Source organism: Oryzias latipes, chromosome 20, assembly GCF_053564925.1.
Source record: "Oryzias latipes strain Hd-rR chromosome 20, Olatipes_Hd-rR_3.1".
Classification (NCBI taxonomy): Eukaryota; Metazoa; Chordata; class Actinopteri; order Beloniformes; family Adrianichthyidae; genus Oryzias; species Oryzias latipes.
In genome coordinates this window covers 1,219,038-1,291,126 of record NC_136256.1, presented here as the reverse complement: position 1 = coordinate 1,291,126, position 72,089 = coordinate 1,219,038, and the positions used below count along the sequence as shown (strand labels likewise).

Here is a 72,089-nt window from a genome sequence, read left to right as displayed (position 1 = left end):
GTCTGCAGACACCCCACACACACCACAACACACCCCCCACCACAGGGTCTGCAGACACCCCTCACACACCCCCCACCACAGGGTCTGCAGACACCCCACACACACCACAATACACCCCCCACCACAGGGTCTGCAGACACCCCACACACGACAACACCCCCCCCACCAAAGGGTTTGCAGACACCCCACACACACCACAACACACCCCCCACCACAGGGTCTGCAGACACCCCACACACACCACAACACCCCCCACCACCACAGGGTCTGCAGACACCCCACACACACCACAACCCCCCCCCCCCACCACCACAGGGTCTGCAGACACCCCACACACACCACAATACACCCCCACCACAGGGTCTTCAGACACCCCACACACACCACAACACCCCCCCAACACCACAGGGTCTGCAGACACCCCACACACACCACAACACACCCCCACCACAGGGTCTGCAGACACCCCACACACACCACAACACCCCCCCACCACCACAGGGTCTGCAGACACCCCACACACACCACAATACACCCCCCACTACAGGGTCTGCAGACACCCCACACACACCACAACACACCCCCAACACCACAGGGTCTGCAGACACCCCACACACACCACAATACACCCCCACCACAGGGTCTGCAGACACCCCACACACACCACAACACCCCCCCACCACCACAGGGTCTGCAGACACCCCACACACACCACAACACCCCCCACCACAGGGTCTGCAGACACCCCACACACACCACAACACCCCCCCCCCACCACAGGGTCTGCAGACACCCCACACACACCACAATACACCCCCCACTACAGGGTCTGCAGACACCCCCCACACACCACAATACACCCCCCACCACAGGGTCTGCAGACACCCCACACACACCACAACACACCCCCCACCACAGGGTCTGCAGACACCCCACACTCACCACAATACACCCCCCACCACAGGGTCTGCAGACACCCCACACACACCACAATACACCCCCCACCACAGGGTCTGCAGACACCCCACACACACCACAACACACCCCCCACCACAGGGTCTGCAGACACCCCACACACACCACAACACACCCCCCACCACAGGGTCTGCAGACACCCCACACACACCACAACACACCCCCCACCACAGGGTCTGCAGACACCCCACACACACCACAACACACCCCCCACCACAGGGTCTGCAGACACCCCACACACACCACAATACACCCCCCACCACAGGGTCTGCAGACACCCCACACACACCACAACACCCCCCACCACAGGGTCTGCAGACACCCCACACACACCACAACACACCCCCCACCACAGGGTCTGCAGACACCCCACACACACCACAACACCCCCCCACCAAAGGGTCTGCAGACACCCCACACACACCACAACACACCCCCCACCACAGGGTCTGCAGACACCCCACACACACCACAACACCCCCCACCACCACAGGGTCTGCAGACACCCCACACACACCACAACACCCCCCCCCCACCACAGGGTCTGCAGACACCCCACACACACCACAATACACCCCCACCACAGGGTCTTCAGACACCCCACACACACCACAACACACCCCCCACCACAGGGTCTGCAGACACCCCACACACACCACAACACACCCCCCACCACAGGGTCTGCAGACACCCCACACACACCACAACACCCCCCACCACCACAGGGTCTGCAGACACCCCACACACACCACAACACCCCCCCCCCACCACAGGGTCTGCAGACACCCCACACACACCACAATACACCCCCACCACAGGGTCTTCAGACACCCCACACACACCACAATACACCCCCCACCAAAGGGTCTGCAGACACCCCACACACACCACAACACACCCCCACCAAAGGGTCTGCAGACACCCCACACACACCACAATACACCCCCCACCACAGGGTCTGCAGACACCCCACACACACCACAACACCCCCCCCACCACAGGGTCTGCTGACACCCCACACACACCACAATACACCCCCCACCACAGGGTCTGCAGACACCCCACACACACCACAATACACCCCCCACCACAGGGTCTGCAGACACCCCACACACACCACAACACACCCCCCACCACAGGGTCTGCAGACACCCCACACACACCACAACACCCCCCCCACCACAGGGTCTGCAGACACCCCACACACACCACAATACACCCCCCACCACAGGGTCTGCAGACACCCCACACACACCACAATACACCCCCCACCACAGGGTCTGCAGACACCCCACACACACCACAACACCCCCCACCACAGGGTCTGCAGACACCCCACACACACCACAACACCCCCCCACCAAAGTGTCTGCAGACACCCCACACACACCACAACACCCCCCACCACAGGGTCTGCAGACACCCCACACACACCACAACACCCCCCACCACAGGGTCTGCAGACACCCCACACACACCACAATACACCCCCCACCACAGGGTCTGCAGACACCCCACACACGACAACACCCCCCCCACCAAAGGGTTTGCAGACACCCCACACACACCACAACACACCCCCCACCACAGGGTCTGCAGACACCCCACACACACCACAACACCCCCCACCACCACAGGGTCTGCAGACACCCCACACACACCACAACCCCCCCCCCCCACCACCACAGGGTCTGCAGACACCCCACACACACCACAATACACCCCCACCACAGGGTCTTCAGACACCCCACACACACCACAACACACCCCCACCAAAGGGTCTGCAGACACCCCACACACACCACAACACCCCCACCCCCACCACAGGGTCTGCAGACACCCCACACACACCACAACACACCCCCCACCACAGGGTCTGCAGACACCCCACACACACCACAATACACCCCCCACCACAGGGTCTGCAGACACCCCACACACACCACAACACCCCCCACCACAGGGTCTGCAGACACCCCACACACACCACAATACACCCCCCACCACAGGGTCTGCAGACACCCCACACACCACAACACCCCCCCACCACAGGGTCTGCAGACACCCCACACACACCACAACACCCCCCACCACCACAGGGTCTGCAGACACCCCACACACACCACAACCCCCCCCCCCACCACAGGGTCTGCAGACACCCCACACACACCACAATACACCCCCCACCACAGGGTCTGCAGACACCCCACACACCACAACACCCCCCCACCACAGGGTCTGCAGACACCCCACACACACCACAACACCCCCCACCACCACAGGGTCTGCAGACACCCGACACACACCACAACCCCCCCCCCCCCCCACCACAGGGTCTGCAGACACCCCACACACACCACAATACACCCCCACCACAGGGTCTTCAGACACCCCACACACACCACAACACACCCCCCACCACAGGGTCTGCAGACACCCCACACACACCACAACACCCCCCACCACCACAGGGTCTTCAGACACCCCACACACACCACAACCCCCCCCCCCCCCCCCACCACAGGGTCTGCAGACACCCCACACACACCACAATACACCCCCACCACAGGGTCTTCAGACACCCCACACACACCACAATACACCCCCCACCAAAGGGTCTGCAGACACCCCACACACACCACAACACACCCCCACCAAAGGGTCTGCAGACACCCCACACACACCACAACACCCCCACCCCCACCACAGGGTCTGCAGACACCCCACACACACCACAACACACCCCCCACCACAGGGTCTGCAGACACCCCACACACACCACAACACCCCCCCCCCACCACAGGGTCTGCAGACACCCCACACACACCACAATACACCCCCACCACAGGGTCTTCAGACACCCCACACACACCACAATACACCCCCCACCAAAGGGTCTGCAGACACCCCACACACACCACAACACACCCCCACCAAAGGGTCTGCAGACACCCCACACACACCACAACACCCCCACCCCCACCACAGGGTCTGCAGACACCCCACACACACCACAACACCCCCCCACCACAGGGTCTTCAGACACCCCACACACACCACAACACACCCCCCACCACAGGGTCTGCAGACACCCCACACACACCACAATACACCCCCCACCACAGGGTCTGCAGACACCCCACACACACCACAACACCCCCCCCCACCACAGGGTCTGCAGACACCCCACACACACCACAACACCCCCCCCACCACAGGGTCTGCAGACATCCCACACACACCACAACACCCCCCCCCACCACAGGGTGTGCAGACACCCCACACACACCACAATACACCCCCCACCACAGGGTCTGCAGACACCCCACACACACCACAACACCCCCCACCACAGGGTCTGCAGACACCCCACACACACCCCCCACCACAGGGTCTGCAGACACCCCACACACACCACAATACACCCCCACCACAGGGTCTGCAGACACCCCACACACACCACAACACCCCCCCCCCACCACAGGGTGTGCAGACACCCCACACACACCACAATTCACCCCCCACCACAGGGTCTGCAGACACCCCACACACACCACAACACCCCCCACCACAGGGTCTGCAGACACCCCACACACACCCCCCACCACAGGGTCTGCAGACACCCCACACACACCACAATACACCCCCACCACAGGGTCTGCAGAAACCCCACACACACCACAATACACCCCCCCCCACACCACAGGGTCTGCAGACACCCCACACACACCACAATACACCCCCCACCACAGGGTCTGCAGACACCCCACACACACCACAACACCCCCCACCACAGGGTCTGCAGACACCCCACACACACCCCCCACCACAGGGTCTGCAGACACCCCACACACACCACAATACACCCCCACCACAGGGTCTGCAGACACCCCACACACACCACAACACACCCCCACCACAGGGTCTGCAGACACCCCACACACACCACAATACACCCCCCACCACAGGGTCTGCAGACACCCCACACACACCACAACACCCCCCACCACACCACAGGGTCTGCAGACACCCCACACACACCACAATACACCTCCCACTACAGGGTCTGCAGACACCCCCCACACACCACAATACACCGCCACCAAAGGGTCTGCAGACACCCCACACACACCACAATACACCCCCCACCACAGGGTCTGCAGACACCCCACACACACCACAACACCCCCCACCACAGGGTCTGCAGACACCCCACACACCCCCCCCACCACAGGGTCTGCAGACACCCCACACACACCACAATACACCCCCACCACAGGGTCTGCAGACACCCCACACACACCACAACACACCCCCACCACAGGGTCTGCAGACACCCCACACACACCACAATACACCCCCCACCACAGGGTCTGCAGACACCCCACACACACCACAACACCCCCCCCCCCCACCACAGGGTCTGCAGACACCCCACACACACCACAACACCCCCCCCACCACAGGGTCTGCAGACACCCCACACACACCACAACACCCCCCACCACACCACAGGGTCTGCAGACACCCCACACACACCACAATACACCGCCACCAAAGGGTCTGCAGACACCCCCCACACACCACAATACACCGCCACCAAAGGGTCTGCAGACACCCCACACACACCACAATACACCCCCACCACACCACAGGGTCTGCAGACACCCCACACACACCACAACACACCCCCCACCACAGGGTCTGCAGACACCCCACACACACCACAATACACCCCCACCACACCACAGGGTCTGCAGACACCCCACACACACCACAATACACCGCCACCAAAGGGTCTGCAGACACCCCCCACACACCACAATACACCGCCACCAAAGGGTCTGCAGACACCCCACACACACCACAATACACCCCCACCACACCACAGGGTCTGCAGACACCCCACACACACCACAACACACCCCCCACCACAGGGTCTGCAGACACCCCACACACACCACAATACACCCCCACCACACCACAGGGTCTGCAGACACCCCACACACACCACAATACACCTCCCACCACAGGGTCTGCATCACCCCACACACACCACAACCCCCCCCCCCCCCCCCCACCACCACCACAGGGTCTGCAGACACCCCACACACACCACAATACACCCCCCCCCCCCACACCACAGGGTCTGCAGACACCCCACACACACCACAACACCCCCCACCACAGGGTCTGCAGACACCCCACACACACCACAACACCCCCCCACCAAAGGGTCTGCAGACACCCCACACACACCACAATACACCCCCACCACAGGGTCTGCAGACACACCACACACACCACAACACACCCCCACCACAGGGTCTGCAGACACCCCACACACACCACAACACACCCCCCACCACAGGGTCTGCAGACACCCCACACACACCCCCCACCACAGGGTCTGCAGACACCCCACACACACCACAATACACCCCCACCACAGGGTCTGCAGACACCCCACACACACCACAACACACCCCCCACCACAGGGTCTGCAGACACCCCACACACACCACAACACACCCCCCACCACCACAGGGTCTGCAGACACCCCACACACACCACAACACACCCCCCACCACAGGGTCTGCAGACAACCCTCACACACCCCCCACCACAGGGTCTGCAGACACCCCACACACACCACAACACCCCCCCAACACCACAGGGTCTGCAGACACCCCACACACACCACAACACACCCCCACCACAGGGTCTGCAGACACCCCACACACACCACAACACCCCCCCACCACCACAGGGTCTGCAGACACCCCACACACACCACAATACACCCCCCACTACAGGGTCTGCAGACACCCCACACACACCACAACACACCCCCAACACCACAGGGTCTGCAGACACCCCACACACACCACAATACACCCCCACCACAGGGTCTGCAGACACCCCACACACACCACAACACCCCCCCACCACCACAGGGTCTGCAGACACCCCACACACACCACAACACCCCCCACCACAGGGTCTGCAGACACCCCACACACACCACAACACCCCCCCCCCACCACAGGGTCTGCAGACACCCCACACACACCACAATACACCCCCCACTACAGGGTCTGCAGACACCCCCCACACACCACAATACACCCCCCACCACAGGGTCTGCAGACACCCCACACACACCACAACACCCCCCCCACCACAGGGTCTGCAGACACCCCACACACACCACAATACACCCCCACCACACCACAGGGTCTGCAGACACCCCACACACACCACAATACACCTCCCACCACAGGGTCTGCAGACACCCCACACACACCACAACACCCCCCCCCACCACCACCACAGGGTCTGCAGACACCCCACACACACCACAATACACCCCCCCCCCCACACCACAGGGTCTGCAGACACCCCACACACACCACAACACCCCCCACCACAGGGTCTGCAGACACCCCACACACACCACAACACCCCCCCACCAAAGGGTCTGCAGACACCCCACACACACCACAATACACCCCCACCACAGGGTCTGCAGACACACCACAACGACCCCCCACCACCACAGGGTCTGCAGACACCCCACACACACCACAATACACCCCCCCCCCCCACACCACAGGGTCTGCAGACACCCCACACACACCACAACACCCCCCACCACAGGGTCTGCAGACACCCCACACACACCACAACACACCCCCCACCACAGGGTCTGCAGACACCCCACACACCCCCCCCACCACAGGGTCTGCAGACACCCCACACACACCACAATAGACCCCCACCACAGGGTCTGCAGACACCCCACACACACCACAACACACCCCCCACCACAGGGTCTGCAGACACCCCACACACACCACAACACACCCCCCACCACCACAGGGTCTGCAGACACCCCACACACACCACAACACCCCCCCAACACCACAGGGTCTGCAGACACCCCACACACACCACAATACACCCCCACCACAGGGTCTGCAGACACCCCACACACACCACAACACCCCCCCACCACCACAGGGTCTGCAGACACCCCACACACACCACAACACCCCCCACCACAGGGTCTGCAGACACCCAACACACACCACAACACCCCCCACCACAGGGTCTGCAGACACCCCACACACACCACAACACCCCCCCCACCACAGGGTCTGCAGACACCCCACACACACCCCCCACCACAGGGTCTGCAGACACCCCACACACACCACAACACACCCCCACCACAGGGTCTGCAGACACCCCACACACACCACAACACCCCCCACCACAGGGTCTGCAGACACCCCAGACACACCACAACACACCCCCCACCACAGGGTCTGCAGACACCCCACACACACCACAATACACCCCCCCCCCCACCACAGGGTCTGCAGACACCCCAGACACACCACAATACACCCCCACCACAGGGTCTGCAGACACCCCAGACACACCACAACACACCCCCCACCACAGGGTCTGCAGACACCCCACACACACCACAACACCCCCCCCAACACCACAGGGTCTGCAGACACCCCACACACACCACAATACACCCCCCACCACAGGGTCTGCAGACACCCCACACACACCACAACACACCCCCCACCACAGGGTCTGCCGACACCCCACACACACCACAACACCCCCCACCACAGGGTCTGCAGACACCCCACACACACCACAACACCCCCCACCACAGGGTCTGCAGACACCCCACACACACCACAATACACCCCCCACCACAGGGTCTGCAGACACCCCACACACACCACAATACACCCCCACCAAAGGGTCTGCAGACACCCCACACACACCACAACACCCCCCCCCCCACCAAAGGGTCTGCAAACACCCCCCACACACCACAACACCCCCCCCCCCCACCACAGGGTCTGCAGACACCCCACACACACCACAATACACCCCCACCAAAGGGTCTGCAGACACCCCACACACACCACAACACCCCCCCCCCCACCAAAGGGTCTGCAGACACCCCCCACACACCACAACACCCCCCCCCCACCACAGGGTCTGCAGACACCCCACACACACCCCCCCACCACAGGGTCTGCAGACACCCCACACACACCACAACACCCCCCCCACCACAAGGTCTCCAGACACCCCACACACACCACAATACACCCCCCCCCCACAGGGTCTGCAGACACCCCACACACACCACAATACACCCCCACCAAAGGGTCTGCAGACACCCCACACACACCACAACACCCCCCCACCACCCCCACCACAGGGTCTGCAGACACCCCACACACACCACAACCCCCCCCCCCCCCCACCACAGGGTCTGCAGACACCCCACACACACCACAATACACCCCCCACCACAGGGTCTGCAGACACCCCACACACACCACAACACCCCCCCACCACAGGGTCTTCAGACACCCCACACACACCACAACACACCCCCCACCACAGGGTCTCCAGACATCCCACACACACCACAACACCCCCCCACCACAGGGTCTTCAGACACCCCACACACACCACAATACACCCCCACCAAAGGGTCTGCAGACACCCCACACACACCACAACACCCCCCCCCCCCCACCAAAGGGTCTGCAGACACCCCACACACACCACAACACCCCCCCCACCACAGGGTCTGCAGACACCCCACACACACCACAATACACCCCCCACCACAGGGTCTGCAGACACCCCACACACACCACAACACCCCCCCACCACAGGGTCTTCAGACACCCCACACACACCACAACACACCCCCCACCACAGGGTCTCCAGACATCCCACACACACCACAACACCCCCCCACCACAGGGTCTGCAGACACCCCACACACACCACAACACCCCCCCACCAAAGGGTCTGCAGACACCCCACACACACCACAATACACCCCCACCACAGGGTCTGCAGACACACCACACACACCACAACACACCCCCACCACAGGGTCTGCAGACACCCCACACACACCACAACACACCCCCCACCACAGGGTCTGCAGACACCCCACACACACCCCCCACCACAGGGTCTGCAGACACCCCACACACACCACAATACACCCCCACCACAGGGTCTGCAGACACCCCACACACACCACAACACACCCCCCACCACAGGGTCTGCAGACACCCCACACACACCACAACACACCCCCCACCACCACAGGGTCTGCAGACACCCCACACACACCACAACACACCCCCCACCACAGGGTCTGCAGACAACCCTCACACACCCCCCACCACAGGGTCTGCAGACACCCCACACACACCACAACACCCCCCCAACACCACAGGGTCTGCAGACACCCCACACACACCACAACACACCCCCACCACAGGGTCTGCAGACACCCCACACACACCACAACACCCCCCCACCACCACAGGGTCTGCAGACACCCCACACACACCACAATACACCCCCCACTACAGGGTCTGCAGACACCCCACACACACCACAACACACCCCCAACACCACAGGGTCTGCAGACACCCCACACACACCACAATACACCCCCACCACAGGGTCTGCAGACACCCCACACACACCACAACACCCCCCCACCACCACAGGGTCTGCAGACACCCCACACACACCACAACACCCCCCACCACAGGGTCTGCAGACACCCCACACACACCACAACACCCCCCCCCCACCACAGGGTCTGCAGACACCCCACACACACCACAATACACCCCCCACTACAGGGTCTGCAGACACCCCCCACACACCACAATACACCCCCCACCACAGGGTCTGCAGACACCCCACACACACCACAACACCCCCCCCACCACAGGGTCTGCAGACACCCCACACACACCACAATACACCCCCACCACACCACAGGGTCTGCAGACACCCCACACACACCACAATACACCTCCCACCACAGGGTCTGCAGACACCCCACACACACCACAACACCCCCCCCCACCACCACCACAGGGTCTGCAGACACCCCACACACACCACAATACACCCCCCCCCCCCACACCACAGGGTCTGCAGACACCCCACACACACCACAACACCCCCCACCACAGGGTCTGCAGACACCCCACACACACCACAACACCCCCCCACCAAAGGGTCTGCAGACACCCCACACACACCACAATACACCCCCACCACAGGGTCTGCAGACACACCACAACGACCCCCCACCACCACAGGGTCTGCAGACACCCCACACACACCACAATACACCCCCCCCCCCCACACCACAGGGTCTGCAGACACCCCACACACACCACAACACCCCCCACCACAGGGTCTGCAGACACCCCACACACACCACAACACACCCCCCACCACAGGGTCTGCAGACACCCCACACACCCCCCCCACCACAGGGTCTGCAGACACCCCACACACACCACAATAGACCCCCACCACAGGGTCTGCAGACACCCCACACACACCACAACACACCCCCCACCACAGGGTCTGCAGACACCCCACACACACCACAACACACCCCCCACCACCACAGGGTCTGCAGACACCCCACACACACCACAACACCCCCCCAACACCACAGGGTCTGCAGACACCCCACACACACCACAATACACCCCCACCACAGGGTCTGCAGACACCCCACACACACCACAACACCCCCCCACCACCACAGGGTCTGCAGACACCCCACACACACCACAACACCCCCCACCACAGGGTCTGCAGACACCCAACACACACCACAACACCCCCCACCACAGGGTCTGCAGACACCCCACACACACCACAACACCCCCCCCACCACAGGGTCTGCAGACACCCCACACACACCCCCCACCACAGGGTCTGCAGACACCCCACACACACCACAACACACCCCCACCACAGGGTCTGCAGACACCCCACACACACCACAACACCCCCCACCACAGGGTCTGCAGACACCCCAGACACACCACAACACACCCCCCACCACAGGGTCTGCAGACACCCCACACACACCACAATACACCCCCCCCCCCACCACAGGGTCTGCAGACACCCCAGACACACCACAATACACCCCCACCACAGGGTCTGCAGACACCCCAGACACACCACAACACACCCCCCACCACAGGGTCTGCAGACACCCCACACACACCACAACACCCCCCCCAACACCACAGGGTCTGCAGACACCCCACACACACCACAATACACCCCCCACCACAGGGTCTGCAGACACCCCACACACACCACAACACACCCCCCACCACAGGGTCTGCCGACACCCCACACACACCACAACACCCCCCACCACAGGGTCTGCAGACACCCCACACACACCACAACACCCCCCACCACAGGGTCTGCAGACACCCCACACACACCACAATACACCCCCCACCACAGGGTCTGCAGACACCCCACACACACCACAATACACCCCCACCAAAGGGTCTGCAGACACCCCACACACACCACAACACCCCCCCCCCCACCAAAGGGTCTGCAAACACCCCCCACACACCACAACACCCCCCCCCCCCACCACAGGGTCTGCAGACACCCCACACACACCACAATACACCCCCACCAAAGGGTCTGCAGACACCCCACACACACCACAACACCCCCCCCCCCACCAAAGGGTCTGCAGACACCCCCCACACACCACAACACCCCCCCCCCACCACAGGGTCTGCAGACACCCCACACACACCCCCCCACCACAGGGTCTGCAGACACCCCACACACACCACAACACCCCCCCCACCACAAGGTCTCCAGACACCCCACACACACCACAATACACCCCCCCCCCACAGGGTCTGCAGACACCCCACACACACCACAATACACCCCCACCAAAGGGTCTGCAGACACCCCACACACACCACAACACCCCCCCACCACCCCCACCACAGGGTCTGCAGACACCCCACACACACCACAACCCCCCCCCCCCCCACCACAGGGTCTGCAGACACCCCACACACACCACAATACACCCCCCACCACAGGGTCTGCAGACACCCCACACACACCACAACACCCCCCCACCACAGGGTCTTCAGACACCCCACACACACCACAACACACCCCCCACCACAGGGTCTCCAGACATCCCACACACACCACAACACCCCCCCACCACAGGGTCTTCAGACACCCCACACACACCACAATACACCCCCACCAAAGGGTCTGCAGACACCCCACACACACCACAACACCCCCCCCCCCCCCACCAAAGGGTCTGCAGACACCCCACACACACCACAACACCCCCCCCACCACAGGGTCTGCAGACACCCCACACACACCACAATACACCCCCCACCACAGGGTCTGCAGACACCCCACACACACCACAACACCCCCCCACCACAGGGTCTTCAGACACCCCACACACACCACAACACACCCCCCACCACAGGGTCTCCAGACATCCCACACACACCACAACACCCCCCCACCACAGGGTCTGCAGACACCCCACACACACCACAACACCCCCCCCCCCACCACAGGTTCTGCAGACACCCCACACACACCACAATACACCCCCACCAAAGGGTCTGCAGACACCCCACACACACCACAACACCCCCCCCCACCACCACAGGGTCTGCAGACACCCCACACACACCACAATACACCCCCCACCACAGGGTCTGCAGACACCCCACACACACCACAACACCCCCCCACCACCACAGGGTCTGCAGACACCCCACACACACCACAACACCCCCCCACCACAGGGTCTTCAGACACCCCACACACACCACAACACACCCCCCACCACAGGGTCTCCAGACATCCCACACACACCACAACACCCCCCCACCACAGGGTCTGCAGACACCCCACACACACCACAATACACCCCCACCACAGGGTCTGCAGACACCCCACACACACCACAACACACCCCCCACCACAGGGTCTGCAGACACCCCACACACACCACAATACACCCCCCACCACAGGGTCTGCAGACACCCCACACACACCACAATACACCCCCACCACAGGGTCTGCAGACACCCCACACACACCACAACACACCCCCCACCACAGGGTCTGCAGACACCCCACACACACCACAATACACCCCCCACCACAGGGTCTGCAGACACCCCACACACACCACAATACACCCCCCACCACAGGGTCTGCAGACACCCCATACACACCACAATACACCCCCCACCACAGGGTCTGCAGACACCCCACACACACCACAATACACCCCCCACCACAGGGTCTGCAGACACCCCACACACACCACAACACCCCCCCCACCACAGGGTCTGCAGACACCCCACACACCAGTCATAAAATTCGGTATATTGAGGAAGGAAGGTGTCTGGAGGGGAGAACAGTAACATGCATGTAGAACAGCTTTAAAGAGGTACATTTCTACGCTGTAAGAAGATTCTTTCAGATCCAGACTGACTAAACAATGATGCACAACCAGCCAGAATCAGATATAAGGGGAGAAATAAAGCCTTTTTAACAATTCATGAAAAAGGTTCCCCATGGATTGTAGATTATTGTGTTTAGTCTTTTGTTACTGTTTACCTCATTGTAACCTCCTGCCTTTAATCACTGACCACAAAAAAAATCATAATGTTTTTCTTTTTTGTTCTTTAGGACAAATTGATATCATTAGTTACATTTGTATAGACACTTTAACATTGGGAGTTGGGTCATCTAGACCCACTAGACAGTGCTCTGAACCTTTTTTCTTCAATGATTTGTGATCTTCACTGGTGTCCATGGATTACATGAAATCTTTCCACCTTTATCCACCTTTGTCCTGGTAGGGAGAACATGTCAATGGAAGGGGGGGGGGGGTCATAGGATAGAACAAGGGATAAGGGGGAGTGTAACAGACCTCTATGAGTTGATGTCTATCTGACTCATAATGCATAAATATCTGGAAACATCAAAATAGCCATGATTTAGATATCTAATAGATGTGTCCATGCCCAGTGGGATGAGGTTCTGGTGAGATGTTTTGGAACAAAACATGCAGTTTTGCACTCACACAGTTTTTCTCTGTTTCAGTAGCAGCAGAAACAGCAAACACAGCAGAGCTGTGCTCTCTGACTGGGATGGCAGCTCCCGCATGTGTACAAAAACAACAAAAAACATAATAAAATGTGCTGACCGGTGAAAACTCATGATCGACAAAACAAGACTTTTTTTTTTTGTGAAAATAACTTTGAAGGTTCAGCAGGCCAGATGCTGCTGCTGTGGTCAGAGATGGATGTTCAAGCTTTAGCTCCAGATGAAACAAGATTGTTTTGACGATCAGTACAATGTTCAGCTCACATCAAGCGTTGGGTCACACAAAAATGTTTCCAATAATGGTAAGCAGTAGAAAAAAAGAACAAACCTCATGATAGCATGTTGTATTCTCACTGCCTTTTGAAAACACACTGAAGGATCAGGACTCAGACACTAATTATGTGTCCCTCAGGACCAACATGCTCAATGAACAATGAACAGGCTTTCACAAAGCAGAGGAGATGCATATATTCGTTCTAATTCAGCGTTCTGAAAGTTGCAGCTGGATTCCTCCTTTTTCACACAGTGTCTTAGCATTAGTGATGGCAGCTGTGATGCAGACTTGAAATGTGTTTCCCTGCATAACCTGTATGTCTAAATCACTGCCATGGGCTGAGGAATCAGCTGTTCACTGGGTTTGTTTCCTCGTCTAAACTGCTGCCATGATTCCGCACGAATCTTTATATCATTCATTCCCTTTTTTTATTTAAAACATAAACACTAATTAATTTTTTTTAATTTCCCAAAGAACAGCAAAAAGCAAAAAATAAATAAAAAAAAGGAATAACAGCTTGTTTCTCCATTTCTGCAAATGTACTTAAAAAATTGCAAACTACCCAAGAACCTCTAAGACGAAGATAGATTTGATTAGTTATGTTTGTATTTATTGCTCATCCTTAAAGGGACCTTTGTTTGCAACTCAGGCCATAACTCAGGCAATGTTACAACCCAAGGCATCATCACGGGTTGTACCATATCCGGGGTGCTGTTTGCTCTAGCTATCAACATGCTGGTCAAAGCAGCTAAAGCAGAATGTCGGGGTCAACTATCCAGATCAGGCACACGCCAACCATCAATTCCTGCCTTCATGGATGATTTGACTGTCCCATCTACATCAGTGGCAGGATGCCGTTGGCTCTTCCAAGGGCTTGAGAGGCTTATGGCTTGGGCAAGAATGGTGTTTAAGTCAGCTAAATCAAGGTCCCTTGTTCTGAGGAAAGGAAAAGTGGTGGAAAAGTTCCGTTTCTGCTGGGATGGAGTCCTAATTCGCTCAGTGTCAGAACAACCAGTGAAGAGCCTGGAGAAAGTCTTTGACGCTACACTGAAGGATAAGGCAGCAGTAAAGACAACCCACAAGGAGCTAAAAACCTGGCTATCAGTAGTGGATAAGTCAGGTCTTCCAGGAAAGTTCAAAGCATTGATATATCAGTATGGCTTTCTACCGAGACTCTGCCATTACTGGTATATGAAGTTCCAATTTCCAGCGTGGAGAGCTTTGAACGTAGCATCACCCAGTTTCTGCGTTGATGGCTGGGTCTGCCAAGGAGTTTAAGCAGTATAGCTCTTTATGGCCGTTCCAACAAGCTGCACCTCCCTTTCACAAGCCTGATAGAAGAATTCAAAGTCACCAGAGCCAGAGAGGTGCTAAAGTATAGAGACTCAAAGGACACCAGAGTCTCCTCTGCAGGCATCATGGTGCGAACAGAAAGGAAGTGGCAGGCTCAAGAGGCAGTTGGTCGTGCAGAAGCCAAGGTGGGACACAATTTCTTGCTTGGCAATGTGGCAGTGGGTAAAGCGGGTCTTGGAACCCACACAAAACCAAAATTCGACAGAGCAAAAGGGAGGGAGAGACGGCAGCTGGTGCAGGATGAGATCTGTACAGAAGGTGAAAGAAGATCGTTACAACAAAGCAGTAGCGATGCGCCAGCAAGGTGCTTGGACAAGATGGCAAAATGCATCAACCCGCAAGATCATATGGTCAGAACTGTTGAAGTCAGAGCCAGCCAGACTCAAGTTTCTGATCCAGTCGGTCTATGATCTACTTCCAAGTAGAGAGAGGTAAGATCGGGCCCAAAAAATCCAGCCCCGGGATCTGACTCGGGCTTAAGATCTTACCTCTACTTCCAAGCCCATCCAACCTGCAATGTTGGGGATTAGTGGAATCACCGGCTTGCACCTTGTGCCAGGCAATAGGCACCCTGGAACATGTCCTGGGCTGCTGTCCTAAGGCCTTGGGAGAGGGAAGGTATTTATGGTTTTGAGGGCAGAGGCTGCCACCATCTGTACAGGAATTCAGCAACGCAAACACCAGCTCCCAGAGAAGTATAATATTACTTTTGTCAGGGCAGGAGAGAAACCACAAGCAAAGCGTAAGACCTCAACTGGGCTGCTAGCTTCAGCTTGTGACTGGAGACCTGGACCTGGGGAGAAAGCTTAAGTTTCCAGAGCACATTGCAGAGACTTCCCTCAGGCCAGACCTGGTTTTAACATCAGACGCCACAAAGCAAGTGGTGCTGCTGGAACTTACAGTACCTTGGGAAGATCGGATGTGCGAAGCTAATGAGCGGAAGAGGGCCAGATACTTGGAACTGGTGGAGGCCTGTAAGACGAATGGCTGGAGGGCACGTTGTGAGCCATTTGAAGTAGGCTGCAGGGGTTTACTCAAGCTCCTGGGTATTCAAGGGTTGCAGGAGAGAAAAGCCACCAAAACCATCAGTGAGGCAGCAGAAAAAGCCTCTAGGGCTGCATTTACACTACAGGTCTTAATGCCAATATCCAATTTTCTGACTATATCCGATATTTTGGACGACCCGCTTACATCATCTTTTAAAAGTGACCCGTATCCGATTTTTGCATTTACACTATACAATGCTGAAACTATCAAATGTAGACGTTCTGAGGACTACGTAGCAGCATTTCCACCTTTCGCGGAACTCCTTCGGACTTTTGTGACTGCGGTTGTCATGGAGGCAACGCAGCAACGAAGGAGGCGTTGCCTTGGGCGCTCCATAGGGGAGAAGAAAAACGAGGGCTGCTCGGCTCTCTCTGAATTTTGAATGAGGAAGGGTTTATAGACGTGCTGTACTAACAGTTTGATCCAAGTGTTGAACCTTTCCTGCGCGATGACTTCTCTTTTTCCAACCGTGGTCAGAAACGCACAGGAGATTTTCTTCAGGGCCAAAGGCGGATTCTCCTTCGGGGTTCACTTTCCTGTTCTGAACCCTCAGCCTCCAGAGTGGGTTAAGAAAGACCACTCTTCCATAAATGATGTCTTTTGGGGGAGACACCTTTTTTTTAATTTACGGTTCTCCGACACTCCCCCGCTCCGCGCTCACACCCCCTCTCCTCTCTTTACACACACACAGCACGCGCTGTCCCCATGATACACACCCCCACTCTGCAACACAAGCAATTAAATAAACGGCTTCTAGTCTGTTCCATAGCAACTGTGTCCAGCTTGATTAGTTACCGTTTGCGTCCCGACCGGGACTGGACCGGAAATAACAGCGGTTTCCGACTACAGTCTGAAGCCTGAGGCTGAAAGGTAACACGCTGACAGCAAAATCAGCGCACAAAAGCACTTTAATAAGTCATGTGATCTCAGTTGGTGGTGTCCTGAGTTGATGTTACTGACGTACGACTCGCATTTACTGGGGAATATCCGTTTTGTCTGCTTACATGGCACACGCAAATGCATGTCTCCGATTCGTATTCAATTTATTTCCACATATGAATGAAACTTAAATCCAATTTGAGAAAATCGGAATCCATGCGCTTTTTTCCTGCTTACACGTTCACCGGTCATATCCGATCTGTGCCACATGAGAGGAAAAAATCGGAATTGGGTCACTTTAACCATGCAGTGTAAATGCGGCCAAGGTGGCTGTGGATCAAAAGGGCAGATTCGTGGTGTAGCGCTGCCCGGACACAAGCTGGGGACTGATCACCCCCGGCTGGGTCGTCCAGGTGAGGGTGTATGAGTATCTAAGACCCGAAATACCCCAAGACCCTGGGATCATCACTGAGGATGTGTCCGAGCTGCCCCCAGTTGGTGTATTTCAGGGGTGGGCAATTCCAGGGTTGAGGGCCGGTGTGTCTGCATGATTTCCAGATAGTCTTGCCCTACTCATGGCTGATTACCTGGTTCAGGTGTGTCCAGCCAATAATCTTGCCCTACTCATGGCTGATTACCTGGTTCAGGTGTGTCCAGCCAATTAGAACATGCCAGAGCAGGGTATGCTGGAAAACATGCAGGAATGCGGCCCTCAGTGCCCACCTCTGGTGTATTTAGTTACTTATATACAGCAGTATATTCTGTACAATACCACAGTGAATTTTATTTCTTTTTTTTTTCCTTTTTTCTCCGTTGTAAAGACCACAGTGAATTTTAAATAAAACAACTCAGATGTCATTGAAGTGCAGACTTTCAGCTTTTATTCCATGGGTTGAACAAACAGATTGTATAAAAATGTGAAAAACTGAAGCATTTTTTAAACACCCACAAATCCCTTCATTTCATGGGCTGGTAAGTAAATGGACAATTGACTTCCATGCTATTGCATGGGCAGGTGTGGGCAATTCCCTTGTTATGTCATTATGAGTGACATAACAAGGGTCAAGAATCAGTCACCTGATCTTAACCCAATTGAGCAGCATTTCACTTGTTGAAGACTAAACTTCAGACAGAAAGGCCCACCAACAAACAGCAACTGTTTGCCGCTGCAGTAAAGGCCTGGCAGAGCATTCAGAAGGAGAAAACCAGAATCTGGTGATGTCCATGAGTTCAAGACTTCAGGCTGTCATTGCCAACAAAGGCTTTTCAACCAAATATTAGGAATGACCATTTTGTTTTCACTTATTTCATTTGTCCAATGACTTACCAGTCCATGAAATGAAGGGATTGTGTTTAAAAAATGCTTTAGTTTTTCACATTTTTATACAATCTTTTTGTTCAACCCATGGAATAAAAGCTGAAAGTCTGCACTTCAATGGCATCTGAGTTGTTTTATTTCAAAGTCACTGTGGTAATGTACAGAAACTAAATTAGAAATAATGTGTCTCTGTCCAAAGATTTATGGTCTTGACTGTAAATCCTGTAGCCTTTAACCCAAGTGTTCTCAATCTGCTTACGCTTCCTGAGAAGTCTGGCATGTTTGGTGATTTCAGCATTCCTTCTGGTCAGATGGTTGTTCAGATAAGCAGCAGATCCTTTCAGATTCTTCCTTTAATCCATCAGAGCTAGCTTGTGGTTTTGATTCACAAACCTGATGAGAATCGCTGGATTATCTGTCTCCTTTCTCCTGGGGAGCGGGTGGCAGGTCTCCATGGTATTTAGTTCCAGGGAAATCCCTTTAGATGTGAGAAATGATTCCACTTGGTCTTCCAGAGACTCTCCATTGCTCCCAGTTTCAGAAGAACTGCTAGCAATGCTAGCCCTATCAGCATTAGCAATGCTAACTCCAGCTGCATTTAGCTTTGCCTGAGTTTGATCGGTACTCCAGTGAGAATGACATTATTCATCCTTGCTTGTTGTTCCACATCCTCCAGTCTTTTCTCCAGAATGTCAACCCGGATTTCTCCTTGCTTTTTTTGAGCTCGGAGTCTTCGGAACTCCCCCATTAGCTCCATGAAAGGAGTTAGCTTAGCATGGATGTCTTTCACTCGCTCCATGAAAGGATACAGCGCAGCTTGGATATCATCAAGAATCTTTTGAATGTCAGCGTTGTCACCTGTTGCTTGGTTTTTCTTAGGGCCCATGATCAGCGCTCTGTTTTTTTTTTTTGGGAGAAAATCAACTTTTAAGTCACTTGAAGAAAGTTGTCTAGCCGCCTAAATTAAAAGGAATACTCTCCATTTTGGCATGGCAGGCAGAAGTCAAGCAAGCAAAATTAAAAACGAGTTGTTCTTATTTGTTATTAATCAAAAACAAATTAATGAATGATACACAGATATTAAGCAGTGACTTAGTATTCAAAAAGACATGTTGTAAAGAGAATATTCAATGTTATTTTATTTTTTTAGCATAAAAGTCATGTTGCATTACTTTTTTTCTACTGCTCGTAATATTTTTTCACAAAAAAAAATGCAATCGCAACAGCAAAAATTAAAGGTGCAGGTGCACTAAATGTTTTACAGCTTCAAACTTTTCAGTGATTTGCAGATGTGCAAAAAATCATTGTCATATAATGTGACATAATTGAAAATCATGTCAGATAAGCTAAATGTATGTCTGTTTTAATCTAGCTCTGTTTTTGCTGAACCTCTGTCAGAAGTCAGAGCTCTGTCTCCCCCTCTGGTCACCGACGGGAATCATCTCCAGAGTTTTGAAAGCACCAGCAACCCTGGTGTGCACTTCCTGGATGCTGCACTCCTGAATTTCATTCACTCAATCAATCACAGCATATTTAAACTCTGCACTGAGCCTCACTCAGTGTGAAGTATTGTTTGTGCCTCTCTGCCTTCATTACTGAGCGTTACATCTGAACTTGATTTATTCCACATCTCCTGACCCTGTTTCTGACTGTTTGCCTGTAATGACTCTCGCCTGGATCCTGACTACCCCATCTCTCCTCTGATGCTCTCATGCCTGTTATTGACTCCTGCCTGCCTGACTCTGATTTAGCTTTGTAGACTTTTAGCTGAGCTCATAAACCTGCTGCATTTGGATCCAGCCGTCTGCCTGTTCTTGTGATGACATCTTTCTTGGCTCAGCATTTGGAGGTTAATGTTCAATCAAATAACATCATTTATCATTATTTTTTCTTTAATTCTTGATAGAACAGATTTTATATTTTATCAGAAGAATATGGTTTGTTCTTCAAAATTTCTTCAAAGAAGTAACTCATCCTCTTTTTTTCTACCATAAAGTAGCAATATCTGATATAATGCAGCCTTAAGATACATCTTAAGAATAATGTACCTCCAATTAAACATTAAATAGAACTAAATAGTTAGGCCATCTTGACCAGATGTAGCATCACTAAATGGACACACCTTGCCTGAAGAACAGGCTTCCTATATGTTTTTGTTACTGTACTCGGGTCCAATCTATTCTTAACACCTCACTTCAGTGCGTGTGACAGTCAGTATGGAAGTTAGCCAAGTGGTCCCAGCAGAGGAGCAACATCAGAGACAGTCTCAGTCACACATCCAAGTGTTGGGAAAGACACTAAACCCTTAGGGCCCACACACACCACACCAGTAGGGCAGCGGCGTGCCAATGACAGCTCAGGGGGTTGATTGCTCTTCACTCATAAACTCTTTTTAAAGACAGTGCCCAGGAAAGGCTAACATATTCACCAAAGATGTAGGAGGTGGTGTTTAATCTGTCTGTAGTTAATGAGCTCCATCACTGCTTACCCTTACACATCTCCTATTATGTTCTCAAATCCACTGGTGTCCACTGTCTGGAGTGGCACCGGAGCTATCAAAGCTACCAAAAGAGCCGGACTTTGGGGTCAGATGGGCTATGGCATGTTCCAAATGGTGTGCTATGAGAATGCATAAATTAGGAACCTCCGGTAGGTCAGGCATAAGCAGGCAACCTTATTGTTGTTTGTATGTGAGAGATGGCGGGAACCAAGTCCTGCATGCTTTCTTTCACTAACATGGAAACTGCTGCAGATTCAACATAACCTTGCTAGTTTTTGCTGGCCGGGGAAGGTTGGGCAGTTCAACAGCTATCTGCGTCATCAAACATTACTGCTTGATCCTCCAAAAAAAACAACAACAAGGAAATTCACGTTTCTTCTTTTACCTTTCAAAGATCCCTTTGACAGTCTTGCATGTCTAGGGGGTGGGTGGGTGGGGGGGGGGGGTGGGGGGTGGGAACACACCACAGCTGTGTTCAAGTGCAACACTTCACACTTAGAAATACAACGTTGTAGAAAAATGAAAGTTAACTTTGGTCTTTGTTCCTTCTTTGTTCTCTGTTTGAGTTGCAGCTAATTTCCTAACCTCAGGTACAACTAGAAAAAATAAGAAAACTTGGCTAAACTTTTTACAAATACACATTATTTCCTGCCTTTGTGTTCTGTGACATGAAAGATAATAACACTTTTTGTCAATTAAAAAAAGAAATGTCACAGATGACACTGTAAATCAACAAGTCATGCAGACAAATTACTTTTTTCTTTGTGCTGTTGCTACGGTAACTGGCTCATAATAACTCTGAGACCTTTACATCAAGCTTCTCACCCCACTTTAACTCTCCCCATCTGTCTCACTTTCTATTAAAACATCTAGTTAAACTCAGCCTTTTGCACTCTGCTAGAGGATTTTCTTTGTCACTGTGACTGCATTTGCAGCAGTCGATTCATATGCTGGGCTAAGATAACTGCACACTAAACTAGTTGACATCAAGTCTTCTCCATCTCCAAAGATTGGCTCTTTCAAAGGCTTAAAAGCAGGAAGTCTAAAATTTCAATGCAGTAAATGTTATTGTGTCTTTGCATCAGGAGAATTTTTATTTCCATACACAAGAGACTAAGATCAGCTGGACCAGTATGAGTCTCCAGGTTTTTCATGAGAATTTCTGCCAGAGCAACAGAGAACAGTTCTGTAGTCGTTAAGGTAAAGCAGGTTTCTGGGGGAGTGGAAGAAGACAGGATTTCTTCTACAGCCCCAGAACCTTCTTCTGGGTCAGAGATGGGATGAGGGGGTGGGGCCGAATGTCTCAGACCTGATCTGCCTCCTGGTTGGACAGATCTGGACTGACAGCCTTATCCCCTGTGCTATCATAGGTGACCCCCCCCCTTCCATTGACGTGTTCTCCCTACCATGACAAAGGTGGATAAAGGTGAAAAGATTTCATGTAATCCATGGACACCAGTGAAGATCACAAATCATTGAAGAAAAAAGGTTCAGAGCACTGTCTAGTGGGTCTAGATCAGTGGTCCCCAACCCCCAGGCCGCACAGAAATAATAAAGAACTTACTTTACTTCTGGCTTATTTATATCGGAATCTGAAAGATGTTTCATTTTGAAAAATTGGCAGATTCTCTGTCACATCAGTCTATGTAACTCTTGATGCAGGCCAAGGCGCTCTTCTCGGTCACATGATAGGCTACCGCTAAAATAAAACCAAGGAACTAGCAAAATGAGTAAAAAACAAACGTCTTTGGAAAGGTTCTTTGTCAAGGGGAAAAGGCCCAGCCCGGAGAAAGAAGAGGAGCCTTCAACTTCCAAAAAAAAGAAAGCTACATTTAATAGACAGTACTTCCTTTTTGCACCATGAGTGAGGGAAGGGGAGAGGACCATGACACCTGTGCAATGTTGTATCCATGCGTGTCAAAATTAAAGCTCGTGTTGTCACGTATCTGTTACTCCTTTTGCGTGGCGTTGCTACAGTAATCCTCCGCCAACATCTTACAGGCCGGTCCGTTAAAGTGAAAAATGTGAAATAAAGTTTATTGGAAAAAAAAAGACTGGTCAGTGAAAACCTGGTGTGACGTCATACCGGAACGTGGCTCCAAAAAAAGGCTGGGGACCACTGGTCTAGATGACCCAAATCCCAATGGTAAAGTGGCTAGGATAGCAGAAGGGTTACTCCTGTTCAGACCATTGACTGTAAATAGGAACTGGACTGAGTGATCACCCCCATCCAAGGGCCCAAAATCCCATAGACTTCTATAGAGAAATGACCAGCTATTACTCTTTTTCTTTTCTTTATCGCATGTTATTCAAGTTATGAACCAATCAGATGGCTCAGTAAAAGATGTGGTGCCCGCTGGACCCCACCTCAAATGTTCACAATGTTTGATTGACAGATTATCTCGAGCCGCCTTTAGTGGAAGGGGTGTGGACTTCGAACAACTCACTCCTGATTGGCAACAGTCGTTGCCATAGAAACGCTGACTCAGACCGACTCGGACCAATCACTGTCGACTAACTCCAAATGGCGGCGCCTGTATTGTGGATAAATGGCGACTCAATAGGCTTCATTTGGCTGGAACAGGAGGTAAGGACCTTCCTATGTGTGACATCACAGCCAGCTGTGTCCATCTCTATATACAGTCTATGGTTCAGACCCTTCAGCCAACGTTTGTGACACATTTTCATCAGTGCAGATGCTTTCTCTGTGTGTGTTTATCTTACAGCCATTTGAACTGCAACATTTGAGAATATTTGAACAGAATCTCAAGAATGGTTCTAATAATGAACCACATTCTAACCATTCGTTCATCTTAGATCCTCCTTCCAGTCAGAAAAACGTCCTCATCATTGCTGTGGTTTGCAGACTCATCTGGATCTTCTCAGTTCCTTTATCTGATGTTTGCACACAACCTCTAGTGTACGTGAATACAAACTCTCTGCACGCAGAGCGCCGCTCTCCCTCCATCTTTTTCATCACAGTAAACCCTTGTTCAAGGTCAGCTGTGGTTATTGGGATGCTGAGAAGAGCAGCTGACAGACAGCGCAGTATTCTGGTCATGGGGGGCCAAAACCTCTGAAAGGTTCCAGAGATGATGAAAGCACCAGAATCCAAAGGACTCAGCCTACTGAGACAGATGGAGTGTGACAGGAAAGCTGTGGGTCAAGGGAGGATGGGAGGCATTGGAAGCAGCTGTCCAAGGAGCATGTTCCTTTGGATCCGCTCCGTGTTGACTTAGTCTGATCACTGATCTTCCACGTCTCTGACTTTGTTCCAGCCCAGGTTTTGGCTCTACCATCATGGACTGGGGTGGATTGCTGTTTGTTGTTGCTGGCTGCTGGTTGCTGCTTAGGGAACCCTCACAGTTCACAGGTTTCTGAATGTTGTGGTTGGTTTCCAAAGTGTTTTTTTGGAAAGTCACCTTCCTGTTTGTGGCTCCTTGGTTTTTCCATCACATCTCCACCTGCTTCTTGGTCCTCGTCTTAGTTTGAAATGTTTCTGTCAGTAATGCTGTCTTCTTCACTGACAGCTCTATAAAAATGTTATCAAATGAAAAACTGCAATCTTGCTGGAACTAAAAAAATCAAGGATCAAACAATGATTTATCAAATCCGTGATCCCAGCAAAAGTTCAGCTGTTACCTACAAAAATCTGAATTACAAAAAAAACAGGAAATCTAAGCAGAAATGATGAGTGATGCTGAACAGAGAGTAGATTGAAATAAAGATAGATAGATAGATAGATAGATAGATAGATAGATAGATAGATAGATAGATAGATAGATAGATAGATAGATAGATAGATAGATAGATAGATAGATAGATAGATAGATAGATAGATAGATAGATAGATAGATAGATAGATAGATAGTGTAGAAAATGTATGTTTTAATATCTTATTCTTCATTATGTTATAGCTTTATCTTTAGTGTGAAGTGAACTCATTTTGAACTCATCAGGACTTATTCTCCAGTGACCTTCACTTGTGCTTTGTAGTTGCAGCAGCAACTAGGACTTCTTTGTGCAAATCTAGGAGTTTCCAGAGATGCAATAAATATGTCATGGACTACATTTCTACTATCTGGGTTGAACACCTTATCCTTGGGAAAGTGTTCAGATTCGTGTTCTCATGTGGAGGTTGGAGCTGACCTTTGCTCTGGATACCGGTAAAGGAACCTTGGGTTGTCCAGGAATGATTTACTCTGACCAGATGGGGACTCTCTTGATCATCGGACTGTGTGCGCCGGTGAAATGGGCCCCCGAGAGGCGGAGCGGATCCGAAGCTGGCAATCGTCAGCTATTGGCCAGAGGAAGCAGGCGGGCTATCAGCTGACGAATCAGAGGGACCAGGGGCGGAGGACCAGCGACCATGATCTTTCCGGAAGGCGGAGATTCAAACACATCTTAAAAAGACTGTTTTCAAAGTTTTCCATTGTTCTTAGGAAAATCTACGAGTAATTCGCATGTAACTTGTGCGTCAGTAGATCTTTACTTGAGAATCCAGATATATCTGCATTAATGTTTTAATCTGTGCTTTAGAACTATTGTCAGGGAAATAAACTCCGTGTATTTTTAAACCGGTTGAATCCTTGTTTGTTTTACCACTCTCGACTATCGAACACGCATGGATGGAAAGAACCCAAAAACGGACGATTCTCTTTCCTTCAATTTGGTGACCCCGATACGTGAAGTCGGGGGTGAATAGGAAACGCGGACCAGACCGGTTGGACCACATCATAGTGGCTTATTACGAGATTTCTGAGACTTCCGACGTAAAGTCTGGGGATGCTTCCTGCCATGCGGTCGACTTCTTCAGAGGCCTCATTCATAATCATGGTGAGCAGAGCCTTTTGTAAAGTCTGCGTATTGATGATCTCAAATTAAAGGAGAAGTCGATTGTATGGGTGGCACAGTGTACCCTATACGAACGAACGGGCGAGCGCACCCCAGTAAATAAGTGTTGGGTTCACCCTCCCTAGAACAGCGAATTGAACGGTGCACAGTAAAAACAGAAGTGTTAATGCAACACTTAAAGAGTTGATTCTAACTCTGAGCCAGATAACATACGGTCCTTATCTGGCTCAGAGTTAAAGTGACACTGTAGACAGTGTAGAATTTTCAGAGTTAACATAACTCTTTTGGGTGTTAATAATTGACACTCTCTGTTCACATTTAACAATAAAAAGTGTTGAATCATTTTTACACTTTGACAAAAATTAACACCCACAGTGTTGGTTAAAAATTACAATTACAGTTTTGTTATTGACAATTAACTCCTTTAAACGCATCCCACACAAGTGTTAAAATTGACACTGCTCATCGAGTTCATTCAGTGTCAATTTTTGCCCAATATCTGCAGTGTTAAAATTTTTTAAACTAAAAGGCAATTCTCTGCAAAATTGTACTAATGCTTAAAGTTGAACACTAAGAATATCGGCAGAAAAAAAGAACACATAGTCACAAAAGGTCTTTATTAGAATTTGAGAATAAAAACATTCAATTTAAAACAATTCACTTTAAATGTCACCCAGTTGGACACAAATTACCACTGAAAGAGTAGAAAGAGACCCTTGACTATTAAGTCCAAATATAGTGGAGGAAATAAAGAAAAACGTCCAAGGTAAAGTCCAAATGCCTTAACACCACTCACACTTGCATTAGATGGCAATACGGAACCACATACATTGAGGTATCTGAGGGTCCATATGTCATTTGAACATCCATTGGTTTATAGTAGAACAAGTCCTGAATATTTAACACTGTCACAATCTGGAAAGGCTTTAACAGTATTTTGAATGCATGGTAATGTTCATCAAAACAAACAGTTTCGACACCAGAAAGAGCTAGAACAACTTGCTCATCCTTGACAAAAATTGTGTGGATTTTATAAAATACTGGCATCTCATTAGCTACCTCAACACAAACTATTAGGCCAGGTTTATATTCAGTTCCATTGTGTTTCACCCACTTCACTGACAGAACATTAGTGGATATTGCTGTGTTTAATTTGTCAGCAATTTCAGGACCCTCTTTCAAATCTTGAAGCCAAAACATTTTTTCTGGACCAACCACTAATCTGAAATGACTAAAAGCTTCCCAATGCAAGGCCATGTATCTTTGGTGCCTTTTAGCCAAAGTCTTGGTGATATTTTTGAAACTTTTCAGTTGGGTTTTAAAAAAGTTGTGTTTTGCCTCATAACGCATTGACCATATGTGTAGAATCGGTCCAATATTTCTTATACATCGTGGATAGTGTATCATGAAGTGATGTTTAGGCAAGAGGTTTCTGGAAGGAAACAGATGTTTAAAAAGCTGATGATGCTCCACGATTAGGTGTTTCAAAAAGATAGTCATACCATCTGTTATAACCGGAGCAAATACAATACCAACTATCTGGAGAAGCAATAATAAAAGATGCCAGTACTCATTGCCTTTCTGCACTAAATCACCAAATATCAATGGCATATTGCGCAGCAAACACCATGACTGTATTGCATTCAAGCCCAAGTCATTACTACCATCAAACAACTTGACAGCAGGAGGACGATTTCGTCGCTCCGTGTGGCCATAGTTAAAAGACTCTGTTCTACCAGACAGTTCTTTTGCTGTTAGGAAGTTTTGCTGTACATATTCCAATATAAGTTTTACCTCAAACTGTGCAACTCCCTCCAAAATGTCATGCATCACATCAACAGAAAGATTATCTGCCGTGTCAAAAAACTGCAAAGTATTCAACAGACTCGAACGCTTCACACCGTAAAAATGAGGTAGTTGTGGATTTGTCTGTAGAGTACAGCAATGCTCTGCGTGCATGTCTTTTGTACGGACTATGATGCTTTCATTTTCACAGAACACAGACTGAAATTCACTTTTCTCAGTGACACAAAAACGACAGCAGTAATGAGCACTAAATGACTCAACAAACCCAAATATTCCATGAAGACCAAGATTGTCCCCTGTGACTTGGACAATGCTACCACGAACAGGACTTTGAAACATGGGAGATGTAATTCCACAAGTTTCAAGCACCTTCAGATCACTGATGATTGGCTCAAGGATGGTGTTAAAACCATATGTTTTGATATCTTGAGCATGAAAAAGTGCACACAAATGTATGTTGACTAAAGATGAATTTAATTTTGGTGGAAAATTTCTCAATGTAAAATATATACCCCCTAATTTATGTATACCCTTTTTGGACCCAAGTGGATTAGCAGTCTCAAATTCATCGTAAAATAACTGAATGAGAAAGGCAAAGTCTTTTTTTGAAAAAAGCGGATGGCTCTTCACATAGAGCCCATCCTGTATGTCAAAGTATACCCCATCCTTGGAAAGATGGCTAGATGTCAGCATATGTGCAAAATTTGGATTTCTGATAATAGACTGCAGTGTCTCTAGAATTGGAACATATGCAAATTTATCAGTCACAATAACCTGTTTGTAAGTCCCACTAGATCTGTTTCTTCGGTTCTCCAATCTGACACCAAGAACTTTTTCAACTGGTTCAACAGTTTTCCATTTCTGTTGAAAATAGTTGCTTCGTTTTGTTTCCGAATTGAAAGACGTAAAAGGGTTTTCAAGTTTTTCAAAACTTTTTTCAACTTTAATTTTCAAACGTTTGTCTTGTGGTGCTAAACATTTCAAAGCTGTGGCTTTTGCTTGACTCTGTATGTCCATAACAACCTCTTCCATTGATGACACAAAGCCATTTAAAGTCGACTGGGCTACACCAGCAACCTGAAGTTGCGCAATAGCAGATGCACATAAGTCAAGAGTACTTCTGTCAGATACAGGCACAACTTGAGAAATACTGGCCGTATTTTCGTTTATTGCTAACTGAGAGTCATTTCTAACATCACTGTCTACAGTGTCAACTGATTCCTCTTCAGGCTCAGTTTGCTCACAATGTTTAGTAAGCAAATGCTTTCTAAAACCAGAGAAAGTTCCAAAAACATGACAACATCCAGGCTGAGCACATTTCAAACGAAGTGCTTTGCCACTATAAAAACCATGAATTAAACGCATATGCCTAACCAGATTGTTGACATTTACAAAATGAACACGGCAAACAAAACATATCAATCTCATAACAAAAAAATAGGTCAAATAACAATGTCAAATGCTAATGATATCTGAAAACAATGCAGTTAAATTTTTAGCCTGTTCTGTTTGTGTGACTATTTCTTAACTAGTCTGTAGACTGTAGTATTCTGGCCCTGATCTCTGCCACACGTGGGCTCTCTTGAACTTGGGCAACATCAATATTGTAGACAGTTGTCTGTATGAAGGTGTACATGTTGTGGAGCATCTGACTGTACAGCGTACCAAAAACAAAGTGTGCTTTAAAGAGTTCATCAACAGCTCCAAGTGAACTGGTTGACTTGCACGGAATGACCTGCTTGTCAAGAACAATGAAGAAATCCTGGACTCTGCTCTTCTTTGTACCAATCGCAAGCAGATAGGGTTGAGTGGTGTTGGCAACGGCATCAACATGTTCTTGGATGCTTGTTCCACTCTGAAGATGAAGAAGATTAAACAATTACAACATGAAGGAGCTGCATTTCCAGGAGAAAAAAATAAACTTTAAGGGTAATTATTGGCAACAAAAAACAAAACACATTTTTTTTTATCAAAGTTGACCATACTTGTAGTGAAAATGGCACGAGGACAAAAAAATATATTTTTGTGAAAAATGCGAGCGCTGGGTATTGGACCAGCGAGCTTCTGCACCATAGAAAGAAGCAAAGGTTTTCAAGGATTCCCCATGTAAGCAAAAATCCCGGAAATCCTGGAATGTCTTGGAAAGTTCAAGGATTTGAAGGACCAAAAGCCAATAGCTGAAATATTGTAGGAGTTAAGTGCCAAAAAATGGCAGAACTTAAAGAAATAAAGAGAAAAACAAAAACAACGGTTGAATGCTTTATAGCACATGTGTCAAACTCCAGGGGGGTATTCCAGAGAGCAGGTTATGCTAGCTCCCACAATAAGTTTGAGGCTAAGGAAGTTGATAACCTCAGCTTTCGGTTCCAGAAATGGAGGTATGTTTCAGGGTAGGTCAAGTTGCCATGGCAACTCATGCTCTGAACATAACCTGGTCCGGAGCAGGTTTAGTTGAAGATTAGTTTGTTTACAGAGAGGTGAAGCAGCATGGCGTGTCCATTTGAAGATGATTTAGTGGATGAAGAAGCTCAGATAATACTTTTTCCACCATGAGAGGGTGATAAGACCACATATGGATGTTGGAAAGATAAACTTTTTTACTTTGATCTAACTTAATTATTTGCTTCAGTTAAGATAAATCATTTTTTTGTTAGGTCACCTTAAAAATAACACATAGTTTTCAGACAATTATTTTCCTTTTATTCAAATTAATTCAATTAAGTAGGTGTAACTTTGATGCTGCTGTTAAATCGGCACCGCAAGGGATTCTGGGATATCATTCCCTTTGCCTGTCTGGACGGATTTGGGTTTAAGTGTGGGTTTTTTACAAAATGTGTTTAGTTGTATAGCTGTTTTACCGTGTTTCACCGTGTTTGGCCGAGCTATTTTGTCCTACTATGCTTAAGTCTCTGCACCATGAGTGAGAGTAAAGTAGAGGATGATGAGTTTATATAGCACCTCTACCACCCAAACCTGTTATGTCAGTAATGGAATATTCTGTGATGAATTTTTGCACTCCGTGCATTTTTTTCCGTTCTTTTTATTGTTAAAAAATGAGCATATCTGCCGGCTCAAACTTAGACATATGAAAGTTCAAGAAATATAAGTAATTAAGATGGAAAAAAGATTGATGAAGTAATGTGACATTTAGTTAGATAAATACGTAAATTTGAGTTGTATAAACAATTATTGAGTTTGAATAAATTTAACTAAATTATCTTTCAGCCGTGTTACTTTTTTGATGGACTTATAATTTCTATCCGCCGTTATTAAAATCTCAGACTCCGTCTCACTTCCGTCTCAAGTGTCGCGCTTTCTTTTTTTTTCTCCACGTGTTTCCATGGTGACTCCAGAAATCGGCGATCTATTGAGAATGTCTTTATGTACCGTGCGTTAACCCAGGGTTACCAAGTCGAGCGTAATTACGCCAACTCATATCCGGTCTTTTGGAACCGACATACCCAGAGTAAGCAAGTTCAGGCGGATTTCAGCCAGAGTTCAGGCTCAAAGTCAGGCTAGTTTAAATATGCTTCCTGGAATACCCCCCAGGCCTCAAGGGCCAGTGTCCTGCATGTTTTCTAACCAACCTTCCATTGAAGCTCCTTATTGGCTAAACACACCTGATCCAGGTAATCAATAGCAGATAAGACAGGATTTCTGAAAAACATGCAGGAGGTCGGCCCTTGAGGCCTGGAGTTTGACACTCCTGCTTTATAGCATTCAACCAATTAACTTTATTTAATTATGCTTACATAATGATCAGGGAAAACAAATGCATTTACCTCGAACTACCCAAGCAAATGTCTAATCACCCCACCTGTCTTAAAAGGGAGTGAGGAAAGAAATCACACAACAATATACTAATACTAACCTTCTTAAAGACAACAAGATGTTTCTCAGCTTGAGATGCAGAAACCTTGCCTGGCCTTTTGCGCCCCTGGGCTGTTGGAGGAATCAGGTGAAGCAGGAGAATGACTGAAGATAAATCACTGTCCCATCCTGCACAATATAAAAAGTTGATTATATAATGGCTGACTAATACATTTTAACAAGTCTTTATGCTGACAGAAGAAAGAAAAAAAACGTGAAAAACAGCTAAGTGCTGCAAAGAAATGTTAGCTAAAAAAATAATAATATAACTACCGGAAGCAATAATGTCATCCTCTTCTTGAAGTGATGTAGCTTCTGCACAGTAGATCAGATCTTCAAGGTTGCTTGAGGAGGGGAGAGCCTTACTCTGCTGGATGACCTTCTGCTTGAAAACAGTAGGCCACCTTTATAGGAAGAAAATAGACCCCTATACATTAGAAATCCAAGCATATAAACCTGGTCAAAAATCAAGGTTTTGTTGCCTTGTTGTTCACACAATAGAGAATAGGCCGATGAGTGTTTTTATAAGATGATGGGATTTTTTTTTTTTTTCTTTTCATCTTGTGATAATTTTCAAACCGGGAGGTTTTTTTTTTTTTGTCATATGGACTGCAGGGTTTAAGACTGACCTTTCTAAAAACTTGGCAGCCACCTCGTCTCTAAACTGCAAAATGAAGTCTTGCTCAATCTTTAATAAGACATGCCAACAGTTACTAGTGCATTTTTACATCAAGATCATTTATTTGTTTAAATATTTACTTACCAGCCCTTTGATGTCTTTGAAGCATGGAAATTCAGTCAAGACATCTGAGGATTTATCTTTACTGTGAACCATATTGTGACGATACTCAAATGTCATCTTCATTTTCTGCTTTATGATGTCTTCATCAGATGAATACTTCATAAACGATATTGCCTCCTTGCATTGCTCTTCAGTCAGGGTGATCTCTGACTGAAAAGATGCATTTCTTCTAGCCAACGGCCCTCCACCAGCCAGCTGATGTGGTGCTCTTCTGCTTTGTGATGAACTATTCCTTTGTATGGTTTTGAGCCTCCACGCCAAGTACCCTGTGCCACTTTCAGGATCGTAAAAATGCTCCTTTCAAATTAAAAACAAGAAGTAAGCATTTTACTTTTTATAGTCTGCATTGCATCAAGTTATTCCAATTTCTAATCATATTTTAGTCTTTATTTGGGTTGGCCTAATTGGTCTTATTTTGAGTGATTAAACTTAGTATTGGTGGCTAAGAGACCTTACCCTCGAAAAGGGCATATTGTAAAAATGTTAGTTATAGAATTGGAACTTACATATCCATTTTTGGAAAATGGATCCATTAGGTAAGGGAACATCTGAACTATGCCTCGAGCATACATCTCTCTTACATGCCGTGGTGGTGCCATCCTGAGAAGGAGTAAAACAAATTAATTTAGATTTTCCAGTCCCAAAATGATGTATATGTGGCGCCAATATTTCCCCTAATACTTGGCAGAAAGGTGCTTGGAACAAACATCCACATTACCCATGAATCTCAGTCATATCTGCAGCAAGAATGTTAATCATCTGTCGGCGTGAGGAATCAGTCAGACTTTTTGTACGGCTGTATTCCCTAACAATTAGGTCTCCACCTGGTTTCTTGGTCAAAGCCAATTCAACAACCTTTAAAAAGGAACAAAAATAGGAAAGCAACTCCTCAAATTAAAGAGTTTTCATCAAATGAGTGAATACATCTCAGGCTACATTGAACAAATGAATCAACCAACATTAACTTACTTGTTTAGCATCTTCATTTGTCTTCTGTCGTTTTCTTGAAGGGAAACAATCCTCATCCAAGATGATTGTATCATCAGAATCGCACACAGAAAGTTCGAGAACCACTGTATTATTTGAACTGCATGATGAAACATTCTGTTGTGAACTGGTTAAGTCTTGTGTGGATGCAGTCAAAATGGGAACCAGAGAACCTACCAAAAGAATGGAACACAGATTGAGAAATAAACCTTTTTCACTCACAAAACAAAGTTAACTTGCTCTTAAATTACTACTACTACTACATTACTACTTGTACATAACAGGTAGAAAACATTACCACTGTTAAATTGAATGGTAAATACACCAGCATTGGGAAGCTGTGCAACTTCTGCAAAGACCTCTGCATCCACCTCAGTTCCTGATTCATCATAAACTCTGACTCCTTCACTGACAGGTGGAATGGAGAACTTCAAAAAAGCTACAGGAAATAAATCAAATAATTAAAAAATGTTAATTAAAATGCTGATTTTTTTTAAACAACTATTAACCATAAAGGCCTAAATTAATAAAGTTTCACACATTTTAAGACAACGTTGGACTAATAAACAGGTAATTAATTTCTTTAGTTTCTCAGTTTGTGATTGATGGCTTACCAGAATTCAAGAATTCCTCCAAACTTGGCTCACTGATCTTGACATATTTCTGGTCATTATTTATTTTTGTTTTAATCAACATGTTGGCATCTGTAAACATATCAAAATTTTATTAGCATTAAGAACACACAGCTGTTGGGACAGTGGCAACAGTTGTCATAATACTTTGGAGAGAAGAAAAAAAAAAATCAAAATGAACAACAAAGAATATTAAAAATATGTGGCCTATAGTAATCACCCATATAACATGATACACATCAAAACCAGACCACAGAGCACAATGAAAATTGTTTCGCACATCAAGGGCGTCAGGTTTCAATGTTAAGTCAATGTTCAGGCACGATCTTGTCCTTGCAGCAGGGAATCCGCTTTGGCACGTGACGTTTTGAGTGACTCGATCAGCAGGTTGGAAAAAATTAAAAAGAAAAAAATTCCAATATAGAGTGATCGAGCCCGCAACGCTAGCCAGCAGACAGAGAGCAGGTGTCGTCATAGCTCCATGGGCTTATGATGTTATTCTTATATTCATTTAGACAACAATAAAACAATCCTCGAGTTTTTTACCCCCTGGAAAAAGGTTTCAACTGGACCACGGACAGCCGTCGAAAATAGAGGCAGCAAATGTAAATTTGACTCGAGACTAGTGTCCGGTGTGAATGCAGCATTGGCCTTTTCATCCAATATATATTCTATGGGTTCTACAACTTTCTATTAGTAGTATTATTATCATTTAAATGCCAGGTTGCCAGTGGAACACATTTAACAATATATGCACTTTACGGTGACCACGCCCAAAATGACTGTTTTAACTTATGTTTAAGAATTTCTGTAATGTTTAAGAATTTCTGACAGTCTAACTACCTCTGTACTACATAACTGGACAAACAAATGGAAAGACTACAAACAAAATTGAGTAATTTAAAATGACTAAGAAACACCTTTGTAAAACCAATTCAATGTTAAGGATACTTACCAAATAATAGCCAGACTTGAGGAAGCAATGTGAATGGATGACAAAATCTGTAAAATAAATAAATAAACAAATAAAAATAATTATTATTATTAAAAAGAAAGAGTTCAGCAAAAAATTTGTGTTTCATTTCCAACATACACACATAAATTTGGGTGCTAAACCCTGGGGGGGGGGGGGTCTTTTTGCCACCCTCTTCTGATGCTGTGGGTCCTTCAATCTAGCTTAGCACTTAAATTTGCTACTCTGTCCTCAAAATTTTACTCTTAATGGCAAATATGATGCTGGTAATTAAATATTTAAACAAATAAATGATTTTTATGTAAAAATGCACTAATTTTGTAACCCCCCCCCCCCCCCCCCCCCCGCATAACTGTATCTTTGGGGTGTTTTTCTTCCTCTTTCCTTCTCTTCCTAAACTGATGCTTCGTTTGATCTTTCATCCATTACCCACAATCTTACACAGTTGAGTAACACTCAAAGTCATCAAATTGAGATGATGAAAACGCATTCATTTTGATGGAGATTTGTTCCCGTTTTTCCTCTTTTTTACTTTAAATAATCAAATAACCTGACAAAATATGTTATTTTTATGAATAAAAACCATTTATGTATTAACTTAGAAGCAGCAGCGGTATTGTGCGGTCTGGAATCATAAGGGGTGACTCCACCCACCCCCACCCCCCCTCCACCTGTTCACGTTCCCTGCAGCTGCAAGTTGGTTAACCCCACCCCCACACGCTTTCTTCTAGCGTTTTCTACACGGGCGTATTATATAGTCAATACAGTTATAGGCACTCTCGTGTTAGTTTCATCAACTTTACATGGAAATACGACTTTTAGTCTTAAAAAAAACGAGTAACAGAAAAAATTGCGAGGAGTTCTAGTTTGCAACCTAGATCCGCCCGGGCGACCGCCGATCAATTTCAAGAATTGCCGACATAACCGTAAACCGATATAGTTCAAGCTTGGTGATCACATTTATATGGTATAGTTGTGGCAATTATTAAAACACATGCCGCTACTTTCGGTGTATTAAAGTATCACTAATCATTTTAAAAACGCAACCTAAGCTTCTTTGCAGTGAGTCTGCAAAAACAAGCTAGCTTAAAGTTTAGCTCAACAGAGCAACAAGGCGCAAATGAATTTGCTGGCTAAAACAAAACCACGAGGCCTTGTTGTAACTTTGTTGTCGAATGTCAAAGCATATTTAGAAGATTATATTAAAGCAAAACCACAAAAAAGTTCGAAAATTTCACTTACCGTAGTCAGACAATGTTATTTCCACCGCTCCCACATCTGCTGTGAAACTGACGAACGCGCTGCTGCTCCTAGAATGGCGGATGCATGCACATGCGCAAGTCAGGTGACATCATCGAATATTGGATGAACTTTTTCTTTTGTCATATTCACCAATTTAATGACGTTGTTTTTAAGAGAAAACTATAAACGTTTGAATTACTTGAATTAATTAGGAAGAACGAAATGTTATAAAATAATTTAAATAAATTTAAATTTAAAATAAATTAACTAAAAACATGTTTGAAGCATTAGGCCAGAATCTGCTTTTTCAACGCATGCAGGTTAACATAGTGAAACAAAATCTTCAAAAAAACCAAAGCAGCTATAGAAAAATGCAATCTTACTTTAAGTCCAAATACTTTTTAAACTTCAATGCTAAATAACAGAGTTGTGAACAACTAGCTTACCGGTGTGTTTCAATGATTCAATAATATGTATGAGGTCGGCTGAAAAGACGGTTCCACCTGCAATGGCCGTTCTCTGTCTTTACCCAGTCAACGTCACAACCACTGGCGGGAATTTAACTTTATGCTGGTGTTGAATGAGCTCTGTGGGAAATGTCAAGATTTTACACTGCATGTTTTTCACCCCACAGAGTAATTTTTACTCTGAGCATTTTAACTCCGAGTATTAACACCAACACTTGGAAAATGGGGGTGGGGCCTTACACTCGCTGTTGTTGTAATAACTCTGAAAGAGTATGGTCAGTTTGACTACAAAAATATGACACTGGAGAATTTGCTGTGTGGCAAAATATACACTTTGGGCGGCAGTAAAAGATTTTGAAAAATTGGACAATTATAATTATGCAGGTTTTTCGTCTGTTCGGCCTGTACAAAATTGAACGTTGGCAAATTGGGAGCTTGTGATATTTGGAAAGCAGCAAATTGACTAGGTTTGTGTCTGTTCAACCTGTTAAGAAATCCCTTACGAAAAACAGAGTTATTATAGGAACTAATTTTGCGCGTCTAGGATTTTCGGAAACACCAAGGAGGCTTCGGCCTCTACAAATTATTTTTTTATACGCGGAGAGAAACCAAAGAAGGATTCAAAATAAACATGAGCGCTGAATTTGACAGAAGATGAGGAAAATTGTGCATTTTGTCAGGACAAAAACGACAACATGACTTGACGACTGACTGATGACAATACAGACGTGATCGCTGATGAACGGACTGAATGTATGAGATTTTGGAGACGTGACTGCTTATGAATGAAATGTATGCATGAGATTTTGGAAAGTATGGGATGAAAAACTGTTTGAAAGTAGCGAATTTTGGCTTTATTTTCCATGTTTCTGTGTGAAATGTTTTCTCTATGGACGTGGCCATCTTGTTTCGAATTAGCCAATAACGGGACGTTTTAGTTTCTTTCAAATGTGTCGACAGCGCTGATTGGCTTTGTTTGTACCATGTGGTCGGCGTGACGGCGTCCATGCAGACCGAAATGTTCAACCTGCGCTAAACTTTCACGGAACAAAGCTGAAGAGTTTGCAATCTAATTTGAGGTAAAACAACAACTGACATCGTAGTTATTGAGTGTGGTCATGACCTCGGTTGTAAGACGTCGATAAAAACAAATTTCAGTGGTCTTAGTTCGACGAAAAAGATTTTTAAGTAGAAAGGAGTCTATGAGCAGCGCTTCCGATGGAAGTTTCAGCCACAACAGCAGCTTGACTGCAGCTGCAGCCTGCAGCAACAGTCTCTGTTCTGCCTCTGTCGAACGTAGCCTAACTTTCTCTGGAATTTGCCTAAAGTTGGGCAAATCTTTCTAAAACACAGTAAGATAATATCGGTCCAATATATTTTGTGTAAAATGATTTTGCAATTATTTCGGTTTTCTTATTTTGAATAAATGTCTCTACTTTATTTTGTAATTCCTAATTACCATGATTTAGTTAAGTTTTGCTAAAAAGTAATGTTATTGACACTAATTGTAAGTATTTGTTGGTTTAGATCCGGACTCCCTTTAAAAGAATGTTTGCAATGTTTAATTTATTTTATATGTTTATATGTTTTGATATTTCTCAGATTACTTAGTGTTGGTGTTAAAGGATTTATTGGTGTTTAAAGATAGTTTGCAGCAGATCCCATGTTTTGATGTAATTATAGTTTGAAGACAGTGTAAGTGGATGTTGTACAGAATGGGGAAAGGACAAAGCAGTGAATTAAAGTAGAAATGAATGGCATTGGAAGTGATAGAGGGTCTGTGGACACAGAAAAGTATGGTAAGGAAAGGTGCTGGTTCTAGTAGAACAGAAGAAGGGAGAACATGAATGTTAATGCTAGTGATAAACGATTCATTTCAGTGAAATGGTTTATCTTGTTTATCTGTAAGGTGCCTAATTTGTTGTGTTATGTCTTTTGGTGTGGTTTTGAGAAAACGGTTAAAAGTTATTGTCTGCGTATTGATTGTCTGTGTTTTAACGAACCTGTTGTGGTTTAGAGTCTGAATTGTGTTTTTAGTTAAATAAGGAAAAGCTTAAATTGTGGAATTTTGTTGCTTTTAGCACTTCTCAGAATTCTTTTTGTAGGACAGCAAGTCCTTAATGGTAAGTCAAAACAAATTGTCTTTGTTTCTGGATTAAAAGTGAATGATTAGCTGCCAGTATGCATCTAAAACAATGTATTTTTCAAAGATTTGGCTCCACATCCGTCATATAGTTCAGAGAAAAGTTTAAGGTTTTTTTCCTTTGCTGATTTTCATCATTGATTAACCAACTTTAGCATCCATAGAGTTGGTGATGGTGAAAAGAAAGCATGACAGTAACAAATCTGCTTTAACAACATCTGCAGTAACAACATGTTTTTTCCAAGCAGCACATAGCTTTAATGTTGCAGGAAAGGCGCAGAGCAGAGCCGTCCTGAGACCTCATAAATCTTTACACAGAAAACCCCCTCTGCTTCATTGGGTGAGTGACAAAAAGAGCATTTCTCAGTTCTTTGGCTTCACAGGAAGGAGCCGTGTTAGGAGGGTCTGACCCTCAGGTCAGCTCCGCTGATCAAATGAAGCCATGACTGCATGCATGGAGAATGCATCGGAGCGTCTGCGAGGTGATAAGAGTCGATTTAAAATACATCTGATTCATCACTGCAGAGCACATTTGAAGAAAAAGGACAAAGGGAGGAGTTGAACAACTGAAAAACAGTCATTTACACTGCAGGAAAAATCCACTCTGGATAATGAAGGTGTTTAAAAAAAAAAAGCACGTAACATGATGAGTTTAAATACCCTCAGGACCTGTAGCAATGTTCAGGTATCGGAGGCCAGGACAGGAGGACGGGTATCCCCTCCTGGAAGGCGTGAGCCACCCAGGGACCCCCAGCAGCAGCTGGAAATGGCATCTGTGGCGCTCAGGACATATGGCAACGACTGCCCACAACAAGGTACCCAACAGCAGAATGCACAGACCAGGAGCAGAGGACACGAACAGCACCCACGACCGCTCCAAGCTCCTCCACTGTGGCGAAGACCACAGGTGACAAGTCGGACAATACCACTTGGTGATGTAGGAGCCATGGTCCCTTTCAAGCTCAGAGGTAACTCCATGAATGGACACTGGTGCAATGTGTTCCTCTATAAACTGCCGGTTGCCTCCATCAGCTCTGACAAATGAACATATGACTCCTCAAACCCGGCAAAAGACCATCCAACTGACTTGACCAGATGGTGGAACATTCATTTGTGCATTCACCACACACACCTGTGAATCTGTTGGGACGGAACGTTTTTGTCAAAACAGGAGCCATCATTCTTTCAGACTGGATGCCATGCCACACCCCACAGGCAACCCCTACTGCTGACACCTGCTGGATCCAGAGGGCCCTGAAACGCCAGGTGTGTCCATGTATTTCGGGTTTGGATGCCATGAGTCCTGTCCTAGAAGCAATATTTTTCCGCCTCCGATGACCTGAACTGCACATTCTATTATGACAGAGAAGATGATCAACTGTACCGAGAAGCATTTCATCAGGTAGACAGCCATACGTGGCATTTAAACTACACTGACATATATATTGGTCAAAAGGGTATATAGTTTACTTTGCATTCACACACTCACATTTGCAATGATACCGGAAGTTAGTCACACCTGTATCGCACATAGAATTAGCACTCCCCTGGTCATGAGGCTCGGCAACTCAGACCCATGACGGAGAGGGTTGTAAACAAAACAACTGTCTAAATTGTGATTTTTCAGGTGTTCACTTCTCTCCCTCAATAAAAATGTACAGGATAACTTGGCATTCAAGGACTAACTCCACAGTTCTGGAGCATTTCTACATCGTCAGTCATCGCAGCAGATAGAAGACAGATCATGAAGATGCAGAGGTGATGTTAAAAACGCTCTCTGATGCTTCATGGTCAAGAGGTTCATTTGATGTTTGTTCATGCTCCACCGCTTCCCCGGTGGAGATTCAGGTAACTGCAGGAGCAAATGTTTTTAGATCTCAGTGCAGCTGAGTGAAGGATGCAGATGAAGGAAATTCTGATTGGTTTGTGGAACTCTGGTGTAATTGAGCATTCGTATTTTTCACAGTTTACTCCTTTGAGACCGGTTTTACAAGTAGGTAATAAAACTTATCGCATGGCACATGATTTAAGGGCTGTTAGTGAAGTCATCATTACTCCAGTCCTCCCTGTGCCTGATCCACAACGCATGCTTTCAACTTTAACCCCACAATGTGTGTGGTTTGTGTGTGGTTCACTGCTATTGCTTTAGCAAGTGCTTTCTTTTGCATTCCATTACATGAAAATAGCAGACATCTATTCGCCTTTCAAGGTGTCCGCTTGCAGTACACACGCTTGCCACAAGGATTTAGAAATTCTCCTGGCATTTTCAATGACTTTTTAAAGTTTCTCCGACAGGATATTATGCTATTAGAGGGTTGTGTTTTTGATGTAGGTTGATTATCTCCTGCTAACAGCACCGACTGTGGAAATCTGCCTGCAAGTAATGAAAGATCTTCTTTTGACGTTGTTTGATTTGGGTTTTGAAGTGTCTAACAGGAATTTGCAACGTTGCAGAAGGGAAGTCCCATTTTTAGGTACAACTGTTTCCAGCACAGGTTCTTCAATGTCTACGGAGCATAGAAAGTCTGTTTTGCAGCATAAATGTCCAGAGACAGTAAGAGAAATGATGGTTTTCTTGAGTCTTTGTGGTTATGGAAGACATTTTCTTCTTTGTTTTGTGGAACCTACTACCCCTTGAGGTCAATGCTAAACGACAAGGGTGTGACAGACCTCACGGCTCCAAGGCAACGACAATAAGTGGTTTCATTTCTTCACCTTGTGATCTTGCCTTTCACAGGACCGTGGACGGGACGCCTGTTAATCTGAACGGTGCACTGATCTGTCTGTTGTTCTCCTATTTTATGTTCAATTTCTATTTTTAATCAATTTATATTTTTCCTTTCAATTAATCTGGTTTTGTGTTTGTGCCTTATCTCTGTTTGACTCTGCAATGTTTCCACTCCAAGAGAGGGAGATGGACATTAGGGAGTCTTAAGGAAATTGTTTTATTATTATCATTTAAATGTATTTGTTTAGAAGGGATGTTTAAATGGTAACTCAGATAGACCTTTTTCACTTTTTCTACAGCTTTGTGTGTGTGTTCCTCTCGTTCATTCATCCTGGGCACGGATGAGGAAGTTTTACGACACTGTCCTGGGTTGATAAGGCAGTCATACGACTGTCTCTAATGAACTTTTCTTTTTGTCTTGAATTTGTTTCTTCCCCACTTGTGTTCATAATGACAGCGCGAGGAGGAGCAGACCTTTCAGAAGAGAAACATTGATGGACTTTTTCAATCACATTTGCTGCTCTACCCTGCGCAGGCGTAACATGATTCGTAGCTCATTGTGTCTTGTGTTTTGTTTTTCTGATATGGTTTTTGGTTATCGTTTTTTTTTATTTTAAAGTTCCTGACCCTAACGCTAATCAATATTTAGATCCACAGCAGATTCATCTTGGGGAGAAGGTACGTATGTGTGGACACTCCAAGCTCTTTCACGCTGTTCTGTTGTATCTTCTGTATCAGATCTCTAATTACCAGGTTTATTGAGAAGTTCATAGGATGCCTGGTCCAAGCTGGTCAGCGCTTGTGGGACATACAGAAGGACGCGAGTGTTCGAGGCCCTGAAGGACCTTTTGGATTTTGTTGCATTTTACGTATTGCTATTCTTATTTAGGTAGAACAATGTATCACAGCCCCTCCAATGGGACCCCATGGAGGAGATGGAAGTAATTTCCTGAATTACGCTTGCTGTTATGTTTAACAATTCTGTTTTTCTTTTAGTCATCTGTGTGATTTTGTTCTGCCTTAACATGTCTCGCTTTCCTCCCCCTTAATTCCAGGTGTTCTTTTGCTTTACAGGAACTGTTATCTTTTTTACGGTTATGCTGTTTTACTATTCGACTTTGACTTACACTGAATTAGACTTTGAATTTGTTTTATTTACCTTGTTTACCTCTTTAGTTTTTGTACTATGTAACTTTACTTAATGACATTGTGCCAAGGGGTTAGGTCGATCTTGTAAGCATGGGCATCCTTAGGGGTGGTTGTCGCAGGAGCACGGAACCGTCGCGAGACTTTTCCTGTCAGACTACACACTGAATGTTTAACTGATGCTCCAGACAGGTTTCGCTCGCACGTTCATGCATGGACGCCTAACTCCTTTGAAATATTTTGTGTTCCAGATTGTGCGGGCTTTAGACCACAGCTGTCAGGTTAGGTTAGGTTTGTAATGTTTTGTTGTTTTTGAGTGTTGTAGTGTTAAGTCTTTTAGGTGATCACACTTTGTGTGATCAAGAGAGGGAAATGTAGAAAATGTATGTTTTAATATCTTATTCTTCATTATGTTATAGCTTTATCTTTAGTGTGAAGTGAACTCATTTTGAACTCATCAGGACTTATTCTCCAGTGACCTTCACTTGTGCTTTGTAGTTGCAGCAGCAACTAGGACTTCTTTGTGCAAATCTAGGAGTTTCCAGAGATGCAATAAATATGTCATGGACTACATTTCTACTATCTGGGTTGAACACCTTATCCTTGGGAAAGTGTTCAGATTCGTGTTCTCATGTGGAGGTTGGAGCTGACCTTTGCTCTGGATACCGGTAAAGGAACCTTGGGTTGTCCAGGAATGATTTACTCTGACCAGATGGGGACTCTCTTGATCATCGGACTGTGTGCGCCGGTGAAATGGGCCCCCGAGAGGCGGAGCGGATCCGAAGCTGGCAATCGTCAGCTATTGGCCAGAGGAAGCAGGCGGGCTATCAGCTGACGAATCAGAGGGACCAGGGGCGGAGGACCAGCGACCATGATCTTTCCGGAAGGCGGAGATTCAAACACATCTTAAAAAGACTGTTTTCAAAGTTTTCCATTGTTCTTAGGAAAATCTACGAGTAATTCGCATGTAACTTGTGCGTCAGTAGATCTTTACTTGAGAATCCAGATATATCTGCATTAATGTTTTAATCTGTGCTTTAGAACTATTGTCAGGGAAATAAACTCCGTGTATTTTTAAACCGGTTGAATCCTTGTTTGTTTTACCACTCTCGACTATCGAACACGCATGGATGGAAAGAACCCAAAAACGGACGATTCTCTTTCCTTCAATAGATAGATAGATAGATAGATAGATAGATAGATAGATAGATAGATAGATAGATAGATAGATAGACAACTTTATTTATCCATTTGGGAGGTTCCCGCATGGAAATTGACATCTCCATCGCATACAGCACTATTAGACATAATCAGAAAAGTAAAAACAGTAAAGACAGTTTACATTTCTGCAAAACAGCATTTAAGAAAGTCAATCAAGGCCCTTTCCTTTCTGTCCCACACCCCCTCCCAAGTGGTGGTTAAAGAGTTTGATGGCCCTGGGGACAAAGGAGTTCCTCAGTCTATTTGTCCTGCACGTTGGGAGGAGCAGCCTCTTGCTGAAGGTGCTTCTCTGGCTACTGATGGTCGTGTGCAGAGGGTGGCTGGCATTGTCCAGGATACCCGTTAGTTTTTTGAGTGTCCTTCTCTCTGCCACAGTAGCCAGAGGGTCCAGCCTTGTGCCAACCACAGAACCAGCCCGCCTGATCAGCTTCTCCAGCCTGGAGAAGTCTGTCTTTGAGGTGCTCCCCCCCCAGCACACCACAGCATACGTTAGAGCGCTGGCGACCACAGACTGGTAGAAGATCCCAAGGAGCTTCTTGCAGATGTTGAAGGATCTTAACCTCCTCAAGAAGTACATCCTGCTCTGGGCCTTCTTGTACAGCTGCCCCGTGTTGCTCGTCCAGTCCAGCTTGTTGTCCAGCCACTGTTGTCCATTAAATGATCAAATGATGCTTTCAGTACCACAGATGTGAGGAGAAGTACTTGGATGGAGCTGGAAAAAGCAGAAATACGTCCCAAATGTCTCCTTAGAATGGGATTAACCTCAGAAGATCTAGATGTGCATTAGACTGCAGACTGAAAGTATTGCATCGTTTTTGGACAGACACACCTGCAGGTCCTGAACAACACTCCCCTCTGTGGGAATCAATGGCTGAACCCCCCCAAAAAGCTGGGTCTGTTTTGAACCAGAGGTCAGATCTTCATGAAAGTTTCCACTTTGTGAAGCTGCTAAACAGAAGAAACCAGCTTTGAAGATCAGAGTTTTTCAGACAAAAGTCTTTGTGTGAAATAAATCAGGAGGTAAAGAATCAAACTCAACGTTGCGTTGAACTGGATTTCCATCGATCTGTGGCTCAGTGGTGACTGTAAGACGTGTGTTCATGTTTTCAAAAACCTACATGATTTGAAAGCTTGAATTTCAACCTTTGGAGTCATAAATGAGTGCTGAGCATGTCTCCCATCTCAAAATACTTTGATGATGATGATGATGAGTGCAGATGAAGGTTTGATTTAAAGAGAAAAACTTCTGATTTAAAATGACAGAAATACAGAGGAGAAAGAGAACGTTTGTCTCAGGTTGGAGGGAAAAGAAAAGTCAGAAGTGTATTTTTGATCAGCGGATAATATCACATCTGTGAGAAAAAAGTTCTTGTTAAGTAGAGACCTCCAATCTCCTTTCACAGTAACCATGACAACACCCACCTATAAGTTGAACAAATTCCCCCTTTGACTATTAAAAATGAGAGGGGCGGAGAGTTTCCTATTTTGAACATATGTGGATCAAACACTACAGCAAATGTCAAAAGGTTGTGAGTAAGGTGTAGAGTGCCGTGCCTAAACCAGACTTTACAGTCTGAACAGAGACCCTGGCTCCAAATCTGTGGGAAGACACAATAGTTGGAGGAGATTCTTCATTGACTTTAGTCATAAACTGAATTTCAAATCCTCCATGTAAACATTTAAAGATCATTGAGACGTAGCTGAAAATCCACCAAGAGATGAACAAATAAATGTTAGAATTTCTTTCAGGGCTGAAAAGGTCCAGAAGTTGTTTCAGTTGAAAATCTAAAGCTTCCTGTTCATTGGAAAGACAGCAATAAGAGTTCCTACCAAGATGCTAAAGACAGAGATCATCTCCTCAATGAGCTGAACATTTGAAGATTTCATTTGCTGAAATTCACACAGACATGCTGAATGGAGGAGAATCAGAGCCAAGCACCAGAAGCAGAAAGAAGATCCATCACCTTTCTGACTCTGAATGCAGTCCAATCAGAAAATGTTTGGACCATGCAAAAGGTGAAACATGAAACGCATAACACAGAGGAGTTCCTGTGCAGCATGACAGAAAGAAACGGCGTGAAAAGATGTGTTGTGAAATCTGCCGTTTTCACAACCCGCTCATTTTTTGCTTCCTGTGTAGAAATGTGCAGAGGACCAACGTACTTCCTGTTTCAGGCTGGAAGGCTTTAACAGAACTTTACATGTTTTATCTTCTCTTTGTTCTTTGATTCAAGTTGTAAAAAAATGGGATTCTGAGTCATTGAATTCTGATCCTATATATAATTTAGCCAGTAGATGAAGTCATAGACGGAGGCGCTAGAATGGGACTCTTCTTCTGTGTTTATTGCACGTGTTCCAGCACAGAACTACGTTGTCATCTTTCCATGAGTAACACCTCAAAGAGCTGCAGAGGTAACAGCAGTTGTGTTTGGGTTTCATGAGGGGACAGCAGAGGCTAAAAATACTACCTTTGTTAATCACAGGTTAATTTTGGAGAGCTGTGTGGGACCGCCTCACTGTGTCATTCAATTCCTATGTCTCACAGAAAAATGACTGACTTCCAGTCAGCCACCCCCCCCCCCCCCCCCCCCCCCGTTCAGGCTCCCTGCTTCAACTAAAGCAGCTGTTCTCTCATGACTTGGACATGTCAAAGCCTGATGGCTGACTTGGCTGGATGTAGGACTGTGAATGAGCTCAAATGCAGTGAGGGTCCTAAGGCAAGAGCCTTTGCACTGCTGCCTATCTGGGTCTCCCTGGACCCTAAAAAATACAGGCTGGGGTCAAGAAGGACATCCAGCATAGAAACTCTCTGCTGCAATGTCAGACAAGTCATCAAACTTCTTAGTGTCTTTTGTGTTACTGCAACACAAACTTTGCTAAAATTCCATATTTGAACATTTCTGACTGAGAAAAACATTCAACCCTATTGTATGAATATTCTTCCCTGACTGAGATTGAGGAGATGACCTTTTTCCCTTTTTTGGGCGCATCCACACATGACTTGTATGACAGGAAAGGTCCCACTCATCATTGAATGACAATCTGCAAGTGACGGTGAACTGAGGGCAGCACCAAAAATGGTCAACTCTCAGACACAAAGCACCAGCTTCTCAGGACTCGAAGGCATGAGTGTTCATCTGGTCACGGTTTTTCTGATTGGCGTTTTCCATCCTGACGTGTTGACTTCCTCTTTTTTCACGCAGCTCTTCAGCATAAAAGACTGCGCTCCTCTGCTCAGCACACATGGACAGACGCTCACAGCATCTGCAGGTCCAACTTCAGCTCCACTTTGAATTCTACCATGTCTCTCTCAGCCAGCCAGATGTTTCTGCTCAGCCTTGCTGCTGTGACCGTCCTTGTAGCTCTGCAAGGTAAAACTCAACGTGTCGAAGCTGCTTCAAAGCCTACAGCTACTGTAACCACCAGGATTCCAGGACTGACTGGATATTTACGTAGAAGTGGAAGCAAAGTTATATTAATGTTGGATTGATGTCAATTAATGTTGAAGACAGTGATGTTTGTCATGTTCAGTCCCTGCAGCAGAATGCGCTTTCGTTGGTCGGCCGTGCTGTTATCCTAAAGATCAAAAACTGGATCATGGCGGTGTCAAAGAGTGTTACAGACTAACTCCCTTCAAAGGATGCAGCTATCACTTCTTTATGTAAGAACTACAGATGCTGTCTGCATTAATCCATTGTCTTCCATTCAGACCGTTAAAGAAAAGGGATAAAAGTCTGTTGAACTCTGATGAAAACATTTACTTTTCCCTCATGCAGAGCTATTGGCCATGATGGGACTCAACATTGCATCAAACCAAAATCCAGATTGTTTATAAATCGCATAAAAAAGGTGAGTTCTGACCCAAAAACATGATATTATCATTATTTATTGATATTTTGGTTGATTTGAGTGAAAACTGCACAAGAAACTTCATGTGATGTTCTTCAATAACTGTAAATGTTGTTTTTTTTCTTCTGGGTTGCAGCTTGGCTTAAGCTGCCGTGACTGAGACCATCACTGAAGAGCCGTCAAATCCAATTATTCCTGAGGTTCTGTTTATCACTGTGGCAAAGAGACTATCAGATTTCTAACTCTTGAGTTATTTATACATGGAAAAACATTTATTCTATTTATTTAATATTATTTATCTTTTTTGTAAGGTATGTTTTTTTTAAACCTGGAAGACACATTTCTGAATAAACTGTGATTAAGGGTCATTGGTCTCCATGCATGATGGTTATTTTTATCTGGAAGAACATGAGGGGCGGGGGGGGGGGGGGGACTCACACAGACAAAACTAAGACAACAAACGCTAACATAGTTTTCAGGGAAACAGCTGACCACAAATCTGCAAAGCCTATGAGAAATGTCTGAATGTTTGGAAAGCTGTAAACACAACGGATCTGAGGAACTGTGGGAGCAAAACCGAACATCCTCTTTTCTACAGAAAGAGCTGCACGGACACCAGCAAAACACCCAAACTCTAGTAATCAGGAAGCAGCTTAGACAGAGAAACAGTGTGGACTGGGGGTCGAAGTTCTTAACCCAAAGGGCTGACCTGCCACATGAAGGGAGTGTAGGTTTTCAAAAACCAAACTTGCAAAAGCCTGCGGGGGTAAGAGAGAGACATGGCTGAGACAACGTTTGGAGAAGAGACAGAAAAAAGATCCATCCCTCCATCCATCCATCCATCTTCCTCCACTCACCTGGGAGCGGGTCGTGGGGCAGCAGTCTAAGCACAGATGCTCAGACTTCCCTCTCCCCGGTCACTTCCTCCAGCTCCTCTTTGGGGGACCCTGGGAGGTTTATGGGCCAGCCCAGAGACGTAGTCTCTCCAGCATGTTCTGGATCTTCCCCAGGGCCTCCGCCCAGTGGGACATGCCCGGAACACCTCCCCGGGGAGGCTTCCAGGAGGCATCCGGACTAGATGCCCGAGCCACCTCAACTGGTTCTATCAATTTAATGTGGAGGAGAAGCGGCTGTACTCCGAGCTCTCCGCGATGTGGGACCACTCTCCCATGGGCCCACTCCCTGTAGGAGACCTCAAAAGGGGCTGGTGCAATGTGATTTGGGGGGCAGTCGAAAGTGGTTGCCTCGGCGGCCCCAAAACCCCGGTCATGGAACTTGGCTTTTGGAGAGAATATTTTTGTTTTTATATTGGTGTGTTTGTTCTTATATGTACAGCATTATGAAGTATGTTTTTATATTAAAAGTGCTTTATAAGTAAACTTTAAGATGAATTTAACACCCTCACCTGCTTCCTAGGCTGAGCTAGCTGTAATTTTTTTTTTTAATTTGAAATGGAAAGGCTTAACAAAGGCATGAAATAGGTCCTTTAAAAAATGGAGGATTTTTACACCCGAGTTTAGGACACATATATCTTTGAGCAAAATGTTTTTGGGTTCCCAATATCAGAACAAAATGACAGAATACAGCTTTCACCTTACGGCCAATATTCTGCTGCAAGGTTTTCCATTCATGCAGAGCACAAACTGTTTGTTGGCTCAGATTTGTTTTGCAATTTTACAGAGTAAAACATTGAGCCTAAGAATGTCACGGGGATACCCAGGGAAAAAAAACCAAGAGCAGGAAAGACAAAAACTCAGATTCTAAATCCAAAAAAGGGCTTTTAATGCCGAGAGCAAAAAACAGCAAACTCGAAAGAGCAAGTCCAAAAAGACGCTTAGACACAGTACAACAGAAACTCAAACCTTAAATAGGAACCTTAATCATAATGAGATACACCTGTGAGTCTCAAAGCAGGCCTCAGGAAAGGGAGGGCCTCCAGGAGAGGTCACAGTAGAGCAAAGGAAAACCATTACATAACATAATCCCCCCCCCCACGTCCGGCTACCAGACGGACGACGGGGTTGACTGGGATGGTCACGATGGAAACGTGTGACCAGGTTCCGATCAACAATGAAACGGTCAGGGACCCATTGGCGATCCGCAGGACCATATCCCTCCCAGTCCACAAGGTACTGTATCCCTCTACCCACTCTTCTGGAGGCGAGGAGTGTCTTGACGGTGTAAACCGGGCCGCCATCTATGAAACGAGGAGCTGGAGGAGAAGCTGGAGCGGGTTGAAGAGGAGAGTCTCTGGCTGGCTTGATCTTGCTGACATGAAACACGGGGTGGATCTTTAGAGAGCGTGGCAGGTTCAGTTTCACAGCCTTAGGGTTGATTACTTGAGTGATGGAGTAAGGTCCGATGTAGCGAGGCAGCAGTTTCTTGCACCCTCCTTTTAAGGGAACATCAGCAGAAGAAAGCCAAACCTTGTCCCCCACCCTGGAACTTCGGAGCCGCAGACCGCCGACGATTAGCCACTCTAGTGAACCTCTCCTGGTTCCGAAGGAGTTCGTGCCTATATATCCTCCAGGTTCGCTGACAGCGCCTCACGAAAGCTGCAGGACCAACAGAGGAGGCCAACAGTTCCTGATGGGGAAATAGAGGGGGTTGATAGCCGTAAGCTGCTTGAAAGGGGGAGAAACCAGATGAATTGATGAGGGTGTTGTGGGAATACTCAGCCCAAGGAAGCTGAGAAGACCAAGTCCTGGGGTTCTTGCTACACATGGCTCGTAAGGTTGTTTCTATCCTGGTTGCACCGCTCTACCTGGCCGTTGGTCTGAAGATGGAAGCCTGAACTGAGACTAACCTTAGTCCCAAGAAGGCAGCAATGAATTGTGGACCACGATCAGACGTGATGTTCAGAGGAAGGCCATGTAATCGGAACAGATGACGAGACACGAGAACAGCAAGCTCCTTGGCAGACGGAAGTTTTTGTAGGGGTATGGCATGCACCAATTTGGAAAAACGGTCAATGATGGTGAGTATGACCGTCTTACCTCTTGAGTTGGGCAGTCCAGTGATAAAGTCCATGGCGACGTGGGACCAAGGTCTCGACGGCACAGGTAGGGGGTGTAGCAGACCAGCAGGTGGGGTCCTAGGGGTCTTGACACTAGCACATACAGGGCAAGCAGCCACAAAAGTCTTAATATCGGAGGACATAGAAGGCCACCAAAAACGTTGAGCCACAAGAAAACTGGTTCTGGTTACTCCAGGATGACAAGCCAGGCGGGAAGAATGACCCCACTTTAAAACTAGCGTGCGTAATGATGGAGGCACAAACAGGCACCCAGCTGGACAGCCGGCAGGAATGGAGGCAGGATCAGGTATAGATGCCTTTACCTTGCGTTCCAGAGTCCAGCGAGCAGTTCCTAACACAAGGTGAGGGGGAACAATAGTAGTGGCAACAGCAGACTCCTCAGTCTCCTCCTCCCGTTGGAACTGGCGTGAGAGGGCGTCTGGCTTGACATTCTTGCTGCCAGGTCGGTAGGATAGAGTGAAATTGAAGCGATCAAAGAAGAGCGACCACCTAGCTTGGCGAGGACTAAGACGCTTGGCGGTCCGGATATATTCCAAGTTTTTATCGTCTGTCCAGACCAAAACCGGTTGTTCAGCTCCCTCCAACCAATGGCGCCACACCTCCAAAGCCAGTTTTACAGCCAACAGTTCTCTGTTCCCTATATCATAATTTCTCTCTGCAGGAGTGAGCTTGCAGGAGAAATATGCGCAGGGTTGGACTTTGTTATCGGACGCCCTCTGAGACAAAACAGCCCCCACCCCAGACTCGGACGCATCAACCTCCACAATAAATTGTTTGGAGGGGTCAGGCTGAGTCAGAATGGGGGTTGTACAGAAACGTCTCTTAAGCTCAGTAAACGCCTTATCGGCCCCCTCATCCCAGATAAAACGTACCTTAGCCGAAGTAAGCCTATGGAGGGGTGCAGCAATGGCACTGAAGCCTCTGATAAAGCGCCTGTAAAAGTTGGCAAATCCCAAGAAGCGCTGGAGGTGTTTACGTCCCGAGGGTACGGGCCACTCCAGAACAGCTTTGACCTTGGCGTTGTCCATCTGAACACTACCTGGGGAAACAACATGGCCAAGGAACCGGGTTTGTGTGGTGTGGAATTCGCACTTCTCTGCCTTGCAGTATAACTGATTTTTGAGAAGGCGCTGGAGGACGGCTCGGACGTGCTGCACATGGGAATCGAGATCTGGTGAAAAGATAAGAATATCGTCAAGATATACAAAGACAAATTTGTTGATCATATCCTTTAGAACATCATTAATTAAACACTGGAATATAGCTGGAGCGTTAGTGAGTCCAAATGGCATGACCAGATACTCGAAGTGCCCGCTCGGAGTGTTAAAGGCGGTCTTCCACTCATCTCCCTCCCTTATGCGGATCAGATGGTAAGCGCTTCTGAGGTCCAGTTTAGTGAAGACTTGGGCCCCAATTAACTGGTCAAAAGCGGTCTGTAATAGAGGGAGAGGATACGTGTTTCGGATAGTGATATTGTTTAAACCCCTGTAATCAATGTAGGGCCGCAGACCCCCATCCCGCTTGCCCACAAAGAAGAACCCAGCCCCTGCAGGAGAGGAAGATGGTCTAATGATGCCTGCCTGTAGACTCTCCTGCAGGTAGTCGTTCATAGCCACCTGTTCAGGTGGAGACAGGGGGTAGATATGGCCCTTGGGTGGTTGGGTTCCAGGCAAGAGGTCAATGGCACAGTCATACGGGCGGTGGGGAGGCAGAGACCTAGCTCGGAATTTACAAAACACTTCACTGAGATCATGGTACACAGGAGGAACATTACTCAAGTTAGGAGGCTCTGGTGGCTGGAGAACATTCGCAGGAGTACGCACAGTAGCAGACGAGAGACAGTTTAACAAACAGAAAGAGCTCCATGACAGCACCCTTCCAGAAGACCAGTCTAAGTGGGGGGTATGTTTGCACAACCAAGGGAACCCCAAAATAACCTGCGGCTTGAGAGATTCTACAACGTAAAAGCTCATAAACTCAGTGTGGTTTCCAGAAACCAAGACCCTAATGTTAACTGTCCTAGAGGAAACTTTGTGAATGACAGACCCATTGATGGCACGAATGACTACTATGGGAGACGATAGTTCAACTGGGATTCTGAGTTTATTCACCACCTCCTGGGAAATCAAATCACCGTCAGAGCCAGAGTCAATTAAAGTTTCAAATTCCTCTTGTGCTCCTGCACAGGCCACTAAAACTTTGGTAGAAGGCCGTGAGGGTGGAAAAAAAAAGGAGGTTTGACGGCTCACCAGTTCCCTCATTGCTGGTGAACCCTGGCGTTTCCCGAGCAGTTACGTACAAAGTGTCCTGATTGACCACAATATAAACAAAGTCCCTCTCCCATGCGGTGGCGTCGCTCTGCGGGGGTGAGATGACCAGCTCCCAGCTGCATGGGTTCCGGGGGAGGAGGAGGAGGAGAAGCCCGTCGTGGGGTGCTGGGGGTGAGCGAGGGAACTCCCTCCAGAGGCAGCGGGCGGAAGCCGGTGTTGCTGCGCTGAGCACGGCCGCGCTCTCTCATCCTCCGGTCGATACGAACGACGAGATCGATCAGCTCCTCCAAATCCTCCGGAATCTCCCTCGCCGCCAGCTCGTCCTTGAGAACGTCGGAGAGACCCTGAAGAAATACATCCACCAAGGCTTCGTCCGCCCACCGGGTGCTGGCAGCCAGCGTACGGAACTCTACGGCGAAATCCGAGGCGCTGCGAGTCCCTTGCTTGAGACGTAGGATTTCGGATGCAGCAGCTCGATGGGGTGTGGAAAGGTCAAATACAACGAGGAGTTGGGCGGAAAAAGCTCGGAAGGACCGGCAGATCTCGGCTCCACGCTCCCACTCAGCCAACCCCCACCGCTTGGCCCTTCCGGTCAGGAAACTCAGAGCAAACGCCACCTTGCTCTGCTCGGAGGGAAACTCACTGGAATTGAAATCGAAGTGCAGGCGGCAAGAGGTGAGAAACGCCCGGCAGTCCTCAGGAGTACCATCAAATGGCTCGGGTTGACCTAGTCGGGTCTGACGGAGCAAAGACGAAGGGACGTGTTCCAGCCTTGTGAGACGCTCGTGGAGCTGTTGCATACCAGTCATATATCCACGCATCTCCCGCGCCAGGTCCGACATGTCCTCACCGGTGGCTGCCTCTCCTTGGGTAGAAGAACCAGGTAGGTCCCTCCCATGTGTTCTTCCTGCTGGGTTTGACATGGTCTAAGCGTAATGTCACGGGGATAACCAGGGACAAAAACCCAAGAGCAGGAAAGACAAAAACTCAGATTCTAAATCCAAAAAAGGGCTTTTAATGCCGAGAGCAAAAAACAGCAAACTCGAAAGAGCAAGTCCAAAAAGACGCTTAGACACAGTACAACAGAAACTCAAACCTTAAATAGGAACCTTAATCATAATGAGATACACCTGTGAGTCTCAAAGCAGGCCTCAGGAAAGGGAGGGCCTCCAGGAGAGGTCACAGTAGAGCAAAGGAAAACCATTACATAACAAAGAATTGCTGCGTTAACTGCTGCTGTTGGTTTCTACTGAAAGGCAAATTTTAGTAGAACATAGTTTGTGTTAAAAAACACTTCTTAAAAAAAGGTGTTTGTGTAAAACCATCTGCTCTTCATCTGGCAAGACGTTCATGCATGTTATGGACCCAAAACATATTGGAGTCACCAGTGCAGATTTGTTTTGTACCAATTGTAATTTCTTGATATTATCAAAAACAAAAAAACACACTGACATGACATCAGAACAAAAGTCCAAATGAGACAAGACTGGACCGAAGCTGTATTTTTGGAGACAATGTTATTTGTTTGATGGTTTTAAAGCAGTGTATTCTCAATGATTAGCTCTAGTAGTTTTTATGTACTCTGTTTTATAGTAATGTTTCTTTGTATAGATTTTACACTGAGATTTGCCTCTTTAATAGCTTTTAGTGCCAATCACAATATGTGTTGTTATTTTTAACCTTGAAACGTAGTTTATTTAAGCCCAATCAACTGTTATCAAATTTTCTGGTTTCTTTTTTTGAAATGAAACTGCTCTAACGTTGTTTTGATCCATTTCCTTAGGCCAGACATCTGTAATTTGAGTTCATGCAGTTGATTGTTGTCTGTATGCATGCTGACACTTTGTTAACAAATTGATCATTTATACGAGATAATTTGCACATAAACTGTTTTTACATTGATTCACTAACAATTCATGGTAAAAGAATAGGTCACCTGTTTATCTCAGAAAGTGTTGTGATGTCAGCGCGAGGCATCCTGGTTGAGTTTAACTGATTGCTGTTGATGTGGCTAATGCTGTAGTATTGCAGCATCAAAGACTGCTACAAATGCCTGCAACAGATACATTTAAAAAAATTCTAACCCTTTTGAGAGATTCTACATATCCCTAACAAAATTAAGATGTATTCTTTTTTAGTCCAATTCTCTGAGTACATTTCTGCAAACATGCTTTTTTACCCCTATGTTGTCCTGTCTAGCAGCTGATCAAACAGATCAGAGCTGAAGGCCTCTTGTGTTAGACAGATTGTGCTGTTACAGTGCGTTGTTATGAATCTTCTGACACACAAGGTGTGTATTTATGTTAAGCCCTTTTGTATTTGAGGCTAAAATGCAGCTCAGACATACATATTTATGCACACAAACAACCATGTAAAGTACACTATTCCATCACGCATACACTTTGTGTTGTACTGTCGTGTATAATAGAATGTAAAAGAGGGGGGGGGGTTTGCTTGGTCCCCGCCACACCATGACCCCCACCAAATGCAGAGCATCAGTAGTAGCTGGGGCCCCCATTGAGGGAATCTGCCTCGGCCACCCAGAGCTGCAACAGGGACCCCCAATGCCAGAGAGCCGGGGGCCACAGAAGAATGGAAAATGCAGGTTCCAGTGGACAATCCCAGTTTACATTTTCACCCCGTGTCTCTGAGATTATAAATCCTGTTACTGATGCCACATTTAGTACTGTAACCCTTGTGTTATCCTAGGCACTTTACCATTGGGAGTTGGGTCATCTAGACCCACTAGACAGTGCTCTGAACCTTTTTTCTTCAATGATTTGTGATCTTCACTGGTGTCCATGGATTACATGAAATCTTTCCACCTTTATCCACCTTTGTCATGGTAGGGAGAACACCTCAATGTGAGGGGGAGTCTTCTAAGATAGCACAAGGGTTAAAGTTGTGTCATCTGCATACAAACGATTACAAGCCTAACTTATAAGAATATTTGCAGTGATATTTCCTTTTAAACTAAAACATGAAAGTGTTATGATTATATGTTCAGTGTCCAGAAATGGTTAAGTCTCCATTTGAAAATTGGTTTTACTGATTTTGCAAACATTGTTTTTTCTCTGTATGGTGTAGCACTCAACATCAGCAAAAATAAATGTGTTTGCTTAGACATATTAACTCAGAAAGTTAGTTTTTCAGCTTATAAACTCCTTTAAGCTCTAACCAACATGCTCCGTATGTGATTGGTATGACTCCATTTAGATCTGATTGCCCTGTTACTTCTAATGAGGGGGCACATTGAAACAGACACTGAGCTGTTTTATTAACAGTCCCAGCAGTAACATGCACCATGCTAATCTCAGTCCCAAAGAAAGCATATCTGGGCCTTGTTCAGCTGGAGATAAATGCTTTCATTTAACTCAGCATGAGGTGAGGGCTACAGCACTGGGAAAACAATGTTCCTACTGTGCAGTTCTGCCTGTCTGTCTTACAAATAAAAACTAATTGTTTTCTCTGTGATAGATTTAAACAACAAGGCTGTCCTTCCAGAACAGAAAAGATATTGAAACCATAAACAGGGTAGGCCCACCGGCTGAAAGAAAACTTAACACTCGTATTTGTTCTCAATGCTAATAGTCCTACAGCGAGTGTCTCTCAGGTCAATGGAGCGAGTTATTCCTGCAAAAACATTTCTGCACTGTGATTTCTTTTAGATGATAAGAACATCTTATCGTGCACGCTCTGACACTTCTTTTTAGAAGCACGAGTTGTAACTGTGTAAGGCGATAAAGGCACCACAAGGATTTTGAGAGTGAGATGTAGATCTGATTGTGAAGTAAGACCAGTGAAGGTGCAAATTGAATTTGAATGTGCATTGACTTGAATAATGCAAGGTGTGTGTGTGTTGTGTGTGTTAGGTTAGAGTAATATTTACAGATAACCATTCCAAGTTTTAATTTTAAGAAGGAGAACTGATTGATACACCAGATTAACACTAATGTTCTTGTTTTAAAGATCCAAGGTGCCAAATCATGATAGTGCAAAGGAGATTCCTGCCTGGTCACAGCTGTCTCCATTTTTGCATCTACTGTTGAATAAATAGAAAATGGAACAATAAAGGTTAAACTGGGGCCTGAATTCACGCTGTGCACACATTTATTTTTGGTGTGCAGTTGGAAAATGCCACTCAGTGGGAAACTGCTTCGTTCTGAAACCGGCCGACATCGGTTATTCGAGGTACTTTAGAACTTTCTATACGTTCAGAAAAGTTAGACCTTCAGAATAAGACAACTGTGTCAGAAATATTGTACAAAACTATTGCGATTGGTTATTGACTGTAACAAATAAGAGGGGAGACGAAGCTGATTTTAGCACGCACATGTTTAATATGATGTGACGGTGTAGCACCGTCAGCTGGTGGTTGTGCTCGTACACACGCATGCATGGAGACGCACATGCAGACATGCAATCACGCTACTCATTTACTAAAACCTACCTTTATCACCGTCCCTGTTCCTCTGCAGGTACCCCTGGGTGCACGCAGGGTTGCCAACTCTTAATCCTTACTCATACACTTGCACAAAACTCACACGGCGTCATCATTAGTTTGTTTTGTTTACCCGGAAGTTGGTGACCAACCCCACAGGTCATGTGACTCACCTGACGTTGAGTTTGTATTTTATTTTTGAGTTAGATCATTGGGATTTTTGTAAATAACATAGATTATGTTTCTTTGGGTGGAACAGGTAAATGTTTTTTTGCTTTATTTTTTATTTTTAAAAGACATTGTGAACCTGTTTGCCTAACCCTGAGCTAATGAAGAGCAGCGCCCAGTAGGAAGAGCTTACAATTTAAAAAGGGAAGTGAGATGGGAAATGATGAGGGTGTCTTGGGATGATGTGAGGAGCAGTTGATGTGCTCTGTTTACTTGGAATAAAAGAGAAAACTCGATCCTTGGCTTCTCTGTTTTCCTTGTGTGGTTTGACCAGCTCGTCCCTGAGGAACCCACATCATGAGAACAAAGGATAATAAACCACAAAATAACATGAAGTGTAAAGGTGGGCTATTGGATGAGTTTCTGGGTGTGAGTGTATGTTTGCAGATGGGACCAAACTAAAAAGCACATGCGAGGGAGGGAATAAGAAGCCTGATGACATGGAGTAGCGATGTAGCATTGACATAGGAAGAGCACATCCAAGCTCCTATGGGAGGTCTTTTATCTCCGTCATCTGATTTTCAAATCCCTGCATCTGTGCAGTCTAGTCCATATTTTAAGGTTTGGTGGATAAGAAGTAAAGCAGATTAAAACGATGATTAAATTGATAGAACCACACAATTACCTGATACAGCCAAATGAAATAATAAGAATAAATCCACCATGTTTGCAACTTTATTAGCCCTTGTGCTATCTTAGATGACCCCCCCCCCTTCCATTGACGTGTTCTCCCTACCATGACAAAGGTGGATAAAGGTGGAAAGATTTCATGTAATCCATGGACACCAGTGAAGATCACAAATCATTGAAGAAAAAAGGTTCAGAGCACTGTCTAGTGGGTCTAGATGACCCAACTCCCAATGGTAAAGTGCCTAGGATAGCACAAGGGTTACCAATGTCTTTGTAACAGGACAGCAAGTCTCTGCCTATGATGTAGAGCAAGCTTTGTGTGAACAACTCTTTCAATAAATCAAATATTTAAGTTAAAAATCTTGGTTTTCTCTGTTCTTTGCAACTTGATTTTTTCTTGAAGTTAAACGCTCGTCTTCTGTTTCTTCGCCTTCTCTTTTCTGTGCAAAGAAACTTTCCAAATACCTTTTTTTCAATATTTCTGCTTGTTTGGGGGTTTCAATTCAACAGTCAAAGCACCTGCTTAAAGACGACAAACGTATTTAAGACTGAATGTCCTGACACACATCAAGAGATAGTTTTACTATATTAAACATGAGTCAGAATTTGTCAATTTACAGTAACAATCCAAGTTTGTACATTTTATTACACAGCCTGGTCCTAACTGACTCTCAAACTGGTATCAATCCGCATCCTGTGAGCTGGGGACCACTGCATTAAAGTCCTTGTGTATCCCAAACATGCATTACATGGCATGATGACTTTTTGCCAATCTTTAAACTTTCTCTTTTGAAATTCATTCATCTATATCAGTGTTTTTCAACCTTTTCTGAGCCACGGCACACTTTAACCTTAAAAAAAATCCCGCGGCACACCAGCATCCAAAAATTAAAAAAAAAAAGGAGAAACTCATAGTCTGTATTGATCTGCAGCCCCTCTACAATCTCACATGCATTTTTGAGATAATTGTTGCAGAAAAAGCTGGAAACTGCATCTGTTTTTTCTAAAAGATGCAATAAAAGTTAAGTTAGAAGATTTAAAAACAGTTTGATGTGTGTTCGTTGGTTTCAAGACGTTTAACAACAGATCTCCGTATGCGCTGTCACTCTCACAAGCCAATGCATCATGGGAGATGTAGTGCATAAAACGGCCGGAGATTGCTTTTCGGAGCTTCATTGTTTTGTTCACTTGTTCCACGGTCTGATACCGGATTCTGTGGAAAGCTACACCGCTAAAGACGAGCTTTAGCTGCTATTTTTTTTAGAACTGAGCGACTTTACGAGCTAAATCGGGACAAGGAAGTGAAGACTTTAACCACTTCTGATTGGTCAGACTGATGACATGTGATTAAGCCTTCAAGAATGATTGGTGGAGACAGTTAAAGGGACGGGACGTTTCCAAAATACAGCCGAAGGTGCAGCTGAATCGCGGTACCTTATCAAAATGTCTTTAATAAAATAAAATAAACGCAAAGAAAAAGTTTTTTATGATCTTTTATATTCCTAACTCCTCAGTGTTTTACCACAACAGCGTCATGTTAATGTCAAACGAGTACACATGAAGCCAAAAGGATTAAGAGAAAGACCTGGCAGGGAGATCAAACAGGTGATAAGTAAAAACTAGTCTGCTTTCTTGTGACGGTGTAGAACCGTCAGCCGCCGCTGCAGCCGCACACACACGTGCACACACGCTCGCACACACACACGTGCGCATTGACGCGCACGCACGGACCCGGTAACACGTCATTTACATCAACTTACCCTTTTTGTTCCGTCCCTATCCCCCTGCAGGTAGCCCTGGGTGCACACTAGATTGCCGACTCATCATCCCCATGCATACATTAACACGAAGCACACACGACGCCAACATTAGCGTCTGTTTGTTTACCCGGAAGTAACCCGGTAACCCGGAAGTGGTCATTGACACACCGGGTCATGTGACGCATCGGTCACTCTTTGTATTTATTTTTATTGATGATTATTATTATTTTTCTGTACACGACACAGAATGTTTCTTTGAATGAAACTGTTTGTTTCTGTATGTTTATTTCTGTTTTTGAACAATGTAAACACTTCTCCCTATTTTTCCCTTGGACTGGTGGAGAGCAACGCCCAGGAGGAGGGGCTTCCTATTTAAAAGAGAACCAGTTACAGCTGTCAGTGTGGGAATTTGGAGTGGAGAAGTCTTTGTTGGTCAGCCTTTGTGGAGCAAAGGCTGACTATATATATGTGTGTATATATATATATATATATATATATATATATATATATATATATATATATATATATATATATATATATATATATATATATATATATATATATATATATATATATATATGTGTGTGTGTATATATATATATATATATGTATATATATATATATATATGTATATGTATATGTATATATATATATATATATATATATATATATATATATATATATATATATATATATATATATATATATATATGTGTATATATATATATATATATATATATATATGTATATATGTGTATATATATATATATATATATATGTATCGGTATATGTATATCGGTTGGTAAGGTGAAGGACTGGCATGCAGGAAACCAGGGTTTGATTCCCGGGGGGGAATGAACAATCAATGAATGATAATGGTATCGATGGTGAGCAGATAACATCACCCAGTGAGGGCCCTTGGGCAGGACCCTTAAACCTACTGCCTACCTCATAATATAAGAGAATATGAATCACATATCATGCCGGCTCAGACGTCGCCCGGACAAACAAGGTCTGAGTCAGGTGCTGGGGGACCAGAGCACCCTGATGGAAAGTGGGCTACTGGAACAAGACAGAAATGGACTAGATCTGAGAACAAGGTTCTGTTAGAATGTTAATTCTCAAGCAATCCCACCAAGAGGGGTTACATGCAGAGAATGTGGAATGAATGGATGCTTCAAAAAACAAAATTAATGCTAACTGCCAAATAACTGGTGGCCCAATGCTCTAACATCCACAAACGGCAACTCCTATCACAAATTGAGATTGAAGCGATACAATGCAATTGCAACACCAAGGGAGAGCCAGAACAGCAGGTCAGACAGGAGGATAGACCACACTCCCACCCTGAGCTTGGGTACACAGCCCCAACAACCACAGATACGCTGAGCGAGGCAGCAACTGACCTGAAAGACAAGATCATGTCTAGAATGACCACTAGGAAACCCCGTCACCAGCTACAACGGTTAAGTGATGTGCTGCCTGAAAGTCTCCTGGAAGCTGTGAATGAAGCATTGAGGGCAATTCCTACCACAACAATCACAGAAACCAATGACTAACTGGTTTACACTTCAGCAGCAGTGATCCTTGACATGCTTGGCTATAAGAGCAACCGTGGGAGAAAACAATACCCACTATGGAAGCAATGGTTAGAGGCCAAAATCAAGGCAACTTAAAGGGGAAGTGAGCAGACAGAGGCTCAAAGATGTACAATGAGAAAGCAAGTACCTAAGAGATACAGCCAGATGCCCATACCTGAAGCACTGGAAACTGCCAAACAAAGGCTCTTAGCCTTGAGCAGCCGCCTAAAGAGGTACACAAGAGGCAATGAAGCCAGACGAATAAACCGGCTGTTCGCAAATCAGCCTGTGAATGTGTACGCTCAGTGGCAGGGTCAAAACAGCCGAGCAGACCCACCAAGGCTAGAAACTGAACAGTACTGGAAAAGTATATGGGAGAAAAAGACAGCACATAACAGCAATGCCCAGTGGCTGGTCTCTCTGAGAAAAGAACATAGCAACCTCCCTGAACATAATCACAGTGACAGACATCCAAGAAAGTGTCTAAGGTTGAAGAACTGGACAGCACCGGGCCCTGACATGATACATGCCTACTGGCTAAAGAAACTCACCGCACTCTACGAGCACCTGGCAGCACAAATGAACCAGCTGCTAAGAGACGGGACTCGCCCCGAATCGCTAATGGAAGGGCGAACAATCCTGATCCAGAAGGATCCCTCAAAGGGTGCAGTCTCATCCAACTACCGGCCAATAACCTGTCTCTCCACAACATGGACTCTCATGTCAGGCATCATTGCAACACAGACGAATAGGCACATGGATCAATACATGAGCAACACACAGAAGGGCATTGGTAGAGACTCCAGAGGAGCCAAACACCAACTCCTGGTTGACACAAATGTCGCTCAAGACTGCAGGTCATGACACACAAACCTCTGCACAGCCTGGATTGATTACAAGAAAGCACATGACTCATTCAGTGATCCACGTGTGGAGCTGTACAACATCAACAAGACTCTAAGAGCCTTCATAGGAAACTCAATGAAGCTGTGGAAAACCACCCTTGAAGCCAATGGGAAGCCACTTGCACTAGTGTCCATCAAATGTGGGATATACCAAGGTGATGCTCTGTCCCCACTGCTGTTCTGCATAGATCTGAACTCCCTCAGCCAAATAATCAACAAGACTGGTTATGGATACTGACTCAGAAATGAGGCCAACATCAGTCACCTCCTCTACATGGATGACATCAAGCTATATGCTAAGATCGAGCGTGACATTGACTCTCTGATCCACACCACCAGGATCTACAGTACTGACATCGGGATGTCATTAGGGCTCGAAAAATGTAGCCGGATGGTGACAAAGAGAGGCAAGGTAGTCCACACAGGAGGGGTCTCACTCCCAGAAGGAACAATGGCAGATATTGAGGACGGTTACAAGTACCTTGGCATTCCACAGGCAAATGGCAACCTAGAGCAGGCAAAAAGGAAAGCTGCAACAGCTAAATACCTCCAACGGGTAAGGCAAGTCCTGAGAAGAAGATGGCAAGAACAAGACCCAGGCAATAAACAACTACGCACTGCCAGTTATCAGGTACCCTGAAGGAATAATAAGATGGCCAAAGGAAGAGATGCAGACCACGGATGTTAAGACGAAAGCTCCTCACCATGCATGGAGGGTTCCATCCCAAATCCAGCACCCTGAGACTGTATGCTAGCCGCAAGGAAGGAGGCCGAGGACTAGTGAGCGTAGAAGCCACTATCCAGGATGAAACATCCGAGATGCATGAATACGTCAAGCTCAAGGCCCCAACTGACAGTGTGCTCAGTGAATGTCTCAGACAATGGAGAGCAGAGGATACAGTGCTGGAAGACAGATCCTCATGGGAGGACAAACCCCTGCATGGCATGTACCACCGGACCTACACGACAGAACTCCTAGGTGGCGATGGGGTGCTCGTCTGGGGCTGTGGGCACCCCTCTCGGGCGGGGCCCGGCGTTGAGCCCTCCTGGCGTGGTGGGGGGGGGCTGCTCTCCTGGTTGGGCTGGGGCTGCACTTTCTTCCCCCCCATGCTTCCTCTGGGGGCCTCGCGCGGTCCTGCTGGCCCTGGTCTGGGTGGCGGATGTGATCGCCTGGGGGGCGGTTTTTCTCTGCCTGCTGCCATGTGGCGTTGGAGGGTTCTGGCTGCTGCTGCGGCGGGGGTCTGGGTGTGGGGGTGGCTGGACACTCCTCCTCCTTCTTTTCACATTCCACCATCCATTTTAGAAGAACATAAACACTCACCTGAGCACAGGTGTTAGCTCACCTTTGCACTAATAGTTTGTGTTTTGAATGAAATATAATTTCACACTAGTTGGTTCGAAGGTATAAGTATGTATGTAATGTCAAATTACATGTTGAAATTTGGACATTTTTGCAGCAAACGGGTGTTTATAACATTTGAGTGTGTGTGTGGACAGGCCTTTGAGATTTGTATTACTTCTGAACCTCTCTGTTATGATAAACATCCAGTAATTTGTTGCTTTATGCCGCTTTATGGTCTTACATCCCCCCCCCCTCCTATGATCACCCTCCTATCCCCCCCCCTCTCTAATGTCCCTCTCTCTTCTTCCCTCCTTTCATTTTCCGTCCAGTCCAACACCAAAGATTCTCAAATATGATTCAAATGAATAAAGTTTGGCCTCGATTACAAAAGGGGTTTATTCAGACATACCTCTGGTTTGTCTGAAGATTAATAACCCCTATTGTTAAAGTAAAATCTGTCCAACACAAGAGGCCTTCAGCTCTTATCTGTCTGCCCAGCTGTTGGACAGGACAAGTAAAAAAAAAAAAGAAAATTCCAAAACAGTGCAACATACAAAAGTCTAGTTCATGCAAGAATGAAGTACAGAGATCAATATCAACCTCAAAGGTAAAGCGGTGTAGCATTTAAAAATATTTCAAAAGCATATTTCAATTTCATCAGGGAACTTAAGTTGACAACATACGTGTAGATGACACCCATGAGTAGAAGACGTTTGTCACACTTCTGCAGTCCTCCAGAACTTCTGGCCCAATGATGACTGACACATACACAGGGTCTTGGTTGTCCTGTGTTACCTTGGGATGGACCACAACAATCCTCAAGCGATTACTTCAGTCCTCTTTCACTGCTTCTCGGCTGAAATACTAAGAAAATAAATACGCTGTAGTTAGAAATAATTAAGAATAGATTCCAAGAAAAACAAACAAAAACGTTAAAATAGAAAGAAAGAAGTATACTCAGTTTTGTGTGATTTAAACAATATTCATGTGACGCTTTTATGTCAAGTTACACAACATGGTTCACAGGTGCTGACCCTGACACAAAGAAAAACACGTTTGGGGGCCATCGACGCCAAGAGGGGTCAACACCCACAACCCTGGCCTGGGCACATAGTCGTACAGAGACCTCCAGTCACCCAGGCAGGAGCTATGGGACAGCAACTGTGATGGTAGAAAAACACTTGAGCTTAAAAAAAAAAGGGATCAAATCAGTAAAAAAAATGTATAACTGAAATGCTATTACGCTCCTAAAATAACAGTCATAATTCATCAACGACTAAAGATAATTTAAAAAAGGGTAAGAGAATAAAATGCATATAAGAAATCAGTTAAAAGTCTAATATAAAAAATACCAAGAAAAAAATCTGAAGTGTAAAGAATTTTTGACCTTTAATTAAAATATCACAGGTAAAAACCATATTATAAGGCTAGACAATCATTTAAATATGGTCATGATGATCATTAGATATCTCATACTCTTTGATCATCTTTACTTCTCCACATCCATCTCATATTGTGGTACCTGAAACATACAAATTTAAATTTTAAAATAAAACCAAACTACCAAGCAAAGACATTTTTTGACAAATTAAACCTAATCATTTGGTCTTACCTCGTGTCAGCCTGGGAGTCCAGATTAGCAGTCAAAATGCCCCATGCTCTTGGAAGAAAAAAAATGTGTTTTTCACCTTTTTACTAACTCAAGGATTTAGATTGGTATTTCTTAATTTTTTATGTACATATATTGCAAATGATGTGAATAGTTGTTTGTAATATTACCTGTATGGCCAGGTGTCCTGTAGTTGTCCAAAGTAGTTGCTTATGGGCATTCAAAGTCTGATGCTCCTTCGGTTCTGACTTCCTGTTCAAGTCTAAAAGGAAAACAGAAATATGACAAGAAGCACAGACTCACTTAACATACATAGTATTATCATGCCCATGGTCAAAAAACATAAAGTTACTTTACTGAGCAACGCTGACCCGCCCGCACAGTCCGCAGACGTTTGGTGTTTCAGCGTGTCATCTCGGTGTCGCATTCGAAACAGGTCGACGTGGAAACTTGAGTGAAACTGAGTGCTGTAGATGGAAACCGCCATTTTTTTCCTAAATACTTTTAATGGGAGCTGTGCACAAACAGAATCATTTTAAACTAGAAGGAGCTGCATTTCCAGAAGAAAATGCAGGGTTGAATGCTGTACTGCTGAATGAAAGCTGAATTTGCTGAAGAAATGGCTGAACTGTGCTTGAAAATCTTGAAAAGTTAAAGGATCAAAAAGTCATAGAAGGAATAAGCTGAAAAAGTTGAACATTGTAATAGTAGAATGGCTAAAATAGGTCAAAATTTGTAGAAGAAGTTAAGCATGAAAGCTTAAGTTGATGAAAAAATGGCTAAACTGTTGAAAATTTGAAGATGTTGCTAAAATGGCTAAAAGTGCTAGCATTGGAATCAGCATCATCAACTGACTCCAGAAAACACATTGTTTAAGAGTATCATATCGGTAAAAGCTACATGTTCTAAGTTGATAAAAAAATCCACTTTTTTTCAAAATGGCGGCTTTTCTATTGATTTTATCTCCATAGCAACCATTTTATGTTTGGGTCGCCTGGGGATGACGAACAAATCAACGTCAGTTTCAGACAAATCAATAAAAGTATACCTTTGGACGTCCTTAGCAACGAGGTTTGTTTGCTAACAATGCCCACATTCCTTATATGTCCAGATCCAGTGAATTTCAATATGTTCAGTTCCAGCCATGGATGAAGTTTATTGCAACATTTGCTTCAGATTTTGTCATAAAATGGCCACCAAACAGTAGGATGTGTCGACATCACATAATGATTTCTAAACTTATTTTATAGTCCAAAGCCTTGTGATCATTTTAATGTTTGATTGGTGTCTCTAGCTACAAGTATGTTGAAGTTACAATGGTCGAAAGAAACAAAGGTTTGCAAGGATTTTCAATGTATTTAAATGGAGCAAAAATCTTGGAAAATCCTGGAAAATCCTGGAATATCTTGAAAGGTTCAAGGATTTGAAAGACCAAAAGTAATAGCTGAAAGGATTAAGCTGAATGATCTTAACATTGCAACAGTAAAATGGTTAAAATAGGTAAAAACTGAAGTTTAAAATCGCCTCACATTTAGGCACAAAATGGCCGCAAAACCGTAGTTGGTGTTGCCATCCCATAATAATTTCAAAACTTATATTGAAATACAAAATCTTATGAGCAGTTTAATGTTTGAACGGTGTTTATAGCTAAAGGCATGTTGAAGTTACAATGGTTGAAAGAAACAAAGGTTTCAAGGATTCTCCATGTATTTTAATGGAGCAAAAATCTTGGAAAATCCTGGAATATCTTGAAAAGTTGAAGGATTTCAAGGGGCAAAAGTCATAGATGGAATAAGTTGAAAGAGTTGAAAATTTAAATAGTTGAATGGATGAAAATTTTTTGAAGTGTCCGAACCGGGTCTCGAACCGGCAACCTCTTGTCCCATAACTTATCATGACATTCACTCCTTCCAGCGTGAACTTCACCAAAGTTTGCTTTGGTAAAAACACGCTTTCAAGTATAATGGGGCATTTCCAGGCAAAACAGACATACGCAGTGATATAGCAAAGTTAGAAAGCTCGTAAAGTTAGCAAGCTAGCTAGAAGGAAAGACACCATTTGCTAGCGCAGCAGCTTTAAGTGAGGACTAACTTGATTAGGTGAACTGAAGAAATATATGTTTTCTGTCTTGTTTTTTTTACCTTGAAGTTTTAATCTTCAGTGTGTCGTGACCATCTTTTGAACTCGTGAGGCTCACCCTCTTCTGCATTCCTTTAGATAAATTTATGGGAGCAGAGGCAAACCTCCCCCCTTCCCTTTTGTGAAGAGACTGGACTTTTTGTATGCAGGTCAGGAAGGTTATCATGGACCACATTTAAACCATCTGAGCTGAGGATCCGATCCATGGGAAACAAGCTATAAAACCATTCTGATGCCAGGAAGAGGTTGACCTTTGGCTCCAGCGCCTGCTGTGAAGTTCCTGCTTTTCTAGCTGATTTATTATGGACAGAGGGAACTCATTTTCAGGGTGGATTCAGTGAATTCCGGTGTCCTCCAAATATGGTCCGGCGGAAGTGGGCGGTCCAGCTGTCGACGAATCCATGCGTCCAGGGGGAGGAGATCCGGCCGCCATAATAAAAACTTTATTCTGAAGAATCTTCTTTGTTCTCATCTGTCTGAAAGCAAGTCGCATGTAACTCTGTGCATTGTAGGCTTTGGAGTTTGAGAATCTAGATATCTGTTTGAATTTGTTTTAGAACTTTTGTTAGGGAAATAAAACTTTGTGTATCTTTATCCGGTCGAATCCTGGTCTTTCTCTCCAAACTTTTTCAACACGTATAGGAAGATCTGAAAAGCGAACAGATTTTTTCCTACAGAACCAAACAGAAACGTACAAAGATTGTTTCGCTTCCAACTTACCTTTGACGAAAGACCGCTCAAATGAGGGGCGGGGCTTTGACGTTGTGCTCCCAGTACAGGGAGGCGTGTTAGAATTACTGATGTTACTCATTTACATTTACTTGGAAATATCCACTAATTAAGCCAAAGAACTGGTTTAGTAAATATTACTTAGATTGAAGGATGAAATTTACATACAAAACAGAGGACTTATAATTACAAAAAATGACCAAATAATGCACTACATGGAAACAAGCTATTTTAAGTAAACGCACATAATTGCTATTATTTTGTAGGATTTACATAGTTAACTGAAATAATATTTTCAAGGCCAGAAAATAATTTTTTTCAGTATATGAAGATTTCTGACACAGTGTTACATATATTTTTTCTGATATAGTGAAATTTTTAAGCATAGTCAGGATTTTTATGATGAAAATAATCATATTGCATATATTTTAGATAACTGATCTGCCTGTGCTATGGTGATGTCCAAAATAGTTTTGCTATTTATTTATGTAATTATTAAGTACTTCATCTTTGTTATGTGAATATTGATTATTTAGTATTCTTAATGACCCGAAACTCTGCTGGTAAGGTTGTTTAGTTTGTGATAGTAACATAAATAAAGAGAGCAGGTAATGCAGGCTGGAAAACAGCTGCACTCTTTCAGACCATAAGTAAACCATAGATATCAATTGTTATGAAAGTATTGAGGATTTTGGAGGATTTTTACTATTGGAGTTGCACAAAATTAGGAAAATGACAAATATTTTTGGAGTAATCCCAGTGATGAGTTCTGTAATTTAGTTTTCAATGTTTTATGAGACCTAAACATGATTTCACAATAACAGGTTTTTAAATAATTGAGACACACACAGGACCAAAGACACACACAGGACCAGAGACGCACACAGGACCAAAGACACACACAGGACCAGAGACACACACAGGACCAGAGACGCACACAGGACCAAAGACACACACAGGACCAGAGACGCACACAGGACCAAAGACACACACAGGACCAGAGACGCACACAGGACCAAAGACACACACAGGACCAAAGACACACACAGGACCAGAGACGCACACAGGACCAAAGACACACACAGGACCAGAGACGCACACAGGACCAAAGACACACACAGGACCAGAGACGCACACAGGACCAAAGACACACACAGGACCAGAGACACACACAGGACCAAAGACACACACAGGACCAGAGACACACACAGGACCAGAGACACATGCAGGATTAGAGACACACACAGGACCACAGACACACACAGGACCAAAGACACACACAGAACATCACACACCGAGCAGAAATGAACTTATTGCTAAAAATGATGTGAGGAGTTCAGCTCTAAAAACAAATCACAAAAGAGCAAAGAAAACTGAATTATTGAATTTATTATTTCTAATTATGAATGTTTCCTGGCTTTGTTTGTTCGTATTTGCATCATTTTGACAGAATATATTTATTTTTCTGGATTATTATTCCTGTCTGTTTTTAATCATATGCACCTTGAAGCACCTTGAATTACTTTGTGTACGAATTGTGCTATACAAATAAACTTGCCTTGCCTTGCCTTGCCATATTTACGTTTAAAATTTAAAGTTAAGTTAAAGTTTTCAAGGTTTAAAAGTTTAGCTTTAGTGTGTTCAATAAATGTTTATCTTGTTCGGCCCGCAGCCTAAAGTGTGTATTGGATTCAGGCCCCCTCTGCAACTGAGTTTGACCCCCCCTGTAATACGAGTCTAGAAAATTCATGCATGTTTTTGTGTTAAATGAGCAAATGAAAATAGGGCACACAAAACGATGTTGTCAAATTGTGTTTGTGTTCCATGACCGGGGTTTGGGCTCCGAAGCACCCGCCCTCGACTGCCACCCAAACCACATTGCACTGGCCAATTTTGAGGTTTCCTACAGGTTGTGGGCTCATGGGAGAGTGGGCCCACGTCACTGAGCCCGACTGGGGCCCATGGGTACAGCCCCGGTCACCAGACGCTCGCCTGCGAGCCCCAACCCCAGGGCTGGCTCCAGATTGGGGCCCTGGGGACGCCAATCCGTGCAACGTAATTGCGTCCTTGTTTTTTTTTTCTCATCATAGACTTCTGAACCGCTCTTTGTCTGACTAGTCACCCTTTTTTATTATATAAATATAAAGATTGTTTTGTTTTACTCCCAAATGTGTATTATTCAAAGAATATGAAAGGAAACAAATTTTTTTCTTTCCTCTTTCATTTTCCTTGTATATTTATTTATTTATTTATTTGTATAAAAACATATCCTTCTTTTTTTGTTTTGTGGAACTGAAAAGACATAAAAAA

At 45.9% G+C, this 72,089-nt stretch overlaps 1 protein-coding gene and 1 long non-coding RNA gene across 5 annotated transcripts; one reads left to right on the top strand and one right to left on the bottom strand.

Moving 5' to 3' along the window:
- Window positions 1-24,741: 24,741 nt before the first annotated feature.
- On the top strand, window positions 24,742-49,477 carry LOC144988416 (uncharacterized). Its single transcript, XR_013652332.1, has 5 exons — window positions 24,742-24,976; window positions 48,464-48,631; window positions 48,792-48,921; window positions 49,037-49,109; window positions 49,246-49,477. It is a non-coding gene; the product is annotated as an uncharacterized LOC144988416 (long non-coding RNA).
- Window positions 27,846-41,318, bottom strand: LOC105357795 (uncharacterized). Of its 4 annotated transcripts, none has more exons than XM_023950224.2 (12): window positions 37,556-41,314; window positions 36,296-36,342; window positions 35,323-35,412; window positions 35,007-35,147; window positions 34,691-34,881; window positions 34,440-34,576; window positions 34,228-34,321; window positions 33,683-34,018; window positions 33,549-33,607; window positions 33,193-33,323; window positions 32,921-33,048; window positions 27,846-30,904 (listed from the first exon to the last, which is right to left on the bottom strand). In XM_023950224.2, exons 3-12 carry the CDS (start codon window positions 35,402-35,404, stop codon window positions 30,578-30,580), a joined length of 1,626 nt encoding a protein of 541 aa, XP_023805992.1. In that variant the 5' UTR covers window positions 35,405-35,412; window positions 36,296-36,342; window positions 37,556-41,314; the 3' UTR covers window positions 27,846-30,577. The 4 variants fall into 4 exon arrangements, 3 of the variants coding, with proteins under 3 accessions (XP_023805992.1, XP_078794909.1, XP_078794908.1); XM_078938783.1 differs by lacking the exon at window positions 36,296-36,342 and having other exon boundaries at window positions 37,556-37,623; window positions 38,002-41,314; XR_013652331.1 differs by having other exon boundaries at window positions 33,193-34,018; window positions 37,556-37,623; window positions 38,002-41,318.
- Window positions 49,478-72,089: the final 22,612 nt, after the last annotated feature.

Excerpts from the sequence above, each read along its gene's own strand:
- LOC105357795 (XM_023950224.2), bottom strand. The coding sequence starts at position 35,404 with ATGTTGATTAAAACAAAAATAAATAATGACCAGAAATATGTCAAGATC. Across the intron at positions 34,882-35,006 it reads TACCATTCAATTTAACAGTG|GTTCTCTGGTTCCCATTTTG; the intron begins GTAATGTTTTCT and ends TTCTTTTGGTAG. Across the intron at positions 33,324-33,548 it reads GCTGCCAAGTTTTTAGAAAG|GTGGCCTACTGTTTTCAAGC; the intron begins GTCAGTCTTAAA and ends CTTCCTATAAAG.